This window comes from Pisolithus orientalis (genome assembly GCF_024613125.1).
Source record: "Pisolithus orientalis strain OTSU chromosome Unknown F5J12scaffold_14, whole genome shotgun sequence".
NCBI lineage: Eukaryota > Fungi > Basidiomycota > Agaricomycetes > Boletales > Pisolithaceae > Pisolithus > Pisolithus orientalis.
In genome coordinates this window covers 868,728-921,023 of record NW_026260795.1, presented here as the reverse complement: position 1 = coordinate 921,023, position 52,296 = coordinate 868,728, and the positions used below count along the sequence as shown (strand labels likewise).

General features: G+C 47.3%; 19 protein-coding genes across 19 annotated transcripts; 5 read left to right on the top strand and 14 right to left on the bottom strand.

Annotated features, from left to right (window-relative positions):
* Positions 1 to 5,783: 5,783 nt before the first annotated feature.
* On the bottom strand, positions 5,784 to 6,157 carry F5J12DRAFT_832646 (uncharacterized protein). Its single transcript, XM_051745791.1, has one exon. The coding sequence runs from the start codon at positions 6,054 to 6,056 to the stop codon at positions 5,844 to 5,846; it is 213 nt and encodes a 70-aa protein (XP_051600095.1). The 5' UTR covers positions 6,057 to 6,157; the 3' UTR covers positions 5,784 to 5,843.
* A 78-nt stretch (positions 6,158 to 6,235) lies between these two features.
* Positions 6,236 to 7,193, top strand: F5J12DRAFT_782957 (uncharacterized protein; the record flags this gene model as incomplete). Its single annotated transcript, XM_051742789.1, has 3 exons — positions 6,236 to 6,252; positions 6,298 to 6,641; positions 6,667 to 7,193. 3 exons carry the CDS (start codon positions 6,236 to 6,238, stop codon positions 7,191 to 7,193), a joined length of 888 nt encoding a protein of 295 aa, XP_051600094.1.
* A 250-nt stretch (positions 7,194 to 7,443) lies between these two features.
* On the bottom strand, positions 7,444 to 8,875 carry F5J12DRAFT_721068 (ribonuclease P 40kDa subunit-domain-containing protein; the record flags this gene model as incomplete). Its single annotated transcript, XM_051741280.1, has 7 exons — positions 7,444 to 7,675; positions 7,728 to 7,868; positions 7,938 to 8,112; positions 8,177 to 8,311; positions 8,380 to 8,534; positions 8,591 to 8,721; positions 8,786 to 8,875. 7 exons carry the CDS (start codon positions 8,873 to 8,875, stop codon positions 7,444 to 7,446), a joined length of 1,059 nt encoding a protein of 352 aa, XP_051600093.1.
* Positions 8,613 to 10,550, bottom strand: F5J12DRAFT_105849 (Pantoate-beta-alanine ligase-domain-containing protein). The gene is made up of 4 exons (XM_051737979.1): positions 9,986 to 10,550; positions 9,568 to 9,917; positions 8,786 to 9,505; positions 8,613 to 8,721 (listed from the first exon to the last, which is right to left on the bottom strand). Exons 1-3 carry the CDS (start codon positions 10,401 to 10,403, stop codon positions 8,996 to 8,998), a joined length of 1,278 nt encoding a protein of 425 aa, XP_051600092.1. The 5' UTR covers positions 10,404 to 10,550; the 3' UTR covers positions 8,613 to 8,721; positions 8,786 to 8,995.
* F5J12DRAFT_742666 (Pantoate-beta-alanine ligase) lies at positions 10,514 to 11,925 on the bottom strand. Its single transcript, XM_051742039.1, has 3 exons — positions 11,673 to 11,925; positions 11,261 to 11,610; positions 10,514 to 11,204 (listed from the first exon to the last, which is right to left on the bottom strand). Exons 1-3 carry the CDS (start codon positions 11,812 to 11,814, stop codon positions 10,698 to 10,700), a joined length of 999 nt encoding a protein of 332 aa, XP_051600091.1. The 5' UTR covers positions 11,815 to 11,925; the 3' UTR covers positions 10,514 to 10,697.
* Positions 11,926 to 12,586: 661 nt separating this feature from the next.
* F5J12DRAFT_921211 (uncharacterized protein) lies at positions 12,587 to 13,363 on the bottom strand (the record flags this gene model as incomplete). Its single annotated transcript, XM_051749286.1, has 2 exons — positions 12,587 to 12,756; positions 12,883 to 13,363. The coding sequence occupies 2 exons, from the start codon at positions 13,361 to 13,363 to the stop codon at positions 12,587 to 12,589; spliced, it is 651 nt and encodes a 216-aa protein (XP_051600090.1).
* A 168-nt stretch (positions 13,364 to 13,531) lies between these two features.
* On the bottom strand, positions 13,532 to 14,474 carry F5J12DRAFT_905714 (uncharacterized protein; the record flags this gene model as incomplete). The annotated part of the gene is made up of 5 exons (XM_051748694.1): positions 13,532 to 13,820; positions 13,872 to 14,070; positions 14,126 to 14,252; positions 14,307 to 14,371; positions 14,426 to 14,474. The coding sequence occupies 5 exons, from the start codon at positions 14,472 to 14,474 to the stop codon at positions 13,532 to 13,534; spliced, it is 729 nt and encodes a 242-aa protein (XP_051600089.1).
* Positions 14,475 to 14,791: 317 nt separating this feature from the next.
* Positions 14,792 to 17,319, bottom strand: F5J12DRAFT_913203 (uncharacterized protein). Its single transcript, XM_051749086.1, has 22 exons — positions 17,169 to 17,319; positions 17,062 to 17,111; positions 16,974 to 17,007; positions 16,887 to 16,911; positions 16,764 to 16,831; positions 16,647 to 16,675; positions 16,569 to 16,594; positions 16,475 to 16,518; positions 16,414 to 16,423; positions 16,343 to 16,360; positions 16,267 to 16,292; positions 16,191 to 16,216; positions 16,101 to 16,141; positions 16,020 to 16,044; positions 15,955 to 15,966; positions 15,887 to 15,902; positions 15,795 to 15,834; positions 15,627 to 15,736; positions 15,514 to 15,573; positions 15,435 to 15,462; positions 15,330 to 15,384; positions 14,792 to 15,283 (listed from the first exon to the last, which is right to left on the bottom strand). Exons 2-22 carry the CDS (start codon positions 17,081 to 17,083, stop codon positions 15,132 to 15,134), a joined length of 867 nt encoding a protein of 288 aa, XP_051600088.1. The 5' UTR covers positions 17,084 to 17,111; positions 17,169 to 17,319; the 3' UTR covers positions 14,792 to 15,131.
* Positions 17,320 to 17,812: 493 nt separating this feature from the next.
* F5J12DRAFT_105717 (uncharacterized protein) lies at positions 17,813 to 19,059 on the bottom strand. Its single transcript, XM_051737978.1, has 8 exons — positions 19,050 to 19,059; positions 18,916 to 18,996; positions 18,824 to 18,863; positions 18,660 to 18,769; positions 18,552 to 18,611; positions 18,473 to 18,500; positions 18,368 to 18,422; positions 17,813 to 18,321 (listed from the first exon to the last, which is right to left on the bottom strand). Coding segments are annotated over exons 2-8 (540 nt in total). The 5' UTR covers positions 18,918 to 18,996; positions 19,050 to 19,059; the 3' UTR covers positions 17,813 to 18,076.
* Positions 19,060 to 19,500: 441 nt separating this feature from the next.
* Positions 19,501 to 19,990, bottom strand: F5J12DRAFT_832585 (uncharacterized protein; the record flags this gene model as incomplete). Its single annotated transcript, XM_051745790.1, has 6 exons — positions 19,501 to 19,620; positions 19,669 to 19,697; positions 19,749 to 19,815; positions 19,844 to 19,845; positions 19,873 to 19,893; positions 19,956 to 19,990. Coding segments are annotated over 6 exons (234 nt in total), but the record flags the coding sequence as incomplete, so codon positions are not given.
* A 1,092-nt stretch (positions 19,991 to 21,082) lies between these two features.
* F5J12DRAFT_782951 (uncharacterized protein) lies at positions 21,083 to 23,251 on the bottom strand (the record flags this gene model as incomplete). Its single annotated transcript, XM_051742788.1, has 17 exons — positions 21,083 to 21,131; positions 21,260 to 21,279; positions 21,338 to 21,501; positions 21,554 to 21,608; positions 21,660 to 21,687; positions 21,739 to 21,798; positions 21,848 to 21,957; positions 21,988 to 22,051; positions 22,234 to 22,286; positions 22,315 to 22,355; positions 22,405 to 22,506; positions 22,559 to 22,576; positions 22,856 to 22,884; positions 22,936 to 23,000; positions 23,038 to 23,080; positions 23,143 to 23,176; positions 23,230 to 23,251. 17 exons carry the CDS (start codon positions 23,249 to 23,251, stop codon positions 21,083 to 21,085), a joined length of 957 nt encoding a protein of 318 aa, XP_051600085.1.
* Positions 23,252 to 25,144: 1,893 nt separating this feature from the next.
* On the top strand, positions 25,145 to 27,233 carry F5J12DRAFT_832547 (P-loop containing nucleoside triphosphate hydrolase protein). Its single transcript, XM_051745789.1, has 5 exons — positions 25,145 to 25,511; positions 25,566 to 25,773; positions 25,837 to 25,941; positions 25,997 to 26,162; positions 26,218 to 27,233. Exons 1-5 carry the CDS (start codon positions 25,262 to 25,264, stop codon positions 27,061 to 27,063), a joined length of 1,575 nt encoding a protein of 524 aa, XP_051600084.1. The 5' UTR covers positions 25,145 to 25,261; the 3' UTR covers positions 27,064 to 27,233.
* A 109-nt stretch (positions 27,234 to 27,342) lies between these two features.
* On the bottom strand, positions 27,343 to 29,227 carry F5J12DRAFT_832545 (hydroxymethylglutaryl-coenzyme A synthase C terminal-domain-containing protein). Its single transcript, XM_051745788.1, has 4 exons — positions 28,862 to 29,227; positions 27,632 to 28,805; positions 27,504 to 27,565; positions 27,343 to 27,428 (listed from the first exon to the last, which is right to left on the bottom strand). Exons 1-2 carry the CDS (start codon positions 29,106 to 29,108, stop codon positions 27,832 to 27,834), a joined length of 1,221 nt encoding a protein of 406 aa, XP_051600083.1. The 5' UTR covers positions 29,109 to 29,227; the 3' UTR covers positions 27,343 to 27,428; positions 27,504 to 27,565; positions 27,632 to 27,831.
* Positions 29,228 to 31,152: 1,925 nt separating this feature from the next.
* Positions 31,153 to 32,776, top strand: F5J12DRAFT_832526 (uncharacterized protein). Its single transcript, XM_051745787.1, has 3 exons — positions 31,153 to 31,449; positions 31,501 to 32,485; positions 32,543 to 32,776. Exons 1-3 carry the CDS (start codon positions 31,352 to 31,354, stop codon positions 32,576 to 32,578), a joined length of 1,119 nt encoding a protein of 372 aa, XP_051600082.1. The 5' UTR covers positions 31,153 to 31,351; the 3' UTR covers positions 32,579 to 32,776.
* A 124-nt stretch (positions 32,777 to 32,900) lies between these two features.
* F5J12DRAFT_892896 (uncharacterized protein) lies at positions 32,901 to 33,861 on the top strand (the record flags this gene model as incomplete). Its single annotated transcript, XM_051747610.1, has 2 exons — positions 32,901 to 33,755; positions 33,829 to 33,861. The coding sequence occupies 2 exons, from the start codon at positions 32,901 to 32,903 to the stop codon at positions 33,859 to 33,861; spliced, it is 888 nt and encodes a 295-aa protein (XP_051600081.1).
* On the top strand, positions 33,765 to 35,327 carry F5J12DRAFT_832525 (CDP-alcohol phosphatidyltransferase-domain-containing protein). The gene is made up of 6 exons (XM_051745786.1): positions 33,765 to 34,380; positions 34,429 to 34,555; positions 34,610 to 34,695; positions 34,748 to 34,816; positions 34,868 to 34,959; positions 35,012 to 35,327. Exons 1-6 carry the CDS (start codon positions 33,985 to 33,987, stop codon positions 35,106 to 35,108), a joined length of 867 nt encoding a protein of 288 aa, XP_051600080.1. The 5' UTR covers positions 33,765 to 33,984; the 3' UTR covers positions 35,109 to 35,327.
* Positions 35,328 to 35,331: 4 nt separating this feature from the next.
* On the bottom strand, positions 35,332 to 40,198 carry F5J12DRAFT_892894 (uncharacterized protein; the record flags this gene model as incomplete). Its single annotated transcript, XM_051747609.1, has 10 exons — positions 35,332 to 35,467; positions 35,518 to 35,688; positions 35,741 to 36,177; positions 36,227 to 36,372; positions 36,425 to 36,497; positions 36,549 to 36,695; positions 36,751 to 37,021; positions 37,071 to 37,396; positions 37,454 to 39,562; positions 39,611 to 40,198. The coding sequence occupies 10 exons, from the start codon at positions 40,196 to 40,198 to the stop codon at positions 35,332 to 35,334; spliced, it is 4,404 nt and encodes a 1,467-aa protein (XP_051600079.1).
* Positions 40,199 to 42,142: 1,944 nt separating this feature from the next.
* Positions 42,143 to 42,931, bottom strand: F5J12DRAFT_689602 (uncharacterized protein; the record flags this gene model as incomplete). The annotated part of the gene is made up of 3 exons (XM_051740365.1): positions 42,143 to 42,427; positions 42,491 to 42,625; positions 42,674 to 42,931. Coding segments are annotated over 3 exons (678 nt in total), but the record flags the coding sequence as incomplete, so codon positions are not given.
* A 5,413-nt stretch (positions 42,932 to 48,344) lies between these two features.
* Positions 48,345 to 48,793, bottom strand: F5J12DRAFT_720979 (uncharacterized protein; the record flags this gene model as incomplete). The annotated part of the gene is made up of 2 exons (XM_051741275.1): positions 48,345 to 48,575; positions 48,629 to 48,793. Coding segments are annotated over 2 exons (396 nt in total), but the record flags the coding sequence as incomplete, so codon positions are not given.
* Between the last annotated feature and the right edge of the window lie 3,503 nt (positions 48,794 to 52,296).

The window sequence follows — 52,296 nt, the reverse complement described above, 5'->3', positions numbered from 1 at the left end:
TATGGGTACAAGTATGTCCAAAACTTTGCGATGGAGATGTGGAGGTATTGTGGAATGTGCATAGTGTGTATGGCTGGGTGGAAAAATGAGGAGGGAACTATACAGGCATGCACATGAGTCTGCCATATTCTCCTCTAGGCCTAGGTAAGACTCATGCAATGACAGTATGGACTTCAATAACAAAATCGTGGATGGAATCCCCTTCAATGATGTCTGCACACTGGAAGGAAGCTGGCAAGAGTACCTTGGGGAAACATTTGAGGAACCAGGAACACTGCCCAACATGTGCTTGGAAAAAGACAGTGGCCAATGCAATGAGGACCAGCAAGGTTGACTCTGTGAAATTGGTGAAAAATGCCTGATGGAGAGATTTGGATAGGAGAAATTGTGGGCCTTAGCTGGGACCAACTACAAAAAATGGTTCACAGATTTGTGACTGCTCGCTACTGTGAGTGGCCAGAGTATTTAGTGTCCTCAATCTCTGATGAGTGCTATCAGGATTAGCATGTGGAAATCCCTCATCAGCAGTGCCATTCAAGAATTTTGGTCATCATCAAGCAGAAATGATAGCAGCCCACCATCTTCCTGAAGGATTTACCTTCGACCATGACCCAAGTCACATGTGGATGACAACAGCTACCCAGCTGCTGTCCTGTTGGCACAAGTGACAGGAATCCCATCCAAATGATGTGTTTGGATTTCAGAAATGGATCAATCAATCTGGCAAGCTGCAGCCACCAGTGGATAGAACTTTGGCACCCCTCCAGGTTGTGAGGCAGCAGAAATACCTGAAAGACACCTGCCCCCAAATGCAAAAAGAATCCCAGAAGGAAAAATGTCAAGGGCAAGGGTAAAGCACAGGAAGAGGGAGTGGCAGGATGATAGTGCAGATGATAGTGCAGACAACAGCACATGATGACAGTTTGGATGATCACAGCGAGGCTGAGGTGAGTGATGTTGGAACAGATGGTCCCTCTGCTGAAAAAGGTGTGCCATGTGTGATTTTCATGCATGACAGATCAGCACTAATGTGATTCTGGTCTTCAGGTATTTGGCAGGAGCATTGCCTACTAAATCTTACATTAAATTTTGCAGCTTCAGATCAACAGTTCTCCAGTTGCAACTGGTCTAGGTAGTAGGTTGTCCATCCATAGTGATTGACACATGGGAATGTGCACCAACTAATGTACATTGGCACACATGTAGTATGCCAGGCATGCTCTGTCACCATCTACAGCTCCCACCCCATGCTCCAATGCTGAACCTGAAAAATGCAATGATCATCCCTGGGTTGTAGCACAGCCATGGATTCAACATTGGAATGACAAAGTCCAAGGGTGGGTAGTCACCCACCATTACCAGCATGTCATACCATGGATCCTGTCCATTGATATCCCTGTGGTAACAAGTTGCCCAATTCACCATCACAGACATGCTGCTATACATGGAGCTCATATCTGAAATCTGCCCACTGTTCTGCCTGTTGCACCAAGGCAGATCAATGCTTCCCTGCCATCTGCATACATTTGCAGATGGATGACATGCAGGATTGCACAGATAACAGAGCATTGGTGTCAGACATTTGGTCCAACCCATTCCCTTGTAGAAGTGTTTTCTGTCCTGGATTTGAGCAGCTGTGAGGCTTCCAGGAAGCCATTTTGGGGCTTCAAGACAGATGAGCACTTTATTCACAAGGAAAGAAATGATCACCCACCCCATGACCCTGTTGAAACCATGCATGTGATAGGTTGATGGTGCCCATTCAACTCAGCATTATTGTGGAAATATGACTTGTCCATCTGCCATGCCTGCTGGGGAAGCCTTTATGCTCTCCTGCAGTGGTTCCCTCAGAAGATGAAGGTAGGTTCCATATGTTGGCCTTGCCATTCCATTAAGTCAGTAGAATATGAGATTCTGCATTCCCTTACCCTTCTTTTTGGGCTGAGAGCATCTGGCAAATACCAAATGTGGATGGTGTTTGAGTCAGGTCACCAGAATGGATGGCTCAGTCACTTCTGCATATCTCTCAGCAGCTTCTGCATTGCAGGTTTTTCCACCCCAATTTTTCCCAACATTGACTGCGGACAGATGAAAACTTCCATTGCACCATTATGATGGACTTACTTGGGCAACTGATAGGCCTGTGAGATTACTGATGATATGCTGATCCACTTCACATAATACTGGAAATGGAATTGATATATCTGGAAGGGCATGAGGTCTGCTGAATACCTCCTCTTGAGATCTGGCTTTCATGTATGATGCAATGCAGTCTGTTAGTTCCATTCACCATCCATGGGGGGTTTTAGATGTGTCTTGCATAGTATTCATGCTTGGGGTGGATGAGATCAGAGTTGTATAGTGGGCAAGCCACTTGCAGCTTGTTGGAAAATTATGGCATGTTGTGACACTTGCCTCAATATTTTGCAGTGATCTGATCAATATGTTGTGATGCTATACATGCTATTGGTGTTGGGCCTGTCTTATGCTGTGACAGGGATGGATCTTAATAGATGGACCCATCCTTGTTTTATGGCAATATAAAAGATATTACTGAAGGGCCCATCCATACATTATGACCATATAAATAATACTGCTGAAGGGCCTGTCCTTATATTGTGACTGCATAAATGATACTGCTGAAGGGCCCTTCCATATGTTGTGATGCTATAAATGATATTACTGATGGGCCCATCTTTATGTTGTGACAGGGGTACATCTTACTAGATGGGCCTGTCTATGTGTTGCAACACTGTAAATGATATTACTGATGGGCCCATCTTTATGTTGTGACAGGCATACATCTTGCTATTGATGGGCCCATCCATGTGTTGTGACTGTGTAATTGATATTACTGATGGGCCTGTCTTATGTTGTGACAGGGGCATATCTTACTAGACAGGCCTGTCCATCTGTTGTGACAATGTAATTGATAATACTGACTGGCCCATCTTTATGTTGTGACATGGGTGCATCTTACTAGATGGGCCTATCCATGTGTTGTGACCCTGTAAATGATATATATTGAAGGGCCTGTCTTTATGTTGCAACAGGTACATCTTACTATGGACAGGCCTGCCCATGTGTTGTGATGGTATAAATGATATTACAGAAGGGCCTGTCCATATGTTGTGACAGGGGTGCATCTTACTGGATGGGCCCATCTATGTGTTGTGATGCTGCAAATGATATTACTGATGGGCCCACCTTTATGTTGTGACAGGGGTGCATCTTACTGGATGGGCCCATCTATGTGTTGTGACACTGTAAATGATATTACTGACAGGCCTGTCTTTATGTTGTGACAGGCATACATGTTGCTATTGACAGGCCTGTCCTTATGTTGGGACAGGGGCATATCTTACTAGACAGGCCCATCTATGTGTTGTGACACTGTCAATGATATTACTGATGGGCCCATCCTTATGTTGCAACAGGTGTACATCTTGCTATGGACAGGCCCATCTATATGTTGTAACAGGGGTATATTATCCCAAAGACAGGCCCTTCCATATGTTGCCAACTCTGTAGTCTATCATAGAGGGGCCCCTCTTTATGTTGTGACCCTATAAAGCATATGATGGGCAGGCCCATCCATATGTTGCAACCTTCTTCATGATACAATAGGTGGGCCCATCCTGATATTGTGACTGGGGTGCACCCTACCATGGACAGGCCTGTCCATGTCTTACAGTAGCTCAGCATACTTACTTGGTCATGGGCCCATCTATATGTTGCAGCATCCTTACCCTCCACAGGCCCTCCCATATGTTGTGGAATTGTGCTCATGGGCCCATACATATGTTGCTCTCACTATAGGCCCTCAGGCCTGTCCATGTGTCATGGCTAATCTATTTAGATGGGCCCATTGTGGGGTCTATATAAGTGTTGGCATTTTGGCATGCAGGCTACCTATATGTTGTGACTAAATGGACTACATGGGGTTGTCCTTTGCCCATTGCTGGAGTTTTTCTGGGTATTCACTGACAAGTTTTTGCTCCATAGCTGTGGGCTTCCAGGAGGAGTCTTTTCCTGCTGAAGGGTCCTCTGGTTTCACATCCAAGCTGGTCAGGTGTCCAATCAGCCCTTTTGAACTGAGAGCCCATTCAACCCAAGCCTTGTAGTATAGCCAGTTGCTTCCATCTGCATTTAGGGTTGGGACTTGTAAGGAATGATCATCTTTTGCCATAGTGGGTATTGTTGCTGTTTAATAACTCTTTCAGAATTAGAGCATGAGAGTGGGGCTCATAACCTAATGAAGTTATGAGTATCTCAGTGTATGAAGAAGTCACTATATTAGTACCTAACAAAGTTATGAGTATCTACACTATGTCAGTACCAAGTAAACAAATGTAAGTATAAGTATGCTCACCTCAGTGTATGAAGAAGTCACTGAGGTGGAAAAGAACAGTGCAGAAAATTTATAGTACCATAATTAGTAAGCATAGTGACATCCAAATTTAATTCTGAGGGTTGGGGAGAAATTCTGAGCCCTCTGGGCAAAACTCCAAGCATCAGTAAATCACTTTTTCTGGCCAGAGCTGGCCAGAGCTGTCCAGCACTGGACAGATTCCCTAGGACTACCAGCACACAAAGTGGTCTACTGATGAGAGGCTACCATAATTCCAGAATGCATTCTCAACAGGAATGCCAAGATAAATGTGATGGGTCTGCTATTTGTAACAATCACAAGTGCTGATTGGTTTAATAGCTCTACAGCATGGAGACACCCCTTCACCTCCCCTCACTAACACATAGTCCCCTCTTCTGTCTGACAATATTCTTTGATACCTTATGCTATATTTGAGATGGACTCCCAACAACCAACCCCATTTCTCACAGCCTGCCTTATGCATAGCAGGTACCTTCGAACATTGTCCTGAAGCACTTGAGTCCCTCAATATGGTCATCTACACCCATGGTAGGATGGGGCATTATGATAGTACTTGAACCCCTATCTTTTCGGATTCACATGAGCCCTCCAGATGGTCCAAGATCTAGTACATAGTTTCAATGGTCTGATTGGTACATGCACCTTTTCTTGGTCTGCCATCCTGTCTCCTAAGGGAAAATAGCTGTGCAAAGACTTTTCTGAATGTTCGAAACAGGACTTTATCCTGGGATCATCTATCATCTTTCACAGACACCTTTACAGGTGATGTCAATCAAACGAGGAGCAACTTATAACTTGTTATTATTAGCAACTACTTCATAGCTGGTATATGCATTCAGAACTCATATTTGAAGTGCGATGTATTTCTCTGCAGCCATGATCTTAGGGGCATTTAGTGGTCTACTTGCAGTAAACTTGCTTGCTTCACTTTGAGATTTAACATTGATTATATGCCAATGACAGGCAGCAATATCAGACATGAACAGTGTAGGTGGTAAACAGGAGAAGAGTGCACTGTTGTTATTCATTGGCTGCAGGGTGATGACCAGTTCAGTGCCACAGGAGAAAAGTTGAAGTGCAAGTATATTAAGAAGAGTCTGACTGAGTGAAAGATGTATGTTACCAGTGAGTCATGGTCTCTGTTGCCCAGTGCAGGTAGTTAGACTGGTTTCAGTGTTGATGTCCTTTTTTCATTGAAAGTGTCCTCAAACTAAAATGCTCCTGCAGCACCATCCTTCATGACACCATGAAGTGCCTGACACTTCTTCGGACTACAAGCAACCCCTGCGAACCCACCAACTGTCCCGGTATATGTTGCTGCATGTATATCCACATGTACCATTGGCTTTTTAGCTGATCAGTATGATAATCGAAGATTATTCAACCTGTACATTCGAATCAGCTGTCAGTGATTGCCAGTCGAATTTTGGTTTTGATTCGTGGTTATTCATTAACTGTAGCATGCTTTTGTGTTGGTATACAGGTCACAGACTGAAACGAGATCCCCCTCAGCTGCAGAGGGTAGATTATTCTGGTCATCAGTTGGTAAGCTATCAGAGAGGCAAGAATTTCGATTTCCCCCATTTACAGGGGTAATATTCAGAGGGCAGTCGGCCGTAGTATCTACCGTGCAAACCAGACACCGTAGTATCCATTGGGCCATGGTGCATCGTAACTGGGTTGATCGCGGTGAGTTCATGGCAGAGTCAAAAACACAATGGACGGTGTAGCGGAAGCGAAGAGGGAGAGTACTCTTGACAGTAACGCACGGACCAGCGTGCGGGGATAAGCGTTGTCTCCCATCAGAAGTCCCCGTCAAACTCCGCGCCTGCCCTAAACACCATGACCCAATTTGGAAGGTAGTTTAAACATAGCGCCCGTCTGCGTTGTTGCCTCTTCTCCAGTTATTTCTATCTCCCCCCTTTTATACCCTCCCTTCGTTCCCCGTTCCTTGTGTTATTAGACAAAAAAGACAAAATGGGTCGACCTCTCTTCTCAAAAACATTGCGGTCCACTCCCGTGGTCAGAGAACCAGAAGACGGCTCCTGTCCTTACGAGAAGTGGTCCTACGTAAATGCTTTTGATCCCGACTCCGACGAGTTCCATGAAACCGCCGTCTACGAGGACTTCGTTGGCCCCGCAGAATCGGCTCACTTGGAGGAGGACGTAGAAGAAGAGGACAGGGATGCATTGGTTGTCAGGTTGGGGTCCTTTGATTCCATCTCTACTACGAGCTTAAGTAGCCTCAGTGATAGGGACTATCCCGTTGACAGCTGGTAATGACGATCCCGCGAACCTCGCAGATGACTTTCAAGATCTTAGGGAGATGGAGAATACCGAAACCGCTCTCACTACTTCCGGCTCTCGCATCCACCTCGACGAACTGAGATGGGATCCAGTTCCATCTGCGCGTGACGGGCGTCTGCATACTGCGTCGATACCATCACCTCGTACCGTGACGTCTTCGTTACTGACTGGAGCCCCAGTCCATCGTCGCGATCATTCAGATTACGCCGGGCGCAGAGACACCACCTCTATCCCTCCCCGTAGTGCACCTATTCCTGTGCCAGTTCTTCGTTCTCGTCGTACTGTGGCTATCGACGATCGCACCCCTGTCACACCGCCGCGTCAGACCCCTGTTGCCCTCTCCCCACCCCCAACTGTTACCCCCCGTCTCTACTCCTGGGGCCGCGCCCCTGTTTCCCCATCCTCAGGCAGTCCTTTCACTAACCCCGCTGCCCGCACATCCTACACTCACCTTTCTCCGGCTATTATTCGTCTTCGAGACGTGGTTTTCTAAAAACAAACAGACCACACAGTTCACTAGATCTCTGTCCTCTTTATTCCATTGCAGCGGCATTAACACTCGTTATAAACTCACTTCTACGCACATCTAATCATTCACTTATGCTTTATATACAATGACAACGAGAGCATATTCATGCCTCGCCTGTACCATCGTGTCCCCAGTATAGTTATTGTGTTGATGGCAGTGATTAGATTAGAAATGCGTCAATTTGATCTGCATCTTAGGCTCTCAACTGCTTCATTCAGCCCCAGCGAGCGTCCCATTTCCCAATAATTTGCCCTGATGTCCATGTGTTGTTCGTCAGAATCAAACAAAGTGTGTCTTCTCCATCAGGGCGCGGCGCTCGCAAGGGCGTATCCTTCATCTCGGCAAGCTCCGAAGGTGTGATGCAAGAAACAGGAGCTGCCGGGTTTGAGTGCATGATTACTGTGGTCAAAGAATCGTCGCCAGATGGACACGTTGTCGCGAGCGATCTACCTCAATTACTTTAAAATGCAACCTATCGATGCATGGTCCGAGACTTACGTTGCAGTCGTCAGCACCGATTTCACAAACTCGCTGTCCATCGTGCCTCTCCAGCGGATGTGGGTAAGATTCCCTACCTGTGATGGCGTAGGAACGTCGTACACGGCAACGTATGGATCGACACGATCGTTTGCTCTGAGTCTTTCACAAAGGCACAAATTCGCTTAGTTAATTCGGTTGGTAACTGACTTTATATCCGCGGTGTCGCACCTTTGAGCACCCAAGCACACCATGCCCGCCCACTCGAATACCTCACTCACTCTTTCCTTCCATTCCTCTTGGTTCTTCTCTTTCCCCAGAACGATCCCCGGATTTGGAATGAACACGCCATCGTAGTGCAAAATTTGTGGCCTAACATGCATTACTTGGGGCAAAGGTTCCGTCACTAATCCTACAAGTCCCAGCTTTAGCACATAAGTTCATGGGTGCACCCATTACAATCACATTACCTCCACCAACGTATGCGATTTCCCATCTCCCCAGCTCCCGTTGTGCGCGGAGCTCGTCCCATGTCTTCATTGCCATCCGCTGCCTCTCGCGTACGGCAACACTCCCAATATTCTGTCTTAGAGGGATTTTGATGACTGTGCTAGAACACGGTTCACTTTCTCTTTCTGACCAAAAAACGACCGAGCAAAAAATGCCTACGAACCGTGAAGTTCTTGACATCCTTTGAAAGGAAGCTTTTTTCCAACGAGTCCTAGTTTTTCATAGAGCTGCTTCGAGACGCAGAGTGTAAGAACGCCTCGCGGATCGATGCACCAAGTGCCATCCGGATCGCAAGTAACAGGAAGTGCCTTTAGAGGACTACAATCACCGTCAGAAACGGCAACCTTAATTTTTCAAAATGGACGGATACCGACCCGTTCGCCAGCGAATCGTGGCCAGCTTGGTTGAAAAGCTCTGAGAGAGTAAACTGGGCTCTGTCATACGATGTTACTAATGAAGAGAATTCCTTTTCGAAATGCTCAGACGATGGAAACACAACGTCGATCTTCCCAGCTTGGACGTCAGTTAAAGATACTTGATAGAAGATGCTAGGTTAACTGGAGACGGACCTGCTGAACGAAGGGACGTGACACTGCCAAATTGTCCAGTTGTGAGGATCGCAGCTCACCGCTGCTTATCATCACTCTGGATGATTGCATGTTGGACGAGTTTTCAGCGTATGTATCAAGTCACCGGGGAAATCTGGACAAGCGGCCCCTCGCTGTACAGCCACATAAATATGCAGTCAGGGGTTATTACCCACTGTGCATCTATATCAATCAACTGACGATGGTACCAGAGTCCCCAATGACGATGTTATCGACAAGTCGTGTCTTGCCTACCCACAACATCCCAGTAAGAAGGATGGGGTTAGTACCACCCAACGATCTAGATCCCTTATGCAACTTCCCGTCCAACACTTCGAAAGAACCCGCGTCATTCATTTCGACGTATTCCAGCTTCATCTCAACACCTTTCGATGCTGCCTTTGTTTTACCTTGTTCCACGACAGCTGCAGCTGCGGATATAGATTTTTCTTTCGTCTCTCCACGAGTCCAAGCGGTCTCCGCGGCCTGCAGTGCTCTGTACAGGGTGCCGGCACATGAACGTTCATCAACCGAGAGATACGCATTCCGCGACGAAAGTGCGACACCGTCGATAGGATCTCTCACGGTCCGGACGATATGCACACGTTTCGCATCTGGGTCTGCCAACAACAAATCACGGCATAACTGGCGGATCATGAGAGCCTGTTGGATATCTTTCTGTCCGAGATACACATTCGTTGGCTGTCGAATAGTAATGTCAAGGGAAAGAAAAACTTTCGGGGGTACACGGAAGCTAGACCTACCTGTACTACGTTAAATAACTTCGTGACAATCGTAGCAATTGCACGGTACAGAGTTGGTCGAATCGCGCCTTCCATTTGGTGACTGCAACCCTCCACCTCCACGAAGGTACCTTTCTGGGATGCGACATCTCTGGTGATGCCAGACGGGTGCATTTCTTGTACGCCGGGAAGAAACACCGCTGACGTTGTCCGAAGAACATTCCCAACGGACACTTGCCCGCTCGCAAGTTGCTCGAGATCTCGTGACAACATGCGAGGGTATTTTTCGAAATCTTCACCAGGCGCAAATTGGCCTGGATTCACGAATATAGAAACGATGGTTAGGTCATTCTCGGAAAGAGACCTCCGCACTGAAGCTCGAAGAATGCCAGGGTTAGATACTTGTCCAGAGTCCAGACATTCTATAAGGCGCACTTACAAAGTGACAAATGACCTTCGTGGAAGGCGCCCATGGTCGGAACAAAACCCACCGATTTCTTCTCGTCGTATGCTTTCAGCCTCCATGTTCTGCAGGATGCGACAGACTCTAATATTGGAATGGTCGTAGGGGGAAGCCCCGAGAATTGCCTTCGAAGTCGACACAGCTGCCAAGACACTCGGTGATTTTTCGGGAGCAGGAGCAGTGGCATCCCGAACAGAGTGTGCCAACAAGCAAGTGGTGAAACTCGAAGGCTGGGGGGCCAGAGCGACAGACGGTGCCAGTTTATATGCCTACTTAGACTGGGAATCCATGACTGAGAATGACAGATGCAGCAGACTACGTGGTGAATCACATCATGTTTGTGGACAAACGCCCACCAGTTACGTAGCAGAGAAGCATAAGAAACAAATGCCATTCATGAGGGACAATACTTATATGACAATCAGAATGCACGTTGGCACACATAGCCCCTGGGTGTTCAAACCTATTAAGTCGATCTGAACGGGAATCTTACCTGATGACCTGTGAATAGCTGTGGGGATAACGATAACCCCAATACATTTGTATTTCCGCTGGTAGTTGCCGTTATTGTTGCTAGCAAACAACGGTGCGCAGTGTAGTAAGCGGATGTTTTGACTTTGGTGTCGGAAGGAGTTTTCGCAGGAAACAGCATATCAGGGACGATAGGACACTAGTTATTTCCTCGTGGTCAATTTACCATGGTGCCGTGGCCTCCGAGGATGATGTTATCGATCAATCTCGTCTTACCGACCCATAGAGCCCCGCTCAAGATCACTGGGGTCCTCTCCAGTGACTCGGAGTCCTTGCGAGCCTCGCCGTCTAGTATCCCGAAGGTATCCGAATGGTTCATCTCGATGTAGTCCAGCTCCACCGTCACGCCTTTCAACGTTGCCTGCTCTCTACCTCGTTCGATGATCGTGACAGCTGCAGATACAGACTGTTCTTTCGTTCCTCCCTGAGACCAAGTTGATTCGGCGCACTGTAACGCTTGGTATAGTGTACCGGCGAACAGGCGCTCGTCAGCCGAGAGGTACGCGTTTCGGGATGACAGGGCCAAGCCGTCGACGGGATCCCTCGCCGTCGGGACGATATGCAAGTGATCCATGTCTGGGTATGTGAAAAGCAAGTCGCTGCACAACTTGCGGAGCAATAGGGCTTGCTGAATATCCTTTTGCCCGAAATACGCGTTCGTCGGCTTGTGAAATAAATGGAATGTTAAGATAAAATAAAATAAAACGGAAAGCAACTTGCCTGGACGAGGTTAAATAGCTTCGTAACCACGGTGGCTACTCCGCGAAAGAATGTTGGGCGGCTTTTACCTTCCATTTGGTGGCTATAACCTTTCACCTCTACGAAAGTACCATTCTGGGATTCAACGTCTTGGCTGATGCCCGATGGATACATGTCCCGGACACCTGGTAGAAACACCGCTGATGGTTTCCGCACGGTGTTTGTGACGTGTAACTCTTGTGCAGCGAGTAATTCGAGATCCCGGGGCAACGTGCGAGGGTATGTGGCAAGGTCTTCATGGGGAGCGAATTGTGCAGGATTCACGAATATGGAAACGATAGTCAGGTCGTTCTCAGCAAGAGACCTTCGAACTGATGAGCAGGTTCGGGAGTCATTATGCCAGCAAACACTTTAAAAGCTAAAACACAATTACCGAGTGAGAGATGGCCCTCGTGAAGTGCACCCATAGTTGGCACGAAGCCGACTGATTTTGCTTCACTAAGAGCCTTTCGCCTCCATGCTCTGCAGGACGCGACTGAGTCCAAGATAAGAATGGGCGACGAAGGAAGAGACATTTCGGGGTAGGCGAACTGATAAACCCCTCGACGGCCAAGCACAGTTGACGAGAAAGGACTGATCAGTCTCTCTGTTGTGTTGATGTGGTTTAAGTCAAAATTCGACGTTGTCTATCCCCCGATAGCCCCGAAACGTTGCTTTGTAGCCTCTCACTAGCGCTCTCAACGACATCTGTTCTGCCACGCCTGCTATTCCCTTCGCGGCTCGTATCCTCTTTGAATCCACTTTACTTTAACGCAGTACCATGTAGCTGCTTATCTATTGCTTATACTACAGACCAACATCCTATTGCCTCTCTTTGCCCCTGTATCGGGTCTGCGCACTGCCCTGATCCACTGGTTCTGTGGAGTGCTGTTCTGGGTATTACTTGCTAGGTATCAGGGTAAGTTTCCATGCATGCATGAAATGCCACGGTCCTGTTTTTCCCTCGAGTGGTATGGCGGTGACATTTTGCTCAATACCCACTTTTAGTGTTCGAGTGCATCGGCATCAGGAATTCATCGACGAGGTTATCAAATAGGTGATGAATGTGACAATACTGACGCGCTCATCACCCGTTCAGTAGCCTCAGCAGATAACAAGCTACCACTCAAAGGGACTAACAAGACTGTGGTACGAGTTTGTACCGCTTTACTGTAGCTCTTTCCGAGGTCCAACCTGCTGAGGCTAAAGGTCATCGATCGTCGCTTATAGCCCCCATATCTGGATCGTAGACAGTGCGGTACCAACAAACTAGCGGAAGGATCCTCGCCGCTTCTTCGTTGCGAGTCTTCAAGCAATCTGCATCTTCCATTCCATGTGGTTGACCTTCGTCCCCTCTCCTCTTACCATCTTCTCAAATACCGCCACTTTAACGAATCCATTCTTTTCAAGAACGCGTTCACCGCCAATATTACCTGCAAACGTGAACGCGGCGATATACCGTCCATTCATTCTGGGAACTATTCACCCATGCACCATTTGGCCGATAACAGAAGTCATGATTCCTCGGCCATGGTAGTCAGGTAAGAGGACATCTTCATTTCTGGCAAGTCGTCTTGTTCAATCCCCTAGCTGGAATAACTTACTTCGAATAGACCATCGAATAGACGGGTCATCAATTGGCTTCTTCTCGTTCTCCTCTGTGATAGTTCGGCGTTTGGTCTCATCCGGCACGTCCACATATACCCCCCTGTGCACTGTGATATACCCTACGAATACATCCGTGCCATCATTCCGAACTTCCCTGATGCACTTGGCAGGGCAACCACCAACAAACCTGGGATGGCTATTCGTATGCCCTGTGTTGGGGCTGCATATCGTGTTCAACAAGGCGTCTGCTTCATCTTTTGCTTCTCGAAGCATAGCCTGGGCATGGGCCCGCGTGAACGGGATCGATATAGGATAAAGCCAAGTCGCTATCCTGATGTCACTGAAAAGAACGAGATGTTCATCGTCCCCTACTCTAGGAGGCGTGATAATGATGTTTTCATGCGGCGAGGAAAGACGCAAGGAAGGTTCTTTTGCCACAGGATTAATCTGCAAATGCAAAGAAGCCTCGTTGCCCATTTGATGCGTTAGCGCTAGGGCGTGGTACAGGACAGGTCCGGCGTGTTGCTGTACACACTCTGAAGCACCTGGATCTCGATTTATACTGCTGGGAAGCAGTGTTGGATCCCATCAATAAATGAGAATGGATGGGATCCATTGTGTTTACCAGACAAGTTTGTGATTAACTTAATTTGTACGCTTCTGATAGAAGCTAGCTTGGCGTTGCTCATGCATGCCTTTCCAGCGCTTCCACTCTATTTCTCTCCCTCCATCCGGCCAGATGGCCCAGCCATCCCTGATCTGTACCCAGTTGGTGAGAGGATGGGTAAGGATAGCCGTTCGAGTTCGGCCAAACACCGAGAGGGGTCGCCTGTACGGCAAAAGCTCTGTGGCAATATAATGGATAATACCAAGGAGTGCCCCGATCGCTAGTCCCCAGGCAACCTGGTTGGGTGTGTGGTAAAGCAGATTGAATCTGAAACGGAAATATAAGAAAACTCTACCGGGAGCGAATGAAGAGAACAACCTCGAATACGCAACGAGCGCCACCCAAGACGCGATCACTACATAGACAACAAGTCGAAATGATTGGTCTAGCACAGCGTTACCTGTGGATGCGAACCGGTGGCGGAAGTACAGGTGGCATATTAAAAACGCGCCGAAATAGCCCATGTACTGACTATGTGATGACGGGAATCCGTACCCATTGAGATGTAATCTGCTGTCTACCTCTGGTATCAACACATGTAAGTAACATCGTCCAGGGCACCGGGCACCCACCTGGAGGGCGATCTTCTTTGAATACGCGCTTCAGGACTATGTTCAATCCCTCCGAAAAGAATTGGCCCGCCCACATGTTGATGATCGTGAGTTCACGTGTTTGCACGGCAAGAGCAGCGTAGGCTGGCTGATGGTTCGGTGTCAATACTGTCCACGGTTGGAATAAAGAAAGAGCTCTTACCATGAGAAGAATGGGACTGAGTGTGAGCAGTGCAAGCACGAGCGAGGTATGCGAGGACCCGTCGTCTGGAATAATGGCTGGTCAGTAGTATTACTAAAGGCATCTCGAAGTTGGCTCACAGACGACATGGGTCAAATCTAACGACACCCGTTCTGCAGCACCTGCCATGACGGCAGTTCCTTGCCTCACTGATTCGACAGGGACCGCGGAAGGATATCTGGTGAACTCACAGATGGTGTGTTGTCAACTTTTCACGTTTCTCTCACGGGAAATTCATTCGGGAACAAATGGTAGTATGTACACCAACATTAGTAGGCGACGCAGCTGTTAGCTGTCTTAACAACTCTTTCGCACTTGAGCCCAGACTCCAGAGTCTCATTGGCCAACGGATGCCTTAGCGAGCGTGTAAGGCGTTTTACAAGCTTCTTTTAAACGGAGGTTGGGCTCCCTCGATGTCAACTTACTATCGGGAAAATGATAACAGTAAATTCCATAAATTCCAAGCATGGGACCATAGGGAAAGCACTATAATACAACAAACGGGACAACATATAGAAGCACTACTTCACAGAGAACCCTGGTGGACAACCGCCACTAAAGCTCCACTGGCTCCTGTGAGCATGAGAAAACTATAAATTACTTGCAACCTTATCGTAGCCTCACGAAGAAAGAGGTACGTAGGTGATGTATCCACTGATACTCGGAGTACTATGATGGAGAATGCAGGATAAAACCATACCTGTCCTTCCCTTCGCAACGCTGTAGTCTTATCGTGGATCGGAACGGCAGTGACATCGATATCAGCCCTTCGCGCACGTCAAACTGTTATTCTCGGTCCGTTGCGCCCTTTCCGTTCCCCGAAAGCTTCGGTAGTTTCGCGACGTGGACAGCATTCATGTGTATATTTGACTTGCCCCAATTCTGGGATCGAAGGTGTTCCCGGGTATTCAGTGATGCTAGAAGTGAATTGGCGTATACTATTCAATAGTAAGCTGGGGAGTTCTCAGGGCACAGAAGACTGACGTTTCGGAATGGTGGTGTTCATTCCCACTGCCCATGCAAGTAAGTCATCGGCATCCTAAACAAAGAGTGAGAGCGCTATCGTCGGCTGGAATAGGTCATACGTACCACTGTGACTTCCGCAACGACAACCAGTCTACCACACAGGCCTTGAGCCAAGTCACTGTTACAAAGGAATCAAACTTACAAAGTGAGAAAACAACGGTTAACAGCATAGATGATAAGTGTGTTCAATAGATTCTTCGTTCTGAGTAGCAGGATTTGTTAGGAAGACAAATGACCGATGCTAACCAAAGTCACCTTGGGACCGCCGAGCGCGAGCCACTTTGATATAAGAGTACGCAGAGTGACACCGTAATCAAAACCTCAGCTAGTGCCATGGCGGACACAGCAGGTAGGGAGGTGTATAGCTAGGAATAATGAGTCGTAAGTTGCTGCACTAATTCCTCTATTATGCAACGAAATCACCCTATTGTGTGTGGCGGCACTGAGTGCGTTGTTGAGGAGCCTACACGTGGGGATCAGTATTCTAGCAAAGATGGGTGAACAAGCCGGAGTACGTTACAACAACTGTCGCTGCTTCTTGTTAGAATAGGTTCTCGCCGTGCAAGAAAGATAGTGGACAAACCTATGCCAAACACTGTTGAATTGAATATCATTATAAGTGCTTCGTGGATGCAATAAAAACACTACCAAAATGAACTATTACTGATAGTATCTGCCATGGTCTTGTTACTGGGTGATACCTTGGTCATCATCAGTAAATGTACTCACAATTGGGATGGTCACCAACCACCTCAGTTGATGGCGACAAACTGAGTGCCGATCAACCAAGTCTCGAGTGGCAGATTGAATATGACATACGGTAATGTATTTTACGCACAAAGAAGCTAGCAATATTTGGTTTATGAGCCTCAAACCACAAAAGAAAGTCACTTACAGTTGAACTATAGAAATCACGAATGACTGGAATAGAGTAAAATCCTGTCATAAAAGCTGAGAGGAAAGGAACGCACATGTACCAGAACTGATGCCTAAACAGGGAAACACTTTAATCAGTGCCTCGTAGAAAAATGGGTATGCACACTGAGAATGACCTGCCGTGTCTCATCAGCAGGAGGGAACTTTGAAATGGAAGGCATACGAACCACGTAAGATGCTCCAAATTCGTCGGCACGCCATAACTGGTTATCTGCAGTGATTAAGCACAATGGTTACAAAAGTCACGCACATGGATTTTACCAAGTAGTAGTACACCATATGACACACTAGTTGACCATTAACCATACATTCACTTATACATATGCACCGAACACTCACCGAAGAAGACATGCAAGGTATCCAGAACCCTGGCATCATGCGAGTGGATTTGACAAATCAAAAGAAGAATTATAAAAATGGTGAATATTCTTCTTCTACCAAGGGGGCCTGACTCACCATATTGCAGCAACCAAGACCTTTGTGGTCGAAGCATCTTCAGAATAGTGCATGTAATACACGTAAGTCTATAATGTAACCAGTAAGCAGAGCACCAAGCTGGATATTCCGTTTAAAACACCCCTGCAGATTTGTTACGCCATATAACCTTCATGTAAATGTGGACATTAGAGAGAAGACTGTGATGGAGTCGAGCAAAGCAAAGCATACAAGGCGGACATCAAAGCCCCGATGAGAATAGAACCTACCACAAACAGATCAGCGGACAAAACCGCGCTTGACAATGAAGTGTATTCACCGAACCCGCCCGGGAGGCCCATGTTGTTTGGGTAACCTTTATATTGCAGACTCGTCAACGAATTAGCTGTGGGTCGTGGATAGAGAAGCAATCGGGGGTGTGCCGACCTGACAATAAGTAATCTGGTTCAACTTTATATGCAAAAGATGAAGGGGCTCAATCAGGTCATCAACAAAGCCATCAGAGTACGTGTTTAATCCATCAACATCAAGCTTCAAGGAAGATCATAATTTGAGAGATTTAGTCTTCAATGCCAACAGCTGATTCCAATAATCTTGTCATTTCTATATTAGCACTGTTTTCATGTATGTACTCGTGGACTATTGCGTAAACTGGCGGCCTCTACCAGGCCTTGCTGAAATCTTCCGTACCTTCCACTAGCAGGTCCCAGACATTTGAGTCGAGTACCATCAAACTAAGCAGACACTCGAGTCGCCTTGCAAGCGAGATTCAATTGTTTTCGCCGTATGACACTTATCACTTGTGAGTACCCTGGCACGAAAATCTGATCATCAGTCATTGCACAGGACGTTTTTGGTGGCATGATGGAAATGGGTGATCCATGCGCCAGGCAATGGTCGTAATATTGTTATGTAAGTGATGAAGGGACCAACCTCGCATACGTGACGAGGGCCATTCAGGAGAACAGATGGCTGAAGTGCAGTGTTTCGTGGTCAGACGCCTTCAGTATCACTCCCTGTACTTCGTATTCAGGAAATGGCAGCAGTAGATTTCGACCATGCCAGGACCACATGAGGCTATAGTAAAGTTATCTTCTGAGCACTATAATACAACGACCACGACGATAGGTAGATGCGCTACTGCATAGGGAATTCAAGCGAACAACCGCCACCAAAGCTCCGAAAACTAAACCACAAACTCCTAAGGACATGAGACTCACTATAAGTTATGACATTATTGCAGCCCCATGAAGAAAGAGGAATGCTGTGTACGTAGGTGACATATCCACTCATACTTGGAATATGATGGCGAATCCAGGGTGCAACCACTAGGATCACACCTTTCCTTCTCTTCGCAGCGCTGTGGTCGCATCATGGGCCGAAACCGCAGCGATATCGATATCAGCCCTTTTACGTATGTTGGAATTCTCTCCTCTCTCCTTTGAACTCTTCCTGTCTCCCGAAAGTTTTGGGAGTTTCGAGACGTGGACAGCATTCATGTATAGATCTGACTTGCCCCAACTCTGGGATCGAAGGTGTTCCCGTGCATTCAGTGATGCTAGAAGTGAGTTGGCGTATACTATTCAAGGGTAAGACAGGGAGTTCTCAGGGCACCGAAGACTGACGTTTTGGAGTGATGAAGGTCAATGCCATCATCCATACAAATATGTCATCAGCGTCCTAGCGAAGTGTGAGAGTGCCCTAGCCATCTTGCAATAGGTTATACATACCACTGTGACCTTCCCAATGACAATTAGTCTACCATGAAAAGCCTGAGGACAGTCTCAGTCGCAAAGGGAACAAACTTACAAACTCAGAAAACAACGGTTAACAGCATAAATGATAAGTGTGTTCAACATATTCTTCGTTCTAAGCAAGTTTGTTAGGAAGGAAAACGACTGATGCAACTGGAGTTACCTGGGGACTGCCGAGCGTGAGCCACGTTCATACAAAAGTACGCAAAGTGACACCGTAATCAAAACTTCAGCCAGTGCGACGAGAGACATAGCAGGTAGGGAGGTGTAAAACTAGGAATAATGAGTCGTGAGTTTCCACACGAATTTCTCTGTTAACGAAACTACCCTAGCGTGTGAGGAGAAGCTAAGGGCGTTGTTGACGAACCTACACATGGAGGTCAGTACTTCAGTAAAGAAGCTTGGACAGGCTGGAGTACATCACAACAACTGTCGCTGCCTCCTGTTAGAGTATATTTTTCACCGTGGGGGAGAAACAGTGCACAAACCTATGGTAAACCCTAGCGAGGTATGATTACAAATACCTCGCGAACACGATTAAAAAAAAACTTACCGGTCTGGACTATTACTGATAGTATCTATCATGGTCTCGTCACTGCATGATACCTTTACCATCACAAGTAAATGTACTCACAATTGGGGTGGTCACCAACCACCTCAGTTGATGGCGACAAACTGAGTGCACATCAACCAAGTCTCGAGTGGCAGATTGAATGTGACATACGGTAATGTATTTTACGCGCAAAGAAGCTAACGCCATTTGGTTTATGAGCCTCGACCCGCAGAAGAAAGTCACTTACAATTGAACTATGTTAATGATAGATGACTGGAAGAGAATCGAATCCCATCATGAAGGCTGAGATGGAAGGAACGCACAACCGCCAGAATCGACGCCTAAGCAGGGGAGCACTCTAAATTAGTGCCCTGTAGGAAAACGGGCGTGCGCACTGGGAATGACCTGTCATGTTCAGGACTCGAAGCTTTGAAATGAAAAGGATACAAACCACACAATATACTCCAAACTCGTCAGAACGCCGTAATTGGTTATCTGCAGGGACTGAGCAGGACGGTTACAAGGATTAAACACATTAGTTTCACCAGGTAGTAGTACACCGTATGACACACTAATTGGCCGTTAACCATGCATTCACTTATATGCACCAAACACTCACTGAACGAGAAATGTAGGGTATCCAAAACCCTGGCATTGTGTGGGTGGATTTGACAGATATCTCGAGGTGGCCTAACTCACCATATGGCAGCAACCAGGAACTTCATGGTCGAGGCATCATCATAGTGCATGTAATATATATAAGTCTATAATGTGACCAGTAAGCAGAGCACCGAGCTGGACGTTCTGTTTGAGACGACCCTGGAGATTTGTTATTCCGTATAACCTTTATGTGAAATGCGAACATCAGAGGGGAGATGTAACGAAATCAAGCAAAGCAACATATACATGGCTGAGACCAAAGCCCCGATGAGAGTAGAACCTACCGCGAACAAGTCAGCAGACAGGACCGCACTTGAAAACGAACTGTATTTACCAAAGCCGCCCGGGATGCCCATGTCGTTTGAGTACCTTTTATATCGTGGACTTTTCGACAAACTAGTTGCGGGTCGTGGATAGAGAAGTAATTGGGGGTGTGTCGACCTGACAACAAAGCAATCTAATCCAGCTTTATATGTAAGAGATGAAGGGGTGGCTTGATATGACTGAGAGAACCCACTCGTCCGACACCTTTCAAATCGGGACAACCATCAGGGTATGTGTTTGATCCATCAACAAGAAGCTCCAAGGGAGATGGTTATCCCTGAAGTCTGATGGATTTAGTTTTCAGTGACAACAACCGACTCCAATAATCTCGTCATTTCTGTATTCTTCCGTACCTTCCACTAGGAGCTCCCGGACATTTGAGTCGAGTACCATAAAACTGGGGGGACTCTGGAGTCACCTTGCAGGCAAGATTCAATTGTTTTCGCCGTATGACACTTATCACTTGTGAGTACCCTGGCACGAAAATCTGATCATCAGTTACTGCACAGGTCGTTTTCGGCAGCATGATGGAAATGCGCGATCTATGCGCCAGGCAACGGCCGTGATATTAAGTGGGTGAAGGGACCAACTTCGAATACACGATGAGGGTCACATAGGATGTGATCACGGGCAAAGACAAGAAGCCGAAATGATTGGTCGAGCAGAGCGTTATATCTGTGGATGTGAACAGATGGCTGAAGTGCAGTGTTTTGTGACAAGCTATATATAACTTAACATAAACTAGAATAAGGCCGTTTTTGAACGGCAGGCACCTTAAGTGTTTACCGCGCTCGCGCTCAATATACTGCGGAGCTGCAGAGATGCGGGGCACAGTGCTGAGCGCTGAGGCCTGAGTCCCAAAACATGATATTCGTGGCCAACCAAAAAAACATGTATGAATTTCGGGGTGGTGACAGAGGCCAGACGCCTGTACTTCGTATTCGGGAAATGGCAGCAGTAGATTCCAACCATGCCAGGACCACATGAGGCTATAGGAAAGTTATCTTCTAAGCACTATAATACAACGACCGTGACGATAGGTAGATGCGCTATTGCACAGGGAGCTCGAGCGAACAACCACCACCAAAGCTCCGAAAACTGGACCACACCAATTATGACCTTACCGCAGACCCATGAGGAAAGAGGAACGCCGTGTACGTAGGTGACATATCCGCTCATACTTGGAATATGATAGCGAATCCAGGGTGCAACCGCTAGAATCACACCTTTCCTTCTCTTCGCGACGCTGTGGTCTCATCGTGGGGAGGAACGGCAGTGATATCGATATCAGCCCTTTTACGTACGTCGGAATGAGTCCCTTCTCTGTCCTTTGAACTCCCCCCGTCTCCCAAAAGTTTTGGGAGTTTCGAGACGTGGACAGCATTCATGTGCAGATCTGACTTGCCCCAACTCTGGGATCGAAGGTGTTCCCGGGTATTCAGTGACGCTAGAAGTGAGTTGGCATACACTATTCAATGGTAAGGGTAAGACGGAGAGTTCTCAGGGCACGAAAAACTGACGTCTTGGGATGGCAAAGGTCAATGCCATCGTCCATGCAACCATGTCATCAGCGTCCTAAACGAAGTGTGAGAGTGCCCTAGCCGTCTTGCAATAGGTCATACGTACCACTGCGAGTTCGGCAAGGATGACTAGTCTACCGTGAAAGGCCTGAGTCCAGTCCCAGCCGCAAAGGGCTCAAACTTACAAGGTCAGCAAACAACGGTTAACAACATAGATGATAAGCGTGTTCAATAGATTCTTCGTTCTAAGCAGGTTCGTTAGGAAGGAAAATGACCGATGCCGACTGGTATTACCTTGGGACCGCCGAGCGCGAGCCACGTTCATACAAAAGTATGCAGAGTGACACCGTAATCAAAACCTCAGCTAGTGCGGTGAGAGACACAGCAGGTACGGAGGTGTAAAGCTAGGAAGAATGAGTCCTAAGCTGCCGCACCAATTTATCTGTTAACGAAACTACCCTAGCGTGCGAGGAGAAGCCGAGCGTGTTGTAGATGAACCTACACATAGAGATCAGTATTCTAGCGAAGATGGTTGGACAGGCCGGAGTACCTTACAACGGTTGTCTCTGGTTCTTGTTAGAACAGGTTTCTCGTCGTGCAAGAAAAAAGTGCACAAACCCATGTTAAACCCTGTTGAAATATTGTTATAAATGCTTCGTGAATGCGATAAAAACACTCACCGGTCTGAACTATTACTAATAGTATCTGCCATGGTCCTGTCACTGGGTGACATCTCGGCCGTCGTCAGTAAATGTACTCACAAGTGGGGTGGTCACCCACCACCTCAGTTGACGACGACAGACTAAATGTTGATTAACAAAGCCTCCGGTCGGACGTCGGATGGGACATACGGTGATGTATCTTATGTACAAAGATGCTAGCAACATCTGGTTTGTGAGCCTCGGCCCGCAAAAGAAAGACACTTGCAATTGAACCATAGTAACCACAAATAACTGGAATAGAGTTAAATCCTGTCACGAAGGCTCAGATGAAAGAAACGCGCACATTCACCAGAATCGACGCCTAAGCAGGGGAACACCCTAAATTAGTGCCTTATGGAAAAATGGGCATGCGCACGGGGAATGACCTGTCATGTTTCAGGACTCGGAGCTTTGAAATGGGAAAGATACAAACCACACAATATACTCCAAACTCGTAAGAACGCCGTAATTGGTTATCTGTAGAGACTGAGCACGATGGTTACAAGGATTAAACATATCATTTTCACCAGGTAATAGTACACCATATGACACACTAATTGGCCATTAACCACGCATTCACTTATATGCACCAAACACTCACTGAACGAGAAATGTAGGGTATCCAAAACCCTGGAATCGTGTGGGTGGATTTGACAGATATCCCAAGATGGCCTAACTCACCATATGGCAGCAACCAGGAACTTCATGGTCGAGGCATCATCATAGTGCATGTAATATATATAAGTCTATAATGTGACCAGTAAGCAGAGCACCGAGTTGGACATTCCGTTTGAGACGCCCCTGCAGATTTGTTATTCCATATAACCTTCATGTGAAATGCGGATATCAGAGAGGAGATATAACGAAATCAAGCAAAGCAACACATACATGGCGGAGACCAAAGCCCCGATGAGAGTGGAACCTATCAAGAACGAATGAGCAAACGAGACCACACTCGTAACGAAGCATGTTTACCGAACCCGCCTGGGATGCCCATGTTGTTTGGGTAGCTTTTGTAACGCGGGCTCGTCAACGAACTAGTTGCGGGTCGTAGACGGAAAAGCAATTGGGGTGTATCAACTTGACGACGAAGTAATCCAGTTCAACGGAATGGTCTAAATGTGATCAGAGGAAGCGCATTGCCTAAGCAGTGCCTTTCAAATTGCGATGTAGATAAAACTGTCAGAGTATGTGCCTGATCCATCAAGTTTCGTGCTCTCAATGACAATGGCATCTCACCGTTTCCGTAGAGGCACTGTTTTCATATGCACTTGGGTTGACATGAACACCGCACTCCTGGCACTATGCATTGTTAGCAAGGAATCTTCTCCACCTTCCATTAGGAGCTCCCGGACACCTGAGTTGAGTACCATCAAACTGAGGGGACGCTCGAATCGCCTCGCTGGCGGGACCTAATTGTTTTCGCTGTATGACACTCATCAGTCTCGGAGAAGTACACATGCTTTATCTTCTAGACGTGCCTGTTAGAAACCCAGATTTTAAGAGAACCATTCTAGGTTTCAAGCCAATCTTTCTTGGCCTCTTTGAGGTTCTCACCCCAGAATCCTCTGACGCCGGCTGAAGACTGTAGGAAAGACGAAGTCAGCGTTCCTGGGGTAGGCCAGGCTTATCCACATGCGTCTCACATACCTCAGCAGTAACGAGTTCCCGGTGGATAAGCTTCCAGGATTGGAAACGGTGGCTCTCATTCAACGACGTTCGTACCAGAGGGTATGCAATTGCAATTCTGCTGGAATATAAGATAGTTCTTTCGAAATCGAATCTCTGTCCGAGCAATTATGCTACGAATATACTGTGTCCGGTGCTCGCTGTGACGTCTCGCATATCGCCTGTTGAGTGCACAAAGCGGATTTCTCATGGCCGGAACATACGCCACGATGGCTGTTTTGACATCCAAGCCAACACCTATTCTAAAATGCAGGTCAGACGGAAGAACGAAGTGAGGAAATCATACCATTATACCCACGGTAGCTAGCGTCATCTTTCATCGAACATAGTCGTAATGAAGAACACATCAATTAATAAGAGAAGTCCAGGAAGATAAACCTCTGTGTGCCACCTCAAAGAGACCTCGGATGACTAGAAATAATGACCAGTCTTGAAGGGCAGACGTGGACACAAGCATCGGTGTGATGGTGGCCAGTCACCCCTAGAGAGTGCCCAGCACTCCATGGCCTACGGCTCCCAAATGCTCCGATGGGCAAGAGATCGGTCGAGCAGAGCGTTACTTGTGGGTGCGAACCGGTGGAAATATAAGTGACAAACTAGAAAATGCGCCGAAATCACCCACATACTAACCACGGGATAACGGAAATCGGTGGCCATTGAGATGTATTTAGTCTGCTTTCAGGACTATGTTCAATCCCTCAGAAAAGAGCCGAGTCGCCCGTATGTTTAATAATTGCGAGTTTGAATCGCGCTGCAAGAGCGGCGTAGGCTGCCTAACGATTTTGGGGTCAATGTGGGACTGAACGTGGGCAGCGCAAGCACGAACGAGGTATGCAAAGACCCATAATGGCTGACCAGTAGAAGTCACGAAGTTGGCTCACCCAGTTCGACATGGGTCAAGTCCGTTCCACAGCCAATTGTCATCACGGCGATCCAGACACCAAACAAGCTACACGATTGCCATTGACAATGGCGGTCAACTTGGAGCGAGCGCTCTGACTGTCAGCAAGTTATCGTGGGTCCTCTCAGCGGCGTTTCCCCTCGTCATCGAGTCACATCTTTCGTGTGGCCGAGTCACTGAGCGCCCGGATCGGAGCGTTTGCGAGCCGACCTGGGCTATAAAATGCTGCCATTGAAGTAGGTGTTCTCCAGCGCCAAAGCTTCAAGCCTGGCTTCTATCAACATGGCATCCCTGCAACAGGTAGTCGAGCGACTTGCACTTGCCGCTTCAAGTTTCGATCATACCGTTGCGGTCAATGGTACTACTTCCTCAACCCTGTCCGGTGGTCCCCTTCAACGGCTCGCCGTCATTACGTCGATGCTCGCATCGACGTCCGCTCTCCGAGATTGGGCGTTGTTGCTAGTCATCGGGAGTCTCTTTGAAGCAGCACGCAGAGGTTTATCCTCTTTCTGGATCTCTCTTGTTGACGCATTCTTCATTACGGCCGTGTTCGACGAGAACGACTCTAGCTACCGTGAGTCATGGTTCGACCATACCGCTTTGTTCTTATATCTGACCCCCGTTTTAGAATGGATGTTGGCTTGGCTGTCAAAACAGCCATCTTGGCGTATGTCATGTCCTTGCAGTGAGAATTCTGATTGTGCACTCACTCCCTCAAAAGGACATGTGCGACACGTCGAAGTCAGCACGAGCTCGACATATTCGGGGCCTAGTTACTCGAACAGGGACTCAATTTTGAAGGAACCCTCCTATAAACCGGCAGAATCGCAATCGTACACCCTCTGGTACAAAAGTCGTTGGATGAGGGTCACTCGTGTATCCGTGTCCAATCCCGGAGGCTGGTCCAACAGGGAATCGCTACAGCTGAGGTATGCATGACGTATGGGGATAAACTGTGCCTGTGCGGGAACGCTGACTCGCCTATCCTGTAGAGTCTTCAATGGGCGTCAAAGGATTCTCAGTGAGATAATTGATGAAGCTAAGAAAGATTGGCTTGAAATGCAGAAGGATTCCCTTACAGTTTGGGTATCTAGCAGGCATGTTTGGCAATGAAACATACATGCGCCTCCGAGGCTGACCGATGTCCTACAGCGACAACGATTGGGTCCGGCTTGCTAAGCGGCTCAAGCGTCCTCTTAGCTCGATTGTACTCGACCCAGGTGTTCAGGAGCTCCTAGTGGAAGATGCAAAAGACTTCCTTGCCAGCAAGGCCTGGTACCAGGAACGCGGCATTCCCTTCCGTCGTGGTTATTTGCTTGTGAGAAGTCCTTTTCGATACTCGAAGCGTTAGTTTGACGATTGGTTCTATTCAGTACGGTGCTCCTGGATCGGGAAAGACTTCCATAATTCAAGCCATTGCTGGCGAGTTGTGCCTTGATGTCTATGTACTCACTCTCTCGCGTTCCGGGCTCGACGACACAAGTCTTGCTACATTGTTGTCGGGTTTACCATCACAATGTATCCTCCTCATGGAGGACATCGACGCTGCCTTTCACCACGGCCTCAGTCGTGAATCTGGACCACCAACAGCTACTTCATCCCCCGAGACCGGATCTCGTGATGGGCCAAATGGACCACCTAAATCGGGTGACTCTACAAGCAAACTTTCGCTCAGTGGTATCCTGAACGCCATAGACGGTATTACTGCTAACGAAGGTCGCATTCTGTTTGCGACTACCAATAAGTACGACGTGCTCGACCCCGCGCTCTGTCGGCCTGGCCGCATGGACATTCGTCTCGAGTTTCACCTTGCAAGCAGGTACCAAGCCAGGGAAATATTCAAGCATTTCTTTGCGTCTTCTCCTGTGCAAGCATCAGAGAAGAATGATGTTACTGGTGACGGGGAACCTCATCTTATCCATCTCACATCATCCGCCAAGTCTCAAGAATTGTCTCAGCCGTCATCGGAGTCCTCTGAGAAATCTTCACCGTTGCCACCTTTAGTATACTCTGGGCTTTCCCATCGTTCACGTGCCCCCAAGCTATCTGTCAGCGAGCTCTCCGCGCTTGCGGATCAATTCGCTGCCAGCGTGCCGGAGCGGCAGTTAACGATGGCAGCTCTGCAGGGCTATCTCATGATGTACAAGGCAACACCGTTCAAGGCTGTTGCAAACGTTTCCGCTTGGGTTGAGAAGGAACTTGCGGAGATGAGTCACTAGATTCAACTCAATTGTCGCAAATTTATTTGGTCCATTGTCACGTGCCCCCATTGTAAGCAGCATGTAATGGACCACTTGCCATTATAATGGTCAGGTTTGGCTAGATTATAGCAAATATGTGATATTTTATCTAAGATATAGTGCAAATGTGTAAAATATTATGTACAAATACCCATTTTTGGCAATCTTTCAATGACACATGGGTGGCATTGGCATGGCTTATAACGGAAGTGTGAACAGCCACCGTTAACATGTATTATAAGGTTCTTATCACGTGCCCAAGAAATTTGCGACAATGCTTTGCGAACTGAAACAAGAGTGGTAGAAATAAGCTTCACAATCGTAGGATTACATTAGGGTCATTTGTGAGTACCCTTTTTGATTGTAGGACCCACTAGCACCATAAGATCAAATCTGATCATCAGTTATGTATCACGCAGTACGTTCTGGCCAGTATGATGGAAATGCGTGATCCGTGCGCGCGGCAGTGGTCGCAAAACGTGTATGTACTTTTGTACCGAGTTTACTTCAAGCGGCATCCAGCGGTTTGATTGAAGCACGATAGAAGGGGCTCTAAATACAATCACTCGGCCAAGGAAATTTCCCCGAGGACAGCTTTCCAATCAGAACATCCAGCGGATAGGACAGAAGTCCCCGAAACTACAATATCTATAATTGTCACGTTCACGCACGCCTACCCGTTACTGTAAACAAACGAGCATTATAACAAAAGGTATCATGATATACAATCCGTCTAAGTAGCCCGGGTTAATGACTGCAATGGCAAACCCCCTCCAACGATGTCTTAATAATGAATGAAAAATTACGCCCTCGGTGCGCGCGCGTACTTCCTACGGAATTTACCGTCAACCGACTCAAGGTAGTAAGCTCCGGGCCAGATGTTATCAATAGAACCTTCGGGGGTATAGTTGACCGCGTTGTGATTCTTTTCGCGAAGCTGTATTGCGGCAACGCCAATAAATTACCAAAACCGCTAAGAAAAACGGGGAGACTTACAGCTAGTGCATCGACGTATTCCTGGCAAGGGACCACTTTCATGTTCTTAAGCCGTTCCAAAAGGTCCAGCTTCTCCTTGATTTCCGACGTGTCACCCTTGACACGCAAAGTGAAGAAGCTCGCAGCGCAGCCACTACCAAAACCGAACATACTGAGCCGCTTGCCTTTGAGCTCCGAGGGCTCGACAGCAGACAGGAGGGATGCAAGGCAGCCGTACAAAGATGCGGTATACATGTTACCCAACCGTTTCGAGCAGTGCATGGAAGGTCCGACCTTCTTAGCATACAAAGCCTTGGAAGCGCCGATGAATGTTTTCTCAAGATTTTTGTCGGTCACAGATGCAGAGTAAGGCATAGCAAGGATAACCTCTGGAGAGGGTATGTTGGCAAATTGGGGCGCAGAAGGGGACGCCACGAAGTCATTGTAGACGAGACGACCGAATGCTTTTTGAACTTGCTTTCCGTACGGACTGTGGAAGACAGTGTAGTCAACATCGTCCAACGAGAAAGCGCGGTCAACGTCGCCATTGGCGGACCCATTGGCGGCGCTGCCGTTGAGTTGAGCCTTTTTAGCTTTGGCAGTCTTTTCACGGAAGCGTGCATATGTAGCATCAAGGGCAGAGATATAGGTGGTGACAGAAACTGGTCCGTCAACTTCGGGATATTCCGAATCTAATCGGGGCTTGTAGAAGTCGTAGGTATTGGTCATGTGGTTGCCGTGAATGGCTGGAAGATCAGTGGGAGTCAGGGGGAGAACGGAGATCAATATACATCGAACTCACGCTCGACTACCACCGGCGCATTTGGACCGATGAGCATTGCACAAGAGCCAGCACCACCAGCAGGACGTGCAGCGCCTTCGGCGTAGATGGCAATGTCGCCGGCAACGACAATTGCATTCCTGCCGTCCCATGAAGTAGATTCGATCCAATTCACGGCGTTGAAGAGAGCGGCGGTAGAGCCATAACAAGCGTTTTTCGAATCGATACCTTCGATGTCGAAGTTGCCCGAGTCTGCAAAGAGATCCATGAGGGTCGTCTTCACGGACTTCGATTTATCGATGATGGTTTCGGTGCCCACATCAATGCGACCGATGGACTTCGGATCGATGTTGTACCGCTCTAAAAGGCCAGCGACGGCTGCGAAAGGCGCGTTAACCCGTGGGCAGCGGGCGGCGACACCAAGAGAGCTAACCATTTAAAGCGAAGGAGTTGATGTCTTCGCGATCATCACAGCAAGCCATGTACTCCTGACCAAGACCTATAGTGTATTTCCCTGCGGAGACGCCATCGAAGACCTCAAGGTCCGCTTCAGAGATGCACTGGAAGACGCTCTGTCAATTGGATGGATGCGCTGCTAGCACTGTTCGCTCACTCTGTAAGGGAAGTAGACCTCCATAGCAAGGATTCCAACATCCTTGGGACGAGGCATTTCTGGGGTGGTATTGGTCATGGTACTACGGATTGAAAAAAGATGCAAGAAGGAAGGGCGCGATAGGGACGATGAAGGGGCAGGTCACTTTTATAGGTTGGGCCGAGGAGAGACCCTCGACTTCATTATATAACCGCATCTGTTCGCGAAAATTTATGATACGATATGTGGCATCCGAAATGTTGTCCGACAGACTTATCAATCTCGACTCACATGTACCGTCTTGTAGACTAATATCTGCTAAGCACACCCTTGCCACGCTGTGTGCGTGTGCATCGCCAACGGCAACAGGGGGTTCTTCTTCCCGGCGAACCCCTCTCAACGTTGATACCACGGACCGCATCACTGATCCATTCTTCTCCCAAAAAACGTGTTGGGTCGCGTTACTCGGATCGATTGACATGCCTGACGTCAAAGAAACGTCCACAAACAACGTTTTCAGTCTGGCCTCATGTGGACACCACCCGCGCATCCGATTTCCATCTCGAGCACATATCCTTTCCTCCCCATGGTTATCCCTACACCGGAGTGGCCGTAGGTTTCATCTAGTCTCAGACAGCGACAAGTCTCACTTGTATCCGGCGCGTCTACTTAGTTTGAAACCCCTCCTCATCATTCCCTTGGCCCCATCTGGCATCTTCGGCTGCCATATTGATTCTCTGTAGATAAAATCTACCCGTTATCTGTTAATTAACGTTACCTTCCCAGAATATATCCAAAACGATGAGAACAGTGGTCCCAAGCCCTCGCAATTCCTCGCGGTCGAGAGCTTCCTTTCCCCCCATATTTATTTTCTTCCAACAGCTCCGGCCACCCGAACGCGTTGCCGTCGTTGTAACTGTTCGGATCCATCTCGATTGCAAAGGGCACAGGTCCTCATCAAAAGTACCAGATATCATAAGTTGACGCCACCCCTAGCCGTACCTGGGTTAGCCACACTGAGTCGAACACTGGCACAGATTGTACAACAATCCACCGGCGCAAGTACAGCCACGCAACATTCCTCAAACACTCACAAAGACCCGGCCACCCGGAGAACGTGAGACACCGCTTCTAGGTCGTGTTCATGCGCAGGCAGCGTTTGATCACAGCAATTACATTTCCCAAAAAATCTTATTACCCTCCCCCCCGCGGCCTTACGAGACCTTGCTAGGCAAGTAATTAAGGACGAATGTCGCCGAAAAAGTGGCTGCTTTAACCTGGGATGGGTCAACCCCCCGAACAGCCACTGCGTGAAATTTCGTTTGACACCGCATCTAGAACGGGATCGGTGATTGAGCGTACTTTACCTGCGGGAATATGGGAAAGTACCCAACTACTATATATTGAAGGTACGGTTTCATGACTGCACGCGCGTGGGATTACCCCTAGCGTCTGTGCCTCTCATCGTGATCGATAAGCCAATGCACTTGGCGATTACAATTTTCGTGGGTCTGCTTCAAGAGAACCAAGCATGGATGTAGCCTGATGTAGCCGAGATATCTACAAGGCCGGCATCGTGCACGCGACGTCCAGTACAATTACCTTTACAACCACCCGTGACTCCACTTCCGCGTCCCCGTTGCACGATGTACAAGGTGGTGCACTTCCACAAGCTCCAACGAAAAGTGGTTTATTGTCGTCACGTCCTGTTTGTCAATACAGATGAATCCTGATATGAAATCGCGAAGGAGATTTGGACGAGGCGTGGCTCCATCATGGGAGTACTTCACGAAAACTGGTACCGATACGGCAGGACGTCTTCAACAACAGCAGCTGGAACCTAAGGTGACTTGGGCTGCATACTGTCTCTGCTCTAAAGTGGGTTTTTGGGGGATTATTGATCGCAGGTCGTCATTCAAATGTTCGAGATCCATATAAAAGCATGTGTCCAATGCACGATGATCGACCGTGTCGCCGTGCCGTGCTACCCATGCGCACAACTGGCTTCAAACCTCGTGTAGGCTACGTGGATTTCCACCTGGAACCCAGCTTATATCTGCAATGAAAGACCAGGTAAAACGCATCTGTTAACCTTCAGTCCCCCCATGATCATGTCACAGATCGTAGTTGATCTCGCTCCTCTCACTCTTGAAGTTTCCCCCTTCCGAGCCCCCTTTGACGACAACGACGCCAATCTGGTCCTGCATACATCTGATGGAGGTAGATTCGCTGTTCACAAGATTTTCTTGACCCTTGCTTCACCTCTTCTGAAGCGCTCTTTGATGGCGGGTTCAATGTCTCCTTCGCCCCAATTCTCGGGAATCGTCATTAAACAAGAGAAAGGGCGCGACATCATTGAGATCGTCGAGGACAGTTTAACAACAGAAAGGGTTTTGCAGTATTGCTACCCTTTCACGAACCCTGTGCTCGAGAATCTGGATGATGTCCAGAACGTATTGGCGATGATGAAGAAATTCGGGATGAGGGGTCTGATGGATCGAGTGAGAGGTGCCCTTGTGCAACCCTCGTTCTTGGAGGAAGAACCCTTGCGTGTATTTGCCATCGCATACCGCTTCGGATTTGAAGCGGAAACTCGTCTCGCAGCGAGGAGCACCCTTCGTCACCAGATCTTTGGCCCTTATGTCAAGGAACTAGAACATATCCCCGCCTCCATTTACCACAAACTCCTCCAGTACCACCGCAAATGCAGTGTTGTGGTGTGTGGACTTACCTCCGACTTTTCATGGTTCCCTGGCTTCGCGTCGCGCTGGGTCTGGTTCCAGTGCGACGACTGTGTGCACCATTCCCTTTCGTGGCCACTGTCTGATGGGAAGATATACGAGGTAAACGCATGGTTTATCGAGTACATGGAACGTGCGAGAACTGCGCTGCGGGAGCGACCCTGTGGAAAGGTAGTCAGCGACCCTCTGCTGATCATGGACGCTCTGGAAACGGCAGCCCACTGCCATACTTGCCGGCCAGCTGCCTACCTGGACATGAGTACGTTCATTGGAGAGCATTTTTCGGTAGAGGTGGAGAAAGCGATTGATACGGTCAGTGTGGTAGATCAATCGATCACCCTTTGGCCTAATGCTAAACGTGCACTCCAGGTGGACTTAGACATACCCTTCCATTCCCCTGCATAGTTAGGATAAAAGCCATCCCAACTTTGCAGCGAATGAAGGGGGACGGCTGCACAGTCATGGGATAGTATCGATTACTAGCCTGATTTGACAGTATCACAATATGAATTCTTGTTGCCAGCTGTCTTCGCGCACTGTATTGAAAATAGTCTGTGTTGCAGGAGACTTTTTTGGGAGAGCGTAGATCTCTGGACAACAAGGCCTCGGCCGGTCATCGTAAGAAGTGCATCCAAACACAAGTTGTCTGCACGTGCCCGATCTTGCATCCATCTTATCTCTGGTGGACAAGTTCTAAACCAGTTATCGTCCTTTTCGTCCTTACACCATGAAGTCCGAGCTGTCGACTTCCACAGCTAGAGCTCCGTTCGATCGCGTCGATGCCGACGTCATCCTTCTCTCTTCGGATAACGTCGAGTTCTGGGTCTTTAAAGTGATCCTGTCGCTCTCATCTCCTATTCTCGAGAACATGTTTTGGTTGGGCAGCTCACAGAAGAGTCATTCCGAGACATCCCTGCCCACTTTCGAAGTTTCGGAGAGCAGTACCACCCTAGATACCTTGCTCAGACTCATCTATCCAACCACCACTCCTGCTTTGCGTTCCTACAACGACGCAAAAGATTTCCTGAGAGCCGTTGCAAAGTATAACATATCTGATGATGCTTTGCCTCGCGCCAAGGAATTGATCGCGGCACAATACTTGAAAGAACATTTCTTGTCCATTTACGCTCTTTCCTGTCGCTATGGTTGGAAAGATCTGGCCCAAAGAGCGGCAATGGAGAGTCTTCGGTTGGATGTACTGGATAGGACCGTTCCCTATGTCGAGGAGATGGAAGACATGACGGCAGCAACCTACCGCAGGTTGCTGTTGTATCACAGAGCGTGTGCAGCCGCGGCTCACGATGCGGACACAAACGAAAGGTGGTTCCCACCTACGAATTACGGACGGTGCGCCAAATGCTACCGCGACGTTAGTAATTCCGGGATCAAAAACTATAGGACTGCCTGTAAGGAAAGGTTGCTGCGACGGCCGTCTCCGTCAACGATTTCCGCGCTTGAAATACCCGATGACGTGGCATCGACCTGGTTTGAGTCGTCCAGCGTCCGTTGCCATCATCAGCTACAGTATTTCCAAGAATTTCGCAGAGCATATGTCACGGAAGTGAAGAGAGTGATATCAAACGTGAGTGTTCTTCTGGCACGATGTGGCCCATACGCAGCTGACTTTGAGACGTGGACGTGCCATTTCCTGATAGGTTGAATTGGAATTTTCCCAACAAGGAGCGTGATGAACGGGGAGAACATAAAAGTGCCCGCAGACACAATAGCCCCTGTGTACGAGTGTTTACATATGTATGAGTACGGTGTCACTGGTCGATTGATTGGGTTGGGCATTAAATTCGCGCTTGGCCATGTCCTCATCGCTATTCATTCGTAGCGTCGTTCTCTCGTCTCGATTTCATTTAGCACCGTGCATTCGCCCTCTCAAACGCCATTATGTACCCACGTTGTTATCCCGGCTTGGGGCTTCCTCCCTTTGGTCGATTTCACGTCGTTCTTTCAACACAAGCCTTTGCGCGCGGTTTTCGCGTTTGCCCTCTGACAAAGGCACCAACAAGCTAGGAGATACTTTGAGCAGCGACAAAGTATCGCATCAGAACGTTACTCTTCGAGAAGATATTTATACCATCCCGAACCTTTTGACCGTGTCCCGTATTCTAGCTTGTCCCGTGCTGGGGTGGTCAATACTGCAGGATAACTTCTACCTTGCAACTGGATTACTCGTCTATGCTGGATTATCGGACTGGGTAAGTGAGCTCGTGCCTCGCAAGTTGCGGTTTATCAATGGTAGGAAGGTCGATGGGTTCTTGGCTAGGCGGTTCAACATGCGCTCTGTACTGGGGACAATATTAGACCCGGCTGCTGACAAAACACTGATGACGACTTTGACGGTGACACTAACGATGAAGGGTCTACTTCCAGGTGCATACTTCTTTTTTCGTGGTATAGCGAGGTCGGAAGTCACACCTTGAGTAGTTTCACTGGCAACTATTATCATCGGAAGGGATGTGCTCCTGAGTCTCTCTGCTTTTTACATTCGTTATTCCTCCTTACCTCCACCGGTAAGTACTGTTTGCAACAAGCAGGAGTCATATTTTGATCGACTTTCGCCAGAAAACCTTGGCCCGGTATTGGGATTTCTCGATACCATCAGCTGAGGTAAGGCCAACTACCATAAGCAAGGTGTGTAAATTCTTTTTTTGCGTCTCGTTGCATACCTAAATCACTGCGTAGTTCAATACCGCTGCACAGCTGGCTCTGATGTTTGCAATAACGGTCGCTCCTATTGCACCTGCATATCTGAGTGTATATCTTCCTGAGATGCAGTAAGTGGATTCTTTATTGCTTCCAGAACACCGTTTAGTTCATCGCTATTAGACTCTTAGTGGCCGTTACCACGATATGGAGTGGTCTGTCTTATATGTTTTCCAAGGATGCCGTCCGGATCCTATCCGAAACGCGAGAACGACGGTGACGCCCATGAAGGGATTGATGTGGAATACTGCACATGGCTGAGGGTGAGATTACAATACACATTACAGGCCTATTCGTTATGTATTTCAGCTGTCGCCCTGCGACGGCGCACTTCCTGCAGTGCATCTGCAATGGCTTGCTTATTTGCACAAGCTTGCCGCCACATATCACTGACACACCTGTATAACGGTGCTTAGTTTGACGTCGAACGGGGTGGCGGAAACTCACTTAATGCGATGTGCGAAAATAACGCAGAGCGCTACGCTCCTAAGGTGGCGTATTTTCTTCTGAAGTACCGGCGCAGGTTGTGGTTGTTTGGGGTACCCAATGCGTGCTATGCAAGCTAAAATCCGCTTGTCGCTGGAATCCTGGTCAGTAAACAAACAAGCTATAGCTAACGAGAGACCCACCTTTCTTCGAAGTTGGCCAACAAGACAAGGAGGTAACGCTTTTGGTAAGCAAGGTCATCTCGCAGCGTGGATTCACGGGTAAATTTTGCCTTCAGGTAACGTATCTGGACTATGAGACCTTTGCATTCCTGCTTGTGTTGGACTTTGAGTGCCTCTAGCTTCTGCTCATCCCTGAACAATAATGAGTTAATGCTAATGGGCGCACGAAGTAGACGAAACGTACGCAGGACAAACGTGTCGCAAGAGATCTTCTCTAGCTCTCTTCGCTTTGGCCTTATGACTTTCAACTTGTTCAGTGAGGAGTCGGATTTGGGCCTGACTCTGTTTCTTCGCGCGCTCAGCCTCGGCTTCTTCTTCTTTATGTTTCTGTTGCATTTTCTGCTTTTCCGTTTTGAGCGCTTTCAGGTCGAATCCAATCGCCTCGGCGTCCTTTCTGACTCGTTTCAATTCAGCTTCCAGAGTGTCAATGGTCCGTGCGATGCTAGTCTTCTCGATAACGATGCGATTCTTTTCTTGTTCTGTGCGTTGAAGCTGATCGGTTGAATTTGCTAGGGCGCGACGTAGTTCATCGATTTCGGTAAGACAGGCATCAAGTTCCTGCCGTCGGCTGTCGTGCGAGTTTTGCGACGCAGCGTATTCAGCCCGCGCTTTGCTAGCACGCTGCTCGAGACCATCAGGGCGGGTTAAATACGGATGACTTCCCCCATACCTCAGAGACCTCGGTAAACTGACGTTGGAGATCTTTGTAGTCGCGAGCTAGGAGTGAACGCTCTTGCCGGAGTTGTTCGATGGTCTCTGCGTTCCCTCGCACCTTGGCCTCCAAAAGACACGCTTTCTGTTCCACGTTGGCATTCTCTGCGGAATTCTTCGTCAGCCATCACCAGTTGCATGACACCATCTTTCCTACCTCGAAGTTCATTTTCAAGCTCACGGTTCTCCTGTTTTGCTTTGTGCAACTGTCGCTTAACGTCTTCAATGTCCTAAATGAGGACGTGAGCTCATGAACGCGACTATCACGCTGACATCTATACCGCTTCCGTGCGTTGCAATTTACGAGCAACATCTTCCGTTTCTCGTTGAAGGCGTTGGTAATCAGTAGACATCTGCCCCAGCCGCACTCGCTCAGCCTGCAGTTCAGTCTCCAGGTCACTTATGGTCGCTTTCGCCTTTTCTACCTCCTGCAATGGAAATATGTTGAGTACCAGAAAGTTTTGAGGGCAAACACGAAAATACCTTCTGACTGTCTGCCTTAGATTTACGGCCAGCATCATTAGCTCTCTTGGACTCTTCCTTGGCATTGCGGGTTTCCACCTTCATGCGATTGGCCTCATCCTCAAGGACGGCCTTTTCGCCCAGCAGGCGGCGCTTCTCTTCCTGCCATTCTTGCTTCATTGCGTCGAGTTGTGCATAGACGCTCTGTAGGTCGACTTGGAATGCCTCACTGGAGTTTGTAACAGGTGATGACAGATTCGAAGGAAGTTCACTTTGCGATATATCTATCGAGCTAGTCTGATGGTTGGCGAGAGCACTTCAAGTAACGTAACTCATCTTACCTTTCGTTTGCATCGATTATCTTTTGCAGCTGTCCAGGGTCGGTCTTCACCAAGCATTTTTGGCATCTGAGCCTCTCCAGGCGACGGAGACGCCTCTGTTCCCTCCGTTGCAACCTGGAAACTTCCCTCTCGGAGGCGGCTAGCTGTTCACGGGCGTCCTCGAGACTTTTGGTCAGACCAATAACATCGAGTCCTGCTTCTTCGAGTTGGTTCAGCTTCTGGTCGATGCTCTCGTTGGCATGGTCAAGTCGAGTTTGCAGCCTTGCGATCTCTGCTAGAAGAGGGGAGACAGTGGGGTCAGCCGTAGTGGCGTTTAACCAGGAAAGCTATTATCTATCGTCAGTCTCGAGCCGGAACCAGCACGCGCGATCCTGGGAACTTACGTCTCGAAGTGGTGCGCCAGGAGTCTTTGGACCTTTCATTGACATCGACAAGACATGCCGGTGGATTGGTGAAATCCCGTTCATGTTAAAGACCTTGCTCGGAGTAGCCAGATCAACAGGGTTCGTTCTGAGTGCTTCTTTAACTTCGTTATGTGTAGAGCGGTTGCCGAGAGCTAGTTGATGCTCCTGTTCGCACTCCAGGGTGGTCAGTCTGCTTTTTAGCCCTGATATGACTTCCTCGTCAGCTCTCATCCTTTCTTCCGCAACTTCCAAGGCTTGTTCCAATTGTCTCGCCAGCTCTGATGTTCTTTCTGCCTCCTTCTCGAGCATATCCATGCGATCGTTGGCCAACTCGCGTTCGTTCTCCAGACGTTCTCGAACCCTCTCTGCTTCGCGATTCAATTTGGCAAGTTCTTCTACGGCCTCCACTCTCCCACTTTCAGCTTCGTCGAGTCGTTTTTCGAGGTCACTAACGATATCCGCAACTCCCTTCTCTACTTCTTGCATTCGTTCCCGCCACCGCTCCTTGTCTCTCGCCCGCTCGTTGTGCTCCTCGTCAAGGTCTTTCTGCAACTGAATCTTGTCTTGATTCAGTTTATCGAGATCCTCTTCCATCTTCTGCAAAATCGCCTCCAATTCCAGTTTCTCTTCTGCCCATCTCTCAGCACCAGTGTCTTCTCTTACATTACCCAGAGTGCCACCAGCGATTTCCGCAACTTCCTCCTCTACATCTTGCATTCGCTCCCGCCACCGTTCCTCGTCTCTGGCCCGCTCAATGCGCTCGTCGTCGAGCTCTCTCTGTAGCTGAGCTCTGTCTTGATTCAGTTTATCGATATCCTCCTCCATTGTCTGCAAGATCGCCTCCAATTCCAACTTCTCTTCTGCCCATCCCTCAGCACCGGCGTCTTCTTCTACATCACCCAAGGCGCTACCAGCACTGGCTCTCCGATCTTGCCCCGAACTCGCAATACTTAACCGTGGGCCCGACTTTACATCCTCGTATTTCCTCAACCTCTCGACCAGTGCGATGTTTTCGTCCTGTAGTCGTCGGTTGAGTGCGTGCAGGTATGTATTTAACTTCTGCGCATCGAAGCGACCGGTCTTCCCTCGTTCACCAAGACCAACGGCTGGATCATACGACGCGTTCGCCCGTACATGCGCGACGAGGTCATGAGAAGATGCCGTGGAAACGAAGGACATGCGTTCGCCCGCTGAATCATAGGGGCTGTTGGTGTTTCCACCGCCAGCGTGCGATGGAGGCTCAAGGCTCTCTGACCTGTAGACCTGCGCAAGAGGATGTGACAAACGGCCCCTGCCAGGACGGGGTGTCGCACCCGCAAACATCTTTCGAAGTGGAGCAGCAACCGTTACCTGACCGTCATCTGAGGATTCTTCACCTGCATTAAGAACGGCGAGGCGTCTGGGATGGGGAGTGGGAGCTTTCAAGCGTGGCCGAGCGGTTGAATTGATGACGGATAATAAGAAAGACCGCCGGCGTGTACGTGGGGTTATAGGGTCGGAGTCGAGTTCTACTTCTTCCTCCACGTCTAGGTCTCCAGATGTTTGAGGGATATTGAATCGAGGGCGAGGGCGGGACGCGATCGCAGGGGTCGGAGTGACAGCTGAGGTGGGAGTCGACGAAGAGATACCCGGAGTAAGAGTTAGAGGTGACTTCCCGACTTGTAGGATGTTGTTCATGGGATGATTCAAGTCAGACGACGAGGTAAATGTAGGTTCGTGATCGTCATTGGTAGTCCCCTCCGGCTCGGATGTCTGGTTGGGTTCGTGTGCATCACGGTTTTCGTTTCTGAGGTTGGACGATTCCTGATCCTCGTCACTGGAGCGCGCTTCTTCGTCCGGTGATTGGAAAATAGCATTAGACAGGGACCTAACAGCGGGAGATGCCGATGTTGACCGTGGCAACGGAATATGAATACCAGGGGTAGGTGAGGGCACTTCCCTAGGAAAATGAGCTGAGCGATTGCTTCTCGGCGTGGAGTTGGGAGGTGAAGACGCGGGTGAAGGTGTGGTTCTTGACAAGGAGGGTGTTCGTGTGCGAGTGAGTGGCTTGCGGAAAGCTACATTGCGGTACTTGTCGAAAGGGGAGGGCTGAAAGATGCCTTGTAGTAGTGTCTAGACCCAAGTGGGCAAACTCACCTTGGGCTCCGATCGCAGCGAAACGGAGTAGTCGTACTTCAGCCCCTTCTTCGGTGTGGGCTCCTCCGCTGGGAAATCGGGAGGCAGGGGAGAGCTTGACCGACTTACAGACTCTAAAGCATCGGCGAGAGACATGTCTTCACCATCGTCGGCTTCCACTGGAGGAAGATAAACCTCCGGAACGCTGTTTGCGCTCTGGGAGAGTGGTCCTTCGTCCATATCTTCGCTGTCATGTGGAAGTGAGGTGATAGCACTGACATCGAAACTTTGCTGGGGGTTTCTGATATATCCTTGGGAGGCCGATGACTTGACGGACACGGACCGTGATGCAACCGAGGTCGCAAATCGGGCGGTGCTGGAGGTACTTGACTGTAGCTTGGCTGTAGTGGCAGTTGTATGTGACGATGGAGCCACCGGTGTAGAATGAACAGGGAGAACCAGATTTTCGTCGTCTGACGATGATTGATCAGAGGTCGTTTCCGGCACCATCGAATGTTCGAACCCCGGGAGGGAGGGCAAGGAGGATGGCTCCCGTTCGTCTTGGATCCTTCGCCAAATTGTAGACGGTGTCTCAAGCAAGGCCGTCATCGTAGAATCGGATTTCCTGCATAAACCAGTGCCGGCGAAGAACAGTACTACCAAGGACTAGTTCGTCCTTTGATCCCAGGTGTTCACTTGTCGGTATCACGCGACACCAACCGCGCTATGTCTCAACCACGTGACCGCGCGTCCCCGATGCTTTTTTTTGGACAAGTCACCTTGTTTACAAGGTCACTGCATCTGGAAATTTGTCACTCATTTTTCGACATCCACAATTTTCCCATAAACAAAGTCTGATTCAAGTTGCAGTGGCATATGACGCTGCATCTGTAACATTAAACAAACAAAAATAAAACAGCTGATTGTGTGACTTTTGCAGCACTGCTCCTGTGCAACTTTTTATACTACCCCTGCATAATTTTTAACACAGCTACCTTGTACCACTTTGCACTAGCTAGGAGGGCAGATAAAATAGATAAACATAGGCAGGATGTGAACACAGTTTGTCAGCACCCTCCCCGGTCATCCTGCCCAATCCACGAGGCCGTGATGCCCCACAGGGCCCGCTCGAACGATTGACCCCCTCCCCCGCCCCTCCCGCCTGGTGGCGGGATTGCTCCTTCTGGAAATTCCCACGGCATCGCCACCTGCAAATTCATGTGACTGCACTCCGCACCACAAGTCATCACTGGCCTAGCGAATTTGGGCCCATTTCTTGGAAAAATACCCATTATTACATGGGTTATGTACAGTAGCATTGAAACGAGTCCCAAGGAATGGGCGAAGAGTGCATGTAGCCCTGACTCACTCTCTCCCCCATGCACGTGCCCTGCTTAGTCAGTAGCTGTGGGCACAGCCACCTGCAAATTTTCTGCACATTACTGCAAAAGTCATGCAATCAGCTGTTTTATTTTTGTTTGTTTAATGTTACAGATGCAGCATCATAGTGGCAGTGCATTGTTGACTTGGAATTATGTAGGCTTTGTCGGAAAATCTGTATATTAGTTTCAATGCATCACAAGTGATTGCGATGCCCACAATCAAATGTGTAATTAAAATGGCATTGCAATACTAAGGTTTTCTATGTAATTGGACTTACAATAGGCATTGCTATGGCATAGCAAGGTAATATTTGGGGGTCAATAGTACAAACATAGTGCCATCACCCCTACATTGCAATGCAATTATAATGTAATTATAATGATTGTTATGATAGCCTTGTCATGTGACAAACATCCAGACCCTGGGCACTGCCATCCTACCATAATTGGACTTGCAATGTATTGCAATGAGAGCTGAGGATTGCAATACACTTTGGACTAAGGCAACAAAAATTTTATATTATATTACCTTTTGTAATCTTATCTTATCACCTGACCACAATTCTATTCTATTCTGATTTTGATTTTGATCTATCTTATCTTTGTCTACTACATGCTATGCTATTAGTATCACCTTACATGGAAATCTTTACTAATACAACCCATCCCCAATCTAACTAGTAAGTATTACTAAGTATTTTTTATGGCTCTGATCAGGATTTGAACCCAAGGACTTGGTGTTAGTTAGTCTAGTGCCAACTAGTAGTGAGACTTACTTTAGCATGTGTTACCATTAGTCCATGCAACCAATCTTTCTACACAAGTGTCAACACCTCTTAAGGAGCTTTTCAAGACTTAGACAAAATTTTCAAAATTGCATACAAGTAGTATTACAGTACACATGCCTGCAACTAACAGTAATGACAATTAGTAGCTACTTTGCCCATCTACCTCTACCATAATGTCCACTAGACTTATTCCATGCTGTAGTACCAGTACTGGATTCCACATTATTGCTATTGGTGGTGACTGAGTCAGTGGTGTTGCCCATGCCAGGAGTGGGTGTGGATGTTGCATTGATGTGAATGTTCACATCAGCAATTGAGACTGAATCCAGAGTGGACAGACCAGAGCTACTTTTGTGAACATTGGAATCAGCAGCAGCTACCTCATCTGTATCATTGTCTGACAATGCAGTGGCATCCATTGCTGCCATGGCAGCATTGATCTCCACAGACAGGTCCTCCATCACACTGGTCTTGGACTTGGTAGCCCCATTAGGATTCCCAAACATGAAGTGATTCATCTCTGTGACAACATTCTGGATGTGACAACCCGTCCACTTGGTGATAAGCACTTGTTTGTATGTGCAGAACACTTGATAGTAGTTGATTTTTGAGATTTGTCTGCAGCCATTCCCAGGGAACTCTTTGTTGGGTGAAAGTAGAAACATACACTATAATGATGGGGATTGAATCAGTGACATGTGGTGCTGTATCAATGCAAGCAATCTACTTACCACTGTGGCTGCCCATGCAATAGACCCTGGTGTCACTGCAGTGGCCTTCCATTTCTGCCCATTTGTCCTTGGCCCACCACAATGAACAAAGCCTTCTGTGAGGGACATCTTGCCCCACAGCACTCCCTTCAAAATCTTTTCCTCATCAGTGCAAACTTAGAACAGTAGTAGTTTTGAACACACCAGAGCAAGCAGCTTCCAGTTCATGAATGGTTTGTGCACATCAACTTTCATGTCCTTGAACAGAAAAGGGAACCAGATGGTGAAGTGTTGGTTAGGAGTGCCCACATCATTAACACCAAGCATCTTGATGATTTCAGGAACTTCGAGATGAGATGCAACTGGCAGGAAGTGGTTCTTTGGTAGCCCAAAGATTTCATGGGCATTGTCATGTAGTTTATAGAGAATGTCAGAACAACCATTTTGCATCACCTGCATGAACTAGGATCTTGTCAGTACAGAAGAACCAAGCAACAAATGTGAACAGATGATGTCAAGAAAGAAGTGTGTATGTCTCAATCTACATAGATGTTCTGGGAGAATTGAGTCAAGCTCTGCAACAAGACTGTGTTCCTCTGCTGCAGTGCTGGCATAATGCTCAGCTGTTGCAAATATGGGAGCAGGGGACATAGACAACTCAGACATTGCATTAGTTAGTGGTGTTTGTGGCAAGAACATCTCCATCATGACAGCATACTTCTTCCCAAGCATCTTGATCTCACTATCATATGCAATAACATTGGTGGGAATGTCTTTCATAGACTGGCATGTTTTGTTTGCCTTGAGGATGGTATTCTTCTCCAGTAGCTCTTGATTGTGGGATTTCTCTACATTGAGTTGCAGTTGGATGGCCTTCAATGCCTGTGAAGCAGTCAGTAAGAGCAGGAATTTGCATAGGCACAGGTATGAGCCTCTACAAGACCACCACTGCTGTCTCTTGACCCAGCTGATGCACTCATGGTCCATTGGTTACCTTCACCAGTGTTGGCTTCATCTAAGTCAGTGAGTGCAGACAGAGAGTGCCCACTGAGATTCATAATGGATGCACTCAGAACATGTAGACAGAGCATAAGGGGACTGGGCAGTGGGGTCATCAATCAGTTTCTTGATGACCTTTTGAATGTGGGAGTGGTGTGTATGCTACTGACCCTGACCAAAAAAATAGTGCACTGTGATGCAGCCATGATGCCTCTTACCAAAGGGCTGGTGTGTAATATCAGGTCAGATGAACCTCATGGCAAGGGAAAGTCACTGTAGATCCATGGCTATGCCATCCTTACTGGGGAAAGACATATCGAATTTGGCAGAGGATTGCAGGGGCTAGGAACAGATGGGACATAAAATAGTAGGCTGCTGCAGAATTGGGGCACAGGGAAGCGGCATGATGGAGGCCACTAGTGAGTGCAGGATGGCGATGCAAATGATGGTGCATGTGGAGTCAATGAGGTACTGCTTAAACTGGTTAGAACCCAGGGTTAGCATGATGACCTAGATAACTTAGCTTGCTGGTCATGGATCAATTTGATTTCCTGGTTTAACACCTTCTTGGGATCATACCCACAGAACAATTCAGGGAATCTACATTTTGAGTTCAACAATAGATCACAGGGAAAGGAGAGATATGCACCAATTAGACAGACACTGGTGTGACTGAGAATCTCCTTCTCATACTGGCTTCTAACATCCTTGTCGTCCACAGGCTCTCCTGTCTTGGCATCTACCCAACCAACATGTAGAGTACCATCTTTGAGGTGGCTGTCAAAGTGCTTAATAGAGCCCATGATCCATGCCATGTTGATGCAACCTTCAATAGTGAATTCTCCATGAGCTTCCATCTCCCACTGAGTCTGTGAACTACACCATGGGCCAACTTTGGCAAACCCAGTTATGATGATGACTTTTTCCAAGTTGATGATACCATGTGATTTGCTGAGTTCCTTGAAGGCAGAAGCAGGTTCAAGAGTAGGGAGATTGAACTTGAAGTTAGCATGAGGTATGACATTGACATTCTGGAGTGCATGTTCTGCAAACTGAAGATGTTGAATGCCATCTTTTTCATGGAGAAGGTATGCACACCTGTAAGCTTTGACTTCTCAAGCAACTATATTGGTGGCATCCATCAAACCCATACTGTGGGTCCATCTAAGATGGTAGTTAGTTGTAGGTGCCAAGCTGGGTTTAACAAGTTATGCACCCTAATCACAGCACCAGCCAGGCATAGATATTCACCCAGCTTTTGGAGTTCCAGCAGTTGAACAAGGTTTCAAGCAAGATCTTGGACTCTGAGTACAGGTCATCATTGCCAAAGAGACCATGGTTTAGTGACAATGGCAAAATAACCTGGGTAGGCTGAGTAACGAGCTGACTGGACACTTTTTTGGTCTTGATGGCACCCAAGATCTGCAGCAAGTTGATGAGCATAATAATATGGTGAGCAAGCTCCAATTTGTTGTCCAAGCCATCAATCTCATGCCCATTCTCTGGAACAGTGGCAAATGGAAGGATGTAGTTGAGATCCATGCCAAGAGTAGCATAGATATAGTTGATGAAGTGCCTTGACATCCTGCTTGGACCCCTGATTGAAGGGCACATACAGTGAGTGCTGAACCCCAGGCACCAAACCTTCAGTAAATGTCTTGGTAATACTCCACAGTGCAGCAACTGTAGCAGGAAGTGGTGATAACAACATGGGCACTGCCAGAAATGAGGCCCTTTAAGATCTCAACACCAATGGAACCTTTTCTGACACCAGTGAGGAGAGTGTTCTTGTCCTTGAAAGTTGTTCCAGGCATGGCAATTTCATGAAGAATGGCATCTTGTTGGCAGATATGGATGTGATTATAGAGACCTGAGGTCAAAGAAACTGAGAGGAAGAACAATGGTCGCAATGACATTGATGGGGCTGGTCAGGGCCCCTCCTCAGGCAAATGGACAACACCTTCCTACAGAGCCTTGATATGGCTCTTCCAGTCCTGGCTGATTCTGGGTTATGAGTTGATGACTGTCCAGAGTTTGAGGACATCTTATCAAACCTTTTGAATGTTCATGGTAGAGATCATGTCACTGCTGGTCATTTCTTCCACATATGCTTCCATTCTGCAAACATTCACATGAACAACCTCAGGAGTAGTGCATACTTGCAAATCTCTGTGGTTCAAAGATGAAAAGATATTATTAGTGGTAAGGTAATAAATGAACCAAAGCAAGGAGGTGACTATGGTCAAGGGAAAATAACCTTGTATGCCTGTATGGATCTATGAAGTAACTGAAAATGTTGTTATTTCATGGGCTAGACAGCTTGTTGAATCCTCAATACACTGACTGATCAGAAGGGGGACTTGTCAGTTTCAAATGAAAGGGTTTCAGAAGGACAATGTACTGAATAGACCTGTTTCAGAGGTGCCCTGCCACTTTGTGCATCATTTGCACATGAAGGAACATGTCAGTGTTGAATTGTGTCAACAACGAGATACTTCGCCCATGGTCTTGTATGATCTGGATATAGAAGGGTGCACATGAATGATCGAGTGGACTGAAATAATTTCAGATGATCTGCATGGTTGCACACATACCCTCCAGAAGTTGAGGTGGCTGTCCTTCCAGATGCCATTGCCCAATCAGCCAGGCATCATATGGCTGTAGCAAGGCCAAAGGGAAGGTTTCTTCACTGACAACACAATTGAACAAAAGTACGAGTCACCCAAATATGTCTTTCTCCTGAGTCTTGACAAGCACACAGTCATAACAAGGACATCCATGGAAGTTAGGATGGCAATGTAGATAATCCATGTACTGACACCAGTCAATGGTGGACCTGAAGTTCACTTTGACAAAGTGATATTCCATGATCTTTGGTGAATATTAGAGATACCAGAAACTGAACAAAAATGACATTTCATCTTACCTTGTCATTCCTTTGGAATTGAATGGGCTTCCTGCTGAGAAGTGGCCACCCTATAATGTTGAAGTGTTTGTTGAGGAACTCACTGAGCTTTCCACAGAATTGATTGAATGCATTGTCAGTAACACTCTTCTTCTCGATGTCCTCAAACATTAATGGTTCTTTCACTTTGCTACCAAACTTGACATGGAAAAACTCCTCCTCAGGTTTGTCAGTAACAGCTTTGAGGTTATCCAGATTTGTCAGTTTTCCAGTCAACCTGTAAGCATCATATTCTGTAATCCTGCCATGAATATGTTCAAGAACCAGTCTGAGATGATTGACATTGAGAATCTACAGAAGTTTAGGCACACTGAATACTAACAAACAATTTAGGACATACTTGCTGAGCAATGTCCTTGAAGTTTGTTTGTTTTTGATAAGCTTCCTTCAAGGGGCCATGCATTTTCTCATTTGGCTTCATGTTGAAATTGTGGGTGACACCCTTGGCTTCAATGTCATCAAACATGTGCATATGGGTATGGTTCTTTGGAAAGTTCCAGTTTTTCCCTGTATGTTGTGTCTTCTCTGCATATTTCTGGTCTGGAAGCAGTGAGGGAGAGCTACAACATTGAAAGCGGAGCTGACCTGAATCAATGAATTGAAAGTAGCAAGTGCCTCCTGCCCAGCAGCAAGTGTGTGTGTCATATGTAATTTGAGTGCAGTATACATATCAAACTCAATGTAAGCACGCAGACAGCATAACAGGAGGTAACCATCTTTTTCCATCTCATGGGGGAAGATGTCATGACAGGCAAATACAATTATCTGTTCAGGAAATGTCAGTGAAATCAGAGCTTGGTAAGACACTTACAATACCTTGGATAGGTCCTCAAACTTTTGACCATCTGTGTATGAAACTGAAAGCGCTTCCTTGAAATGATTGAGACTGCACCAATGAGGCATTGCATTGAGACTAGTAAATTATCAGCATGACTACTTCATGCAACAAGATAGATGCACTTCTGTTCAACTTTTCCCCTTGTCTGATGACCCATTGTCTTGAGAATCCTTGAAAGTTCTCCCCACAAATGTCACCAAATTTTCCTGCACAGTTGGCATGGAGTCTATCCCAACACAATGCTCAATAAAGGTCCATGTTCCCAACCTCCCAGAAGGCACTCTAGAGGCAATTAGAGCTAGAGTGAAGGTAACAGCATGAGCCACTTACATCTACATCATGTAGTCCCTGTTTCACCAGAATTTATTCCTTGCCATCTGCTTGGGTCTGTGAGCATGCTTCCTGTAATGTCTTGAAAATGTTCTTGCTGGTATGACGTTCACAGTCCTCAGGGAATTTTGATATCTTGTTGTGATGGATAAGTCAAATGGGGCAAGAGTGATTTGACATCACACCATGTATGGGTGCCATGACCACTCTGAGTGACAAAGATTGTCAGCCTGCATTTGTGATATTTTGGGCAGCATATACACTTACTGCTCTTCATAATCAGCTGAAAGAATTAGTATGGTAGGAAAAAGTTGGCATGTGATGCCATCCCAACACCTTACCCAATAGCCAGTTTTCAAGTACTCTGATATTGTATCTAGTATCTTCTTGAATGATTCATGCCAAACACAATTCTTGAAGTTGGCAAATGATTTCTTTCCAGAGTACTTCTTGTCTTCCTTCACCTATTAGAAGCACAATACAGAAAATCAGCCAGTGTACTCAATGCTATCAATGAAGGAACTTACAATCAGTAACCACCCAACTACATGGCCACCACCTAAACCTTCACCATTATGGATCCAAGTAGGTAGATTCACAATCCATGCAACAACTGGATACCCTTTTTGTTGACCAAATGACAACAACTTGGCTTTATCAGCATATAAAACAAATGCTAGAACTTTGCCATCCAAAGGTAGATTACTCTGAAAAAAAATTGTCAAAGTTGCATGCAAAGACTACTAATGACATACTTGTACATCCCAAAATTTGTTAGCTGTCCATGGCTCATTGATGAAATGAACAGATGAAGTGCCATTGAACTTGGATAGGTGCTGAGCATCAAATACAAAATATGGGCCCACACCTGAATCCTTCAAGAGATTGCAGGCCCAATCCCACAATGAATGATAATACATCTTAAATTCCATCATCTCACCTCCAAATGGTGCACTTATTATCATCATCTGAAACTGGGCTAGGATGTAATTAGGGTTGACAATGACAATGAATAGATGCCACTTACTGCTGTCATGCAGTGCAAAGCAGCCCACTGAGTGCTCTCAAGATCATTGTAATTATTCAGAGTCCAGTCCTCAGTGTGAGAATGTTTCAAAAGCTTGAGGATACAATTCACTTGCTCCTTGTTGAGAGCAGCATCATGGATAAATTCTGAGAGGTCAAAGTCGAGATGGGTTCAGAACAGGTACCATGGAGCAGTGCGTGGATCCAGTTTGTATGTCTTGGGTGCATGACCTCAGGTGAACTCAGTGAATGGCACTTTCACAGTTGGCTTTCCAGCATTTGGGAGGTATTTGACTCAGATATCATCAATGATGTTGATATCAACCTCAGGTTCAGCAACTGCATAACATATTGGCATGGAAAATATGTGATCACATATCGACATGCACCATTCAGTTCATCATTTGCACCCATGTCAGCTCTGGCAGGTGGCTCGAGATCCATAACCATGGGCCAGAATGTGGCAGGCTCTGCTAACAATTGTGAGAGTCCAATTTGGAGAGTAGCAGGAAACTTACCTGGTGCTGGCTCTGCATGCATCTCAACAGTGGGCCCTGTCACTGATCCACCAGTAAGAATGCCTGTTCAAATCAACCCAGTGGTAAATCAGAAATAAAATCAACTGGTAAAATTCCTATGTACCTTCTTGACAAAGCAAGTCAAAGTGAGCATGATCTTCATTCATTTTGCAAGCCTGCCTGATGCACAATTTGTGATGAGGTCCTGTTCCAGTTGGCTTGAATGTTTTCCCACATGATTTGCAGGCAGTAGTGTGCTTTTCTGGAGGCATACTACTGGTCGACAAAGGGAATGCATCCTGTGAGAGTAAAGACAGTAAATACAATAAAGAAAAATGAGTGGACAGTGAAGCAAGATGCAGACAATAGCAATTGCTGTTGCAAAGGGCATTGCGATGGCATTGCCAGCATATTGCAACTCCACACTCTCACATGCAATCTATCATGAACTGATTATCAACATGTAAAAATCTGACATCATTGCAATGGACCAAATAATTTTCTGACATTAGCCTGTCCAAGCTTGATGCCAATGCACTACTGTGCTGCATACTTGTGAATGAGGATGGGGAGATGCTGCAGAGACAGAGGAGTTGACAATGGAGCAATGGGTGGTATATGATCTTTAGACATCAAAATCTTGCATATAAATTATGGGGATCTATGTTGCATCTGTAGACAAGGTGCTTGCTATCCCCAATGGCCCTATCTTCTAGTGAATTTATTATGAGTCTGGTTCTACATAATAGTGTGGCTCAAAGTTGCCAGCAGTTTGGCTGTGGAGTCAGGTGTTTGACAGGTGTTTGATGTGAGTTTTTGGCCAAGAATGGCAGAATTCAAACTCTGACCACTCTCTGTTTCACTCTCATCACTTGTTGTCAACAGCCTGTTGCCCATGGAGTCTGATTCCTCTGGTCTCCTCCCAGCAGTGCAACCCTTCATATTGACAACAAAAGTGGTGGTGCCTCAAGTTCTCTGGGAGAAATCCTATGCTGCACAGACCAATTTCCTTATTGATTGGTGCAGGACCAATGAAACAGAATGAAAGAAGCTCTTTTTGGACTCCGCACAAGATGCATGCTTGAGAGGAAGGTAGGAAATAAGCAGAAAATGCAACATGGGAGGGGTGCCATCTATGTTGAGATCATGAAGGCAATCTTTTCAGTGTCACAAACCAAATGTGGACATGGTTACAACTGACTCTGCCTAACTTGTTGATGAGTTGTGCACAGTGCCATGAATGGAGATGAAGACTACAGCCCTCAGGTGTAGAAGGACTGCTGGATGTTAGCAGTCATCCTCTGCACAAGAATGAGTGATCAGTGCTAGAGAGAGAAAAGAGGAAGTGAGTTAAGCACCCATCAAAAGTTTTTAGTGCCTGATGTGAGTTAAAGTGTGGTTCAGTGGTGTAAACCAACCAAAAAGCAATGAAAGCAAGTGGTGGTGCACCTATGCAGTACCTAGATGGCAGAAGGTCTTATTCAGGTGGGTTTTTGTGAGTTCCAACACTCAAAGATGAGTGCTGAAGGTTGGGGGTGCTCCTGATGAAGAGGGAGAAGGAAAGTGAGAGGAAGTGATGGGGTAGACTGCTGTCAGCCTACAGAAGGATGGAGGACAACTTAATTTGATGTTATAGGTTATTCTGAGCCCAGGAAGGGCTGGATGCAAAGATAATTGATGGTAGGCATCAATAGGCAAAGTAGATGATAGTTAGACTCTTAATAAAGCCTCAACTAATGAGGCTGATGAAATGTGAGCAAGAGGGGCTCTCTGATGTCTTCTTATTGTCAGCTATCTAAGTACAGTGATTTATATACAGTACAGGGATGTTGCCTATGGAAAACAAGGTGCAAATGCTTGGTAAGTGATTGGTAACTGATAAGTAAGGAATGTAAGTGGTGGGTAATTGACTTAAAAAGCATTGGTGAGCATTGGTAGGGATAAATAAGCCAAAAAGCAAAGAATCTGTAAGCAAAGTCAAAAGATTGGTAAGTATTGGCAATAGGTGAGTCAAGGACAGTCAGAATTTCAAAGTATGAGTCAAGCATTGTCAGAAACTGAGTAAGGATGCTGAAATCACATTAGGGGGAGGCTGTGCATGTCACATCTCAATGGAATCACTTCTAGGCCAAGGTGGGATGACAGAGAGGCAGTGCTGATCTGATGTCAATATAGGACATCCAAAAGGGGATAGCAGGTGTCAGGTGTCAAAGGGGGTCAAGCTTTGGGGGTCTGTATGCTTCTTGGACTGGAGAGACTGAAACAGCCACATAAGAACTTTCTAACCAAATGACAGACCTGAGGCAACCAAAGAACATCCTTCTGGAGGTCATACTGACAAAAAGAATGCACTGTCCAAGCTGGATGGGCTGAGACAGGGCAGTTGAGGATGAGATGTACCAGGATGCTTCAGTGTTAAGTACAGGTTCACCCTCAGGTGACCAGGTGACAATGGCTAAGTCTGGCTGACCAAAGTCAAAGCCAGGAGACAGGGGCTAAGTCCAGGTGGGCTGGAAGTAAGGCTAGAGGTCAGGGGTTAAGTATGGAGGACCAGACTTAAGGCCAGGAGTGCAGGAATAAGGCTGGTAGCATGGGAAACCAACTGGTCTTGGAGTGCACACAGGGGGAAGCTGGTCTGGGGTTGGATCTACCTCCCTTGGTCTCAGCTTATGTGCTGTACCCTTATGCAAGCCAGGGAGAGGTCTGGGACAGGGGCTGGGGATAGCTTAAGGCTCGGCCTTAGCTATAGAGTAGACTTGAGGGGTAATATGGAGTTGAGGGTGATACTAAATTGATATTCTGACTGAGGGTGCTATGAAGTATGTACAGGGGTTAAATACATGAGGCCAGTCCAGGGTAACAAGCATAGAGCCAGACTTGTTGATAAGCTATTAGAAAGATGATTAGCAAGAGGACAGCCACAGAGGCTGTGCTGAGACTAATAGTCAAAGTCCAGGTGACTGGCATAACCAGGATTGGACAGAGGTTTGTACAGTAAGCAAGATCAGCAAAGGGGACTGGACTAAATATAGTACAAACAAAGGAAAACAGACCAGAGTTATGTCTGGGTGACCCAGACATGGACCTGGGAGGACCAGGGTGGAGCAGCACAAGGCTGGGAGGCCAGAGTGGACTGTAGATAGGGGTAAAA

Excerpts from the sequence above, each read along its gene's own strand:
- F5J12DRAFT_832547 (XM_051745789.1), top strand. The coding sequence starts at position 25,262 with ATGCTCGCATCGACGTCCGCTCTCCGAGATTGGGCGTTGTTGCTAGTC. Across the intron at positions 25,512-25,565 it reads GTCAAAACAGCCATCTTGGC|GACATGTGCGACACGTCGAA; the intron begins GTATGTCATGTC and ends CTCCCTCAAAAG. Across the intron at positions 25,774-25,836 it reads AGGGAATCGCTACAGCTGAG|AGTCTTCAATGGGCGTCAAA; the intron begins GTATGCATGACG and ends CCTATCCTGTAG.
- F5J12DRAFT_832545 (XM_051745788.1), bottom strand. The coding sequence starts at position 29,108 with ATGGATCTCTTTGCAGACTCGGGCAACTTCGACATCGAAGGTATCGAT. Across the intron at positions 28,806-28,861 it reads TGCGCCGGTGGTAGTCGAGC|CCATTCACGGCAACCACATG; the intron begins GTGAGTTCGATG and ends CTGATCTTCCAG.
- F5J12DRAFT_832646 (XM_051745791.1), bottom strand. The coding sequence starts at position 6,056 with ATGGCCCAATGGATACTACGGTGTCTGGTTTGCACGGTAGATACTACG.
- F5J12DRAFT_105849 (XM_051737979.1), bottom strand. The coding sequence starts at position 10,403 with ATGGCATTTGTTTCTTATGCTTCTCTGCTACGTAACTGGTGGGCGTTT. Across the intron at positions 9,918-9,985 it reads CGAAGGTCATTTGTCACTTT|TGCGGAGGTCTCTTTCCGAG; the intron begins GTAAGTGCGCCT and ends TTCGAGCTTCAG. Across the intron at positions 9,506-9,567 it reads AGTTATTTAACGTAGTACAG|CCAACGAATGTGTATCTCGG; the intron begins GTAGGTCTAGCT and ends ACTATTCGACAG.
- F5J12DRAFT_832525 (XM_051745786.1), top strand. The coding sequence starts at position 33,985 with ATGTCCTCATCGCTATTCATTCGTAGCGTCGTTCTCTCGTCTCGATTT. Across the intron at positions 34,696-34,747 it reads ATTCCTCCTTACCTCCACCG|AAAACCTTGGCCCGGTATTG; the intron begins GTAAGTACTGTT and ends GACTTTCGCCAG. Across the intron at positions 34,960-35,011 it reads GTATATCTTCCTGAGATGCA|ACTCTTAGTGGCCGTTACCA; the intron begins GTAAGTGGATTC and ends CATCGCTATTAG.
- F5J12DRAFT_742666 (XM_051742039.1), bottom strand. The coding sequence starts at position 11,814 with ATGTCTCTTCCTTCGTCGCCCATTCTTATCTTGGACTCAGTCGCGTCC. Across the intron at positions 11,611-11,672 it reads CGAGGGCCATCTCTCACTCG|TTCGAAGGTCTCTTGCTGAG; the intron begins GTAATTGTGTTT and ends CCTGCTCATCAG. Across the intron at positions 11,205-11,260 it reads AGCTATTTAACCTCGTCCAG|CCGACGAACGCGTATTTCGG; the intron begins GCAAGTTGCTTT and ends TTATTTCACAAG.
- F5J12DRAFT_105717 (XM_051737978.1), bottom strand. Across the intron at positions 18,770-18,823 it reads GCTTCTCCTCACACGCTAGG|TTTTACACCTCCCTACCTGC; the intron begins GTAGTTTCGTTA and ends CATTATTCCTAG. Across the intron at positions 18,612-18,659 it reads TCACGCTCGGCAGTCCCCAG|AACGAAGAATATGTTGAACA; the intron begins GTAACTCCAGTT and ends AAACTTGCTTAG.
- F5J12DRAFT_832526 (XM_051745787.1), top strand. The coding sequence starts at position 31,352 with ATGTTCGAGATCCATATAAAAGCATGTGTCCAATGCACGATGATCGAC. Across the intron at positions 31,450-31,500 it reads CAACTGGCTTCAAACCTCGT|ACCAGGTAAAACGCATCTGT; the intron begins GTAGGCTACGTG and ends CTGCAATGAAAG. Across the intron at positions 32,486-32,542 it reads TGGAGAAAGCGATTGATACG|GTGGACTTAGACATACCCTT; the intron begins GTCAGTGTGGTA and ends CGTGCACTCCAG.
- F5J12DRAFT_913203 (XM_051749086.1), bottom strand. The coding sequence starts at position 17,083 with ATGGGCCTCCCGGGCGGGTTCG. Across the intron at positions 16,142-16,190 it reads TGTGCGTAAAATACATTACC|TTTGTCGCCATCAACTGAGG; the intron begins GTATGTCATATT and ends ATCGGCACTCAG. Across the intron at positions 16,045-16,100 it reads GGTTGGTGACCATCCCAATT|ATACTATCAGTAATAGTTCA; the intron begins GTGAGTACATTT and ends AGACCATGGCAG.